The 66,814-nt window shown below is 54.1% G+C and overlaps 5 protein-coding genes across 5 annotated transcripts in view; 2 read left to right on the forward strand and 3 right to left on the reverse strand.

Moving 5' to 3' along the window:
• Window positions 1–13,416, reverse strand: part of LOC119104509 (bifunctional 3'-phosphoadenosine 5'-phosphosulfate synthase) — a gene marked incomplete at its 3' end in the record, with an annotated part of 69,190 nt that extends 55,774 nt beyond the window's left edge. Inside the window, 2 exon segments of the mRNA XM_037228224.1 lie at window positions 12,310–12,415; window positions 13,349–13,416. Of these exon segments, the coding sequence (XP_037084119.1) occupies window positions 12,310–12,384 (75 nt within the window).
• Window positions 13,417–17,137: 3,721 nt separating this feature from the next.
• Window positions 17,138–27,079, reverse strand: nmd (no mitochondrial derivative). The gene is made up of 8 exons (XM_037228226.1): window positions 26,980–27,079; window positions 24,910–25,074; window positions 22,056–22,180; window positions 21,338–21,511; window positions 20,773–20,897; window positions 19,116–19,312; window positions 18,026–18,131; window positions 17,138–17,220 (listed from the first exon to the last, which is right to left on the reverse strand). Exons 2-8 carry the CDS (start codon window positions 25,063–25,065, stop codon window positions 17,138–17,140), a joined length of 966 nt encoding a protein of 321 aa, XP_037084121.1. The 5' UTR covers window positions 25,066–25,074; window positions 26,980–27,079.
• Window positions 27,080–27,696: 617 nt separating this feature from the next.
• On the forward strand, window positions 27,697–42,091 carry LOC119104510 (adenosine kinase). Its single transcript, XM_037228225.1, has 8 exons — window positions 27,697–27,735; window positions 28,621–28,700; window positions 29,102–29,365; window positions 35,808–35,953; window positions 36,836–37,006; window positions 38,068–38,218; window positions 38,912–38,992; window positions 39,935–42,091. Exons 1-8 carry the CDS (start codon window positions 27,716–27,718, stop codon window positions 40,060–40,062), a joined length of 1,041 nt encoding a protein of 346 aa, XP_037084120.1. The 5' UTR covers window positions 27,697–27,715; the 3' UTR covers window positions 40,063–42,091.
• Window positions 42,092–43,567: 1,476 nt separating this feature from the next.
• Window positions 43,568–48,146, reverse strand: LOC119104513 (histone H2A.V). The gene is made up of 5 exons (XM_037228227.1): window positions 48,077–48,146; window positions 47,894–47,971; window positions 45,508–45,621; window positions 44,659–44,788; window positions 43,568–43,966 (listed from the first exon to the last, which is right to left on the reverse strand). The coding sequence occupies exons 1-5, from the start codon at window positions 48,077–48,079 to the stop codon at window positions 43,896–43,898; spliced, it is 396 nt and encodes a 131-aa protein (XP_037084122.1). The 5' UTR covers window positions 48,080–48,146; the 3' UTR covers window positions 43,568–43,895.
• A 490-nt stretch (window positions 48,147–48,636) lies between these two features.
• LOC119104755 (pre-mRNA-splicing factor RBM22-like) lies at window positions 48,637–60,705 on the forward strand. Its single transcript, XM_037228474.1, is given in 13 exon segments — window positions 48,637–48,669; window positions 49,503–49,636; window positions 51,062–51,115; window positions 51,534–51,632; window positions 52,499–52,576; window positions 53,141–53,227; window positions 54,419–54,636; window positions 55,636–55,708; window positions 55,711–55,744; window positions 56,235–56,361; window positions 57,137–57,288; window positions 57,648–57,683; window positions 60,701–60,705. Coding segments are annotated over 12 exon segments (1,017 nt in total). The 5' UTR covers window positions 48,637–48,669; window positions 49,503–49,582.
• The last annotated feature ends 6,109 nt before the right edge of the window (window positions 60,706–66,814 follow it).

Consider the following 66,814-nt stretch of genomic DNA (forward strand, 5'->3'; position numbering starts at 1 on the left):
CTGGCCTCGTGCGTGACATGCGGGCTGCCGATTTGCCGGAGATTTTGCGTGACGCGCGCTGAACTTAAATCAACATCACAGGAGTAACAAGAATAGAGTTCAGTTCACAAAAAGTCAGCGGGAAGGCTCGCCAGCCAGCGGTACATTTTTCTGGCCTTCCGGAGTATGAATACACGCCGGTCAGTGTATTCATACTCCGGAATTCATACCCACGCAGTTTTTAAGAGTTGTAAAAACAAAGACGAAAGAACGTTACGAAGAAGTGTTGCGTGACGTTGGTGGAACCAAGGACGTCTGTGAAGCTGCCAAATGCAGGTGAGATGTCGCGAACGTCAAACGCAATGTCGCAATGGTCAAACAACTGCCTAGCCTTCCTTCCTCGCCACACGAGCAACAGTAGCGAAAACTGGCTGCTACTTAATATACCCGCGACAGACCAAGTAACGATAACGGTCAGTCTGACGTCACAAACCGACCGCCAATCAGAAACCTAGCTGTTGTGGCGTCACAGACTGAAAACTAGTCATCCGCGCAGTCCGTTTACCTTCGCTCCGCGTCAACAATGCGAGCTGACCATAACATTTTGGGGTGGCGGTAGCATAGTCCAAGACAGGGGCGCGCCCAGGGCTGAGAAGAACACTGCCGGGCTGTCAATAAATGATTATTAAAACAATTTTACCATAAAATTATGCAGTGAGACTAAAAGCACGATGAACCGTAAGTTTTAAATGTCAATCTAGTGGAAGCCGAGACCACACGGGTGAGCAATGGTCAACGCCAGTGATGCAGCCACCAAACGACTTTGCGTGCGCCCCTGGTCCAAACAGGCCAAACACGTCTATCTCAGCAAAGCGCGACGGCATACTGTGACCAAAACCAGAGGAAGGTTCGACGGCGGGCACCAATCGCAAATCTCCAAGCGACGTTCTGGGGCGCCCCACGAGCCAGCTGGAGATACCGGCTCTCAAGCGCTCAATCCTCCACACAAAATACCCATGAACTAATCCGGGAGTCACGACCGCGGAGAGGGGCATTGTCGGGAGTCGCGACCGCGGGGAAGGCCATTGTCGGCAGTCGCGACCGCGGGGAGGGGCATTGTCGGGAGTCACGACCGCGGGGAGGGGCATTGTCGGGAGTCGCGACCGCGGGGAAGGCCATTGTCGGCAGTCGCGACCGCGGGGAGGAACATTGTCCGGACCACGCTTAAGTGCTCCTACATCCCTGTGTAGGGCGGAAAAGCGCTAAAACCATGAGCGAGTGGCAAAGGAAGCCGGTGGAAGGGAGCGGAAAGGCCCGAGGGTCAAGATCCGACTGGTGAGCAAAGGGCACGGTCGAGGTCAAGGCCGAGGTCCAGGTCGAGGTCCTCAGACCGCTCCGCGCCCGGCTCGGCGAGGTCGACACTGGGTCAGACGCAGCAGACTACGCACGGAACTAGCGAACCATTGTCAATCGTCCATTACCCAGCCACCGTTGGATTCGGAGGAGGCGGATTACTGAAGCTGTTGGATTCGGAGGAGCTGGATCATTGAGGCTGTTGAATTCGGAGGAGCTGTATCACTTAGGCTGTTGGACTCGGTAGAGCTGTCCAGAGAAGCCAGTGCAAAACGCCAACGCCTACCACTCCCGAAACAACAACTCGCCTGTCTGGGTCAGCAGCCGCTCCCCACCTCGCCCCGCTGACATCACGCACAGCGCGCGACCATCCCGGACATCGGGGAGGAGCTGATCACTCCACACCGGCCTGGCGGCTGGCGTCCGAGCCGCGCTCCCACGCGCCAATCACGCTGCTCAGCCGGCACCCGGCGCCGCCCGCCGGCGGGCCGGGCCGCGGTGACAGGCAGCCGGCCGCGCCGCCGCCGCCGCCACCCCGCTACACGCCGCCGGGCGGCGGTGGACGAGGGCGGTGGAGTGTGGACCACGGCGGAGGACGCCAATGGTGGACGATGCGCAGTGGCATGGCTGGGATAACCTGGGTTACCCAGGAGGGGCCCAAAGCCCGTCACGGGGTCCTTTTAACCAAGGGTCCGCTATTCGCCTCTGCAATGGCCCTATTTTCGAAATTCAGGGGACCTCTTTAGGTTCGGGGTCCTATGCTGTGGCCAGCGGCCCGTTTATATGTTTCAGACTCTTCGAGCGTTTTAGAACTGCCAGAAAGAACTCGAACCTTCAACCCCAGCAGCCCAAGCTGCCTCCAATGGTGAGGGGGAGGGGAGGGAAAGGGGGCGTGGCCCCAGAACTCGCCCTTGGCTATAGCCCTGGCTGCGTGCGACGGCGCGGTGGACAAGACCGCCAGACGCTGCCAGCCAACACCCGCCGCCGTACCGATAACGCTCAACGATACCGGCACGTAGCTCTTGCTCACTCAACCGCGCTTCCCTAAACAAACAGCATCAGAGGCGTAACAAGGTTCGTCGACTGAGGGGGTACCCATACCCGCCACGACGCACATTTAGCCAGCCTAAAAAATCCCCCAGAGCCAGTCATGTCATGCACTCACCCAAGTGTCGCATCCACCACGATACCCGCACACAATCAGCCTTCCCCTGGGCGCGCCACTGCACCACAGACTGCCTCGCTCACGCGCATGCCCCCCCCCCCCCCCTCCCCTCCCGTTGCCACCTTCCGCACGCAGCGGAGGCGCTGCCACGGCGTGCCCCAGGGCGTACCTTGGGGGCGTGAAACACCGTGGGTGCTCTAGGGGCGTACCTTGGGGGTAAGGAACACCACGGCGTGCTCTAGAGGCGTACCTTGGGGGTGTGGAACACCATGGCGCCGGCGTGTCGTCGGCGGCCGGCAGCGCGGTCCAGCGCCGTCCAACCGGCACAGATTCCGCGCGGCGTGTGTGGCGCTGGACGCCGACTGGAGCGGCGGGCTGGGCTCGCACCGGGGTCACACGGCGGCGGGGCGCAGGGACGCACTCAGGCGGTGCAAACCGGGGGTGTCGGTGGGGGGGGGGGGGGGGGCGAGTATGTGGGGTTGTGGAGGGCTCAAGTGTCAAACGCAGGGGAGCAGGACTGAGGTAAAGTAGACCCACAGCAGGGGCGTGCTCAGGCGGTGCAGACGGGGTGTGTGTTGGTGGGGGTGGGGTGAGGGAACTGGATACATGGAGTTGGGGAGGGCTCCGGTGTTGTACGCAGGGAAGGGGCACTGAGGTTAAGTAAACCCTCAGCAGGGGCGTACTCAGGTGATGTAGACGGGGGGAGTTGGTGCAGTGTGACTGCGCACTGCGGGGGCGGACTGGAAGTGTTGAAGACAGGGGGCGGGGGGGGGGGGCACTGGGTCCAGACTTCAGACTGCCACAGGAACGGGCAATTCCACCACAAATAGACAGATACAACTACACAACTCGACCAGTGCGACCCGTACTGAGCCTGTAACGTCGATACGCTGCCCGCTGTCTCTGCAGGCGCTGTGTGCCTGCAGTCGCATTAAGTCTACATCGCCAATAGCAATGAACCATTGTCGAGTAATTCAAATGTACAAAATCCAAAGGCTTACAAAACGAATGCATAGTCATGTAAAGGAAACTCCACAGACGCATTTTGCAGCAAAGTAGAGGAAGAAATCAAGTGAAAAGTAGAAGTTAACAAACTTTTGGTCAAGTGGGTGCTCAGTTAAGTCAAAGGAAATGTTCAACATTTGAAAATATTGAGGCAATCGTCAGATATGTCAAAACATGTCCCCTTGCAACTATTGCTACGCTCTGAGTGGAAAAGACGCTTATGGACAAGACTTAACCATGAGGTAAATATGCTCCTCAATAACTCATCGTTTGACTGCGTCAGGACCGTTTAATGACGTCAGAGTGGCTGCCGAACGGGCCGTGCGAAATTGCCGACGTAGCGGATGGGTCAACTCACTCGTAAGTTTTCAACTTGTCCAGAAGTGTCGTACTAATCGGTCCGTAGTTTGATAGCACTGCATAATGCCCAACAGCGCCGTCAACACACAAGAAGGACATCAATTTTAATTATTTTGTAGTACAAATTACGCTTTCAACGCTCACAACAGCACTACGCTTCTTCCCTGCAATCCCGACCGCCGTCGCCATGGCAATCACCGCGCGCACCTCTACTGGTGCGAATAAAAAAAATATTCGTGTGCGACCCAGCGGGTGGGAAGGGCCTGTTTCCGAGAAGCATATTGGTCGAGGTTTGAACCAGCGTTCACTATGGACCACGTTATACTTCCGTTCCCAAAGCCAAAGTACACTCTGAAAAGAGCCACAGTGGTAAGCTCCATAGGGCAGAAATCAAAGCCATGGAACAACGTTTCGTTGAATTCGCGGGATAACGGCTTCATGTTCGCACATCTTCTTGCCTAAATAAATATTTCAGTTTTCGCAGCATTTATGACACAAACTTTTTGACAAATTAGCGTGCTCCAAACATTACGGAACGCGCCCGTGCAACAAGCAACGCAAATGAAATGTAGTGCTCTCATGGTGGTGAGCGGGGAGTCCAATGAGATCTCGCCCGCAGGAGCGAGTACTTCAAATAGAAATTTTGAGATATTCAGAAGGGTTTCGAGCAAACTGGCATTACCGATCAATCGCACGCGTTTGATCTAACAATAAGTGAAAGGTACGAAAAAGGTGACATGCTCCCACAACAAACTAGAAAGTGAAAATTACGAGGGGAGAAAATGCGCAACATGAAATGCAATTTTCGGGAATAAAAATTAAAGGGAGTGTTCCACATTTGTAAGACGTTTTGAACTGAAACACCCATCTTGCAGATGATTCGGTGCGGTTCACAGCCCCGCCTATCTTAAGACCTAAGGCCATCTAGTTTCTGAGCTTGCCGCCCTCAACTATGTGTAGACTACTTCGTGAAAAGTTTTTTCAGGGTCACCCAGGGATTCATGACGCCATAATAACGCTATTAATTTCAACAACAAAAATCGTTTAGATGTCGGAAAACGTAAACAATAACGTCATCAAATCCTTCTACTCCATTGTTCATGCGGTGATCAAGGCCAAGTAAAATCTAATTGTCGAGTGGTGCATAACTAGCGTCCGTGAGCATCATTTTCAGAAGCAACGGGTGTCAACTGGCTCTCACTCAGTATGGTGGAAGGTGCGATGACAATGTTATACAAGGAACAATCAAACAATGATGCACTGAAGAGCATATTTACTAAATAGAAAAATTGTGCTGACTGGAGCAGTTCTTTCCATTTAAAAGTATACCAATAGTTAGTGAGCGTATTTCATCATACATCATGCTTACTTCAGTATCCTCATATGTAAGCATTTCCTTTCAATAATTACTGCTCAGTAATTATCCATTATCGTTCGATAATGTCTTACAACAATACATACCCAGCAACGGCACGCCAAGAATCAGAACAGAAGCGGCCAACGTGGCGAAGGCCGCCCCTCACCCCAGCGGCCGCCACCACCGGCCGCAACCCCACCAGACCCGGCGGCGCTCCCCGGCCTGGCGGACGGCAGCCTCTTTACATTTTCTGGCCATCAAAGGCAGGCCGTGCGGCGGCCCGACTTGTTGAGTGCCCCCCCCCCCCCCCCTTCCCCGTCATCCGACCAAGAGGATCGATGGGGGCTCTGCAGACGGACAAAAACAGCTCCGACGTGGCACCGGGGAGCACGGACTGGTCCAGGCCAGAGAAGCCCGGTCAAGGTGAGGGGAACGAGGTCAGACTCGGGAGACACGGTCGGAGTAGGGGAGCAGTGCCTGGGTCGGGGGAGTGAGATCAGTGCCAGGGAGTAAGACTCTGACTTTGCCCGATAGGAGAGACAAGGTCATGGCTGCAGAAGCAAGACTCTGGCCGGAGAAGCCAGGTCAAGGTCGGATGGACAGTCTCAGGTTGGGAAATAAGGTCAGAATCGGGGAGCCAGGTTAAGGGAGGTCATGGTCGAGATGTAAGGTCCAGGCTGGGGACCAAGGTCAGGTTTGGAGCGCAAGGTCAATGATGGGACAAGATAATGTTTGGTAAGCAAGGTAAGGGCAGGAGAGGAAGGTAAGGGTCGGGTAGCGTAGTCGGGGGCGGGGGAACCAACCCGGCCTTGAAATAAGGTTTTGGTCGGAAGCAGGATAAGGGCCGGGAAGCAAGGCTAGGTGTGTGGAAGCAACGTCAGAGATGGAAACGGGGAACCATCAAAACCCCCAAGATCGTAGCACCCAGTGCTCATATCATCCAAAATCTCATCATCAAGCATTCATAACGTTCAAAATGCGTCCAGTACCGTGTCCGTTGACGGAATTCATAGCGTCCACGTTCATAAGGTCCCGCGATCACGACGTCCAGTTGACTAGATATCATGGCAATGCCACATTTGTTCGAACCTCGTCACCAGATAACGCAATGTTATATTTCCCTCCTTTACCCACAGATCCCTTAATCAATCTGGCATTAAACCCACGATCACGAGATAGGTACAGTGGAACATGGCTAGCACGAATCATGTGGAGTGCCTGGCGGCCGGCGGTCCTACTTTCCGTCCAAGTATACGCGCCGCACCATTGTTCCACCGCGCCTACACGCCACTGGCACCACTTCATTAAAAATGCAGAGCTCCGCCTATGACGCACCGTGCAAGACAATTGCCTGAAAAAAACACATGGCTGTCCTTGCGACTGCGGAACCGGAACCGAAACCGGAATAACTCGACGGCGGAACCACTGCTGCCAGACAATCCTTGACACCAGGTGCTGCTCAGGATGTAATAATTGAACTCTGCAAACCAATGGTGTTGAGTGCTGCGGTGAACGCCTCAGTGTGCCAGCTGCGGCGAAGGCTGCGGCATTGGAAACGACGCACTCTCGCAGGCTTTTACGAAGTAAAACGGGCAACGTGAGGTATAGGAATGACAGCCTAGGCGGTTATCGTCACCAGGTACGTTCGCGTGTGTTAGGGCGCCCGCAACACACCGTCGGAACGCAACATCTGTCAACTCCCCAGAACACCCACAGTAACACTCCACTGCTACTGTTACAGCCGCAAAAGCAAATGTCTGTCGTTAAATGGTTATTCGACTCGCGACGGTGGTACATTCGAACAGTGAGTCATCGGACACGTGCCCATCATCTATATTACCGAAACAAAGACCAACATGGCAGTAATAAAATTGCCTCAGCTGCGCCGACCTGGGCTCTTAGAAGGTCTCAGTCTATTCCACCACGCAGTGACTCCTGACAAATGCCCCGTTGTCATGGGACCCACAAGTGGATTCTCAGAAATCAATTCTTTCTCATCAGTCATCAATTTCATCATATTTGTCAAGCATCTTCCATGCAATAAAACAAACAAGGGAGCCAAACATTGCTGAGGATTTTAGCCAAAGCCCGCGATAAAAAATCAACAGGTTTCCGGACCAGAGCCTTCCACGACCAGGCTGCAGCTTTCTACCGGGCAACCAGAGATCTTCAAGGCCGCCAAAGACCAAAGTGCGTGCAACACCGCATCAGCCAGGTCCGCTGGATGATTGCAACCTCCAAATACCGAACTAAACGCTTCATCTCGGTGCATCTTGCTCATGCTCATCCAGAGCAAATTCAAGTGTCAGGCATACAAGCAGAAACGCCTCGGTAAAACCATCGATAACGGGGGAGCCCATGGTTTGGCCAACACCACGACATCCCATAACGAGCATGATGAGCCCTGACCCAGGACCCGGTCCGGAGCCGGTCCTGGCAGCGGCACCGGTCGCTGACCCGTGACGTCACCAGCTGCTGGGGTCACCGGCCGGGCCAGACCCGAGCACGCACGGCGACACGGATACCGGGCGGACGCCTGGCGTATACGGGATGGCAGGTTTCTGGTCAGGCCTCATCTCGACAACGGCTTGGGCACATCAACCATGACTGTGACCTGCGACATTGCTGTTTTATTACTAGTACTTCCACAGCAGTGGCTTTACATACCACGTCGCCGTTGTCACTTGGGCTCCACGATGCACTCGCTGCTGAGGCCAAATGGCGTCGCCTGCCTCTCTCCCCTGGCAGCAAAGGCGGGCACCGCGGGAATCGGACCCCGTACCTCTGGTTTCCCAGACGCACAGTGGTTAACACAGACGCGTTAACCACTGCACTACCGGCATCCCCTTACATGTTACGCTGCCATGATACATCTCATGTAATGCTAGATGATGCATTTCATATCATGTTATCGTGATATTTTACAGGATATCATATTCACTAGCTATATTACAGCATAGCTACATTTCATATTATATTGCCTTGGCTGATGTGTTATTATTTGTTACTATTACTGGCTATTGCAGTAATATACTGTAAATACTATAAAATTACACTGGTTACTGCATTTACAGGTAATGACTATTGCAATAATAAATTGTAATTACTATGACATGACACTGGTGGCGCCCCCGCTCCGGCTCGGATCCCGAGACTTCCGGTCGGCCAGCCAATGGCATACGCCTCCCCCGCCACGGCGTCCCCAGAACAGGCCGGCGCGCGCTGCTACCGAGGCGTTGTGAAACCTCGCTGCCGGCCGCTTGCCGTACCATGTGGTGGTATCGAGGGAACGGGGACCGGCCGGCATTCGAACCCCGCTCCCGGCCCGGGACAGTGAAGGTCAGCGTGCAAGCCGTACGGGAGAGCTCTTCACAGACTGAATTTTGAGGATTATTTATAATGAATTACGCAACAACGATAAGAAAAATGATAATTGCAGTAATAGGAATAACAATAACAATAATGGTAGCAATAACAATAAGAATAGTAATAACAATGGCAATAGTAATAACGATAACAGCAATAACAATAACAATAGTAATAGTAAGAATAGTAATGATAGTAACAACAATAACAATAATAATAATACCGATTATTATCATCTTTGATATATTTATTATCGACAAGTTTTATATCCACGCGATTAACACATCCATCCTGCTTGCAAATATTATATTCGATCCGATCTGACTCATCACGGCACACACTGCTCGAGGATGATCCGCACCTGCGTCCCATGCTTTCATTCAGTCAAATATTATAAGTTAAATGTGCCGCATGCGGCACATTTACGACTTCTTTACTTGATAACAGACCATCCAGTCCACTTAAGATGACTAGCATTAAAGTCACCAATGCAACCCGATCCATATTCGTATTGCTAGAGATTTCACGATTCAGTGTCGTCCAATCCATCATGCCATTCAAAATTTGTTGGTTTCGCCAATACCCCGTGACGAGCGAAATGATACATCAGAGTCGCCGAAGCGACGCTGCGTACAGGAACAGAGTTAAGAGAGCGCTACGTTCCATTCAGGAGGTAACTGTCGAGAGAGCAGCCAGGCGGCCGCCTACTGGTTTACGTCATGAACGCTCGCCCCTTCACGAAAACCAACCCATTCACCACAAGTGTTATGCAACCTATTGCAGTGATGTAGAACAGCCTACCGCATAACCCTGGCCGTGGAGGGCACGAGCACCCAAGGAAAGTTGTATAACTCCCGACGACATGGCCGAAGGTGAAATCGATCTGGCCATGCAAAGCGAGGGTGGTCATCCGTGTGAGGGAAATGCACCGAGGCCAGGTTCATACACGTTGAGGCGCTGAGAGCACGTGGGGATCGCAAGGCAATGTGACGAACGCGACCTGACGCCCCCTCGGGGTAAAGCTCGTACTGTCAGAGACGGCCCCGGTGTCGGGGTGGTTTGAAGCAGCAACGTCACACCAGGAGTTGGCAGCTCGGTCCAATACCCGAAGGCTGCAGCGCCTTTCATTTACATCCATCGTTGTATGTATAATTTCTTTAAAAGCGAAGGGCAAAACCCCAAGTTCTTCTCCCAGTACCAAGAACTCAGCCAAAACTGTTCAAAAACACATTGCACACCTATGCAATGACAAAACACGCGGCAAAAACCACCCACGCCCTCGATGTGCAGCCCTGCTCCGGCCTCAAATAGTGCAAGCCAGCCTTCGTAAGCAGCCCCCGCCAAGGTCGCAGACGGCCCCGAGACGGCAACGATCACCGTGACTGGGACCGCGCGGTCGCCGAGAAGGGCGTCTGGTCAGTGAGCGTGACGCTGTGTTTACGCGATGCAGGCGGGCCGCTCCGTTCATGACGGCGCTAGGTGCTAGTGGAGGGCGTCTGGCGCTGGCGTGTGGACCCGGTGAACTTACCGGCCACGAACTCTGCACGGTGAGACGCTTAACAGCCGGAGACATTGAGATCGATGCACGGCTGTTGAAAGTTTGAAATTGGCTGGCGTGAAACGCAAACGCAGGCCATTTCATCTCCCGCGATTATGCTGCCCGCCCGAGACGCTACGGCTAGCCCGTGGCCAATGCTCACTACAAAATATTGTTCGACACGGCGCTTGCCAAAAAGAGGAAGAAGAAAGCATGCACGAAGAAGTACGTGAGATGGTGAGGGCTAACCAAGGTGGGAAATGGACGAAGTACTTGACCAGGTACTTAACTATCACTCAATGAACTGAAAACGCCAAAATGAGGCACAAGTCATTGGAAAGGTGCTAGAATGCACAGGGCTACTTCAAGATTTCCAAAAATGAACGCAGAAAATCGGTCACAAATAGGCCACCCGCAGCGTACGTGAGTTTGGCCACCATCATGTGGTTTACCTCCGATACACGGAGCGTTTCGGGAGTTTAGGAGACAGCGCGAGCAAGGAAAGAAGGGCGGAGCTCCATCGCTGAGTATGGTCACAAGCAGATCGCTATTGCGTTTCCCAGTTTGCTGAAACACCCTAGGAATGCGTGTGTCCCGTTGAGTTCAAACTGACATGCCAAATTCAGAATTATCTTCGTTTCTGACGGTGATTCGCAACAAAAACACATGACCGCGTAATTGTAACTGACTTGTATACAACTACTGGTAGCTTTTCCATATCCGGCAATGTGCTTAGTAACAGGATCTACACTTTCTCCAAATACCCAGTGTATCTCATACGATGGAGGACGGCAGGGCGGGTGATTGCGCCAACGTGGATCCCAATCGACGCCTGTCGGCGGACCAAAGGGTCGGAACTGTCGGAACAGACGGTGGACTGCGCGACAGTGGACAGACAATGAAAATACAACGGATTTGATGCTGTTCTTGTCACTGGGGCTTTTGACACACCCAGCTGCTGAGGCTGCATGGCGTCGCCTGCCTCTCGCCCTGGCAGGAAGGACGGGCACCGCGGGGAATCGAACCCCGTACCAGACGCGGTAGCCACTATGCTATTGCACCCCAACAGACGGTGGACCGGGTGACGTCACATGGCTAGACAGAAGATGTGACAAGTCACGCTGATGCGCTGCGAGCAGTCGGGCTGAGCGCGATAACGTGTTCTACACGCAACTCAGCACGAAATGATGCAACTCAGCCAACGTTCATGTTTCTAGGCGTGGCCGGCTTGTGCTCAGCGCCCCGACACCTATCGGCCGGCGGCGAAGCTTTAGTGTAGGTGGCGCGGGAGAGCAGCACAATCCGACAGAAGCGACGCCGTGAGGAGTCTCGCACAACTGAGTCGGCATCGACCGCTTCAAGGCACATCGTGGCTTTTTGTGGATCGCAAACCATCGCCCGGCCAAACATTTGATATCGATCGCGGGGACGTGCAGACGCCGAGAAACGAGTAACGACGCCGTGGGAGGCGATGCGGGGAATCAATATCGAATCGGAATCGACAACCGTCAGCCGTCGTTTCCCAGCAGCGCTCCTGGGAGCTAATACCAGCTTTTACACCAGAAAATAGCCAAGGCATGCCTAGAAATGCGCCTGCCCGATGTCATGCACATGAACCACAGAGAGCAAACTGCTTTTAGGCCTACGCTGTACCAGAAATGATAGTTTCCTTTGATGGAGGCAACTGCCACCTCCAACTGGAATTATTTTAGCATTTCCAGGATGTCAGCACACTGAGAGGAGGAAACACAAAGGCATGCAGGCACATAGCTATGGTTTTTGTTTGAGGGAGAATATCAACTTTTCTCTAAAATTCACAAAGTTTAGACCAAACTCTTGCAAAACCACCCAGTATCTAGTGTAAAGTTTTTGGCTTCTGGGAAGTGGTTCTGTCTCCTTCACCCTCCATTTCAATTTGTCCATGACAGTACAGATTATGACATTGTGAGCTGTTTTGAAAGAGCTGGTAAATATCTCCCAGAACATGCCATATTTTAGAGGCCAAACAAATACATCTTGATACCAACCACTGTTGTGGAGAGTACAGTAAACATCTCTGATGAAGTCCCACATGTGTTAAGAAATTATATACTTATTACAGATTAGATAAACATGATGTTTATCCATGCAGTGAATACATGTTTGTGATGCCTTTTTACAGGATCTCCAGCACAGTAATGGCCTTACCTGAACAACTTTGGTCTTTTTCCTGCCTGGTTCTAGATCTCCTGCAGCAGCACCATCTGCCTCTTCTTGAGGCATGCTGACTTCTAGACCAGTCTCTGGATGGAGGCTGAAATCAGTGTCAAGGATTTCAATAAATTTCACCAAGCTGAGTATAAAAACAAACCAAAAAAACTGTCATGGAAGTGACACGCCTACATGCAAACCAGATATTGAAGCGACTTGTGCACCATTGGGACCTCACAACTGTGCACCATTGGTGCACCATTGGGACCTCACAACACACTCGTCTGCTGGGGCTGCATGATTCCACCTACCTCTCACCCTGGCAGGAAGGGTGGGTACCACTGTGATTCAGGCAGTGCACCTGTGGTTTCCATGCATGAGACATGCAGCTTAACAATCACACTGGCAGTGCCAAATGGGAGTGATTCATGGGTAATGATAGTTATCAGTTTAGATAGATAGTATAGATAGCTAATAGATAGCTAAAGTAAATATTTGTCAAACAATGTTTTCATAGGCAAAACATGCAGTGAGGCGGGTAAGGAACCATCTGCCTTGTGATCATCACAGTGAACCTTGCCTAGTCATGTGACCCCAGACTACTTGAGCCTCCAATGAGTGAGACAATCCATACCCACAAGAAACTTTAATTCTAAATCCATGCCTTCCTCCAGGCAGAGTAAAACTTCAAGAACCCCGGGTGTCCCTAACTCGACTGAGCAATTTAACAGACTAAGCTGAATGATTGCACACATTACAAGATGATTGGAGATGCAAGCATGCTGAGAAGCAGGGCTTTAAGAGCTAGGACTATCAACAAATTAACCAACTTATGTGAAGGATAAAATTCTCTTCACTGTCAGCTCACTACCACCCACCTTTGTCCGACCCGCCCTTCAGTTCAATGAACTGTCACCATGACCCTACAAACACTATCTCACTAATCCTCATCCTCCCTTCTGACCAATATCATACCATCTCGCTTTACATCTCCCGTTCCGTACTCCCACCCTTGCTTCGCCGCGATCCCACATACCTCGGATCAGCTGTTTCCGCCTCGCTCGCTCACCGGCTTCCTATTTCCCAAGCAGAACTCATCCAAACGATTTTCGGACGGTACATACAGCCACATAGCGCTCTCGGCAAAGGCCACTAGTCGTCTCATTTGCGCATTTTCTGTAAAGCAATTATTGATACCAAATTATGACGTGCAGCATCGTCCAGAAAACTATCTGACTCCGTAAATCATGGCACGCCGTGAAATGCTCCGTCGGTAGCACGAAGCTAACCGGAGGAAGAATAACTGCTGACTGATCGTCGCCTGGCATGTAAATTGATACAGCTATTTCGGTGGGGGGGGGGGGGGGGCGCAGGGGAAGACGTTTGCCTTATGCCTATCAGCCTATATCATATTCCTAAGTCATCCTTGGCCCTACTATCCTATGCTACCTCCCAAAGCTGTTTTCGTTTCGGATTTTGGACACATTTACTTTGTCTTTGAAAATGTAAACATGCTTAACAAACATCGGTTTTGTTTGCATTGCGAGCCCTGTTTGTGACTATGGGGTAAAGGGACGGAACTTCCAGTCACGTCGGTGATGAGCTCAGAGATGAAAGTGAAGGAAACCGAGTCGTCCCACATGAACACGATCCTACATCAAGGGCCGACATCATTTAAAAACAAAACATGCAGTTTTGTGACAACCCTTCTGTAAAGCAACAACCACGCCATCATGTCTGTCCTAAATCGTCCAACGACCGTGAGAGGCGTCCTGCGAGATGACGCTGGCAACTCTGTGGTCGGAAGCAGCATTCACGAAATGATATATTCTCACAGCGCGAGCGCGATCACTGCCTTTGACCACCCAAGGCGCGGCTGGAAGGCGTTAAGGCCGCGGAACCTTTCATCGCACAGCTCGGGTAAGATTTTCAGCAACGAACCAGGCGCGTCGCACGCGCCATGTCCATCTGACATACCTGGAAATTGAATTCCTTTTCCGGGTAGCTACATGAGATACGATACTGTGCGCTAGCACTCGTTTTCGGTTTTTCCACGCCAGACAGAAACACATGAAAGTGATAGTGGCAATGATCCGGGTTTTAGGGCGCACAGGCCGCGTTGGTCATACTGCCCCCCCCCCCCCCCCAAAAAGAACATGATAGATCAGGATGGATGACTGTATTCATTGCGCTGTCGACTCCACGTGATTTCACAAAGCTCTCTTCGCCTGTATCACAGCTGTATCCCCAGGCACATCCCAACTGGCCGATGCGGAAGCTGTGCTGGGTCGCTTCGACCCCCCCCCCCCCCTGGCATCGCCAGCACTCACCAATCAGCGGCGACGCTGCCGAGCTCACGCCGCCGTGTCTTATTGATCGTGACCGTGAGCGGTGATCGCCCAAACACCGTAGGCGAGGGAACGACCTCATCCCGGGGCCGGCATCCTGGTCAAGGTCACACGCACGAGAGCATAGCCATGTGTCGGGCGAATTTGCAGCAGAGTTTAGGCCTTGGAGACACTGTACGAAGATAGCGGATGGTGTACCATCGTGAAGGCTTCTACAGCACGCGTAATCGATGGAATCTGAAGATGTGCCGCATGTACAGCCCCTCTTTCCTCACCCTCACTCTGCTCTTGTCTTCCCCCCCCCCCCACCAAATCTGCCCGAGGCAAGCGACACACATCAGTACTGCCCCCCTCCCCCCCCCCCGCTAGCGGGGGCCCTATCAGTCACCGAACAAGCCCCGAAGAGGCCCCAGTGCGAGTCGGGCCTCTCTCGCGGAGGACCCACAGACGCATGTGGTCTGCCCTGACGATGTTCACTCCCACGCACCCTGCGGCCCTGGAGTGGTCAACATTGGACTAAAGGACTCGAAACAGCCCCAATCCAGACCGCCAAAAACCGAACCAAACGTGCCGGCTGAACACGACTCACGCCGTCGCTGACGTTCAGCACACGTTCCGGCATAGGACCTCGCAACGCTCCACCCTCGGTTCATTTTCACCCCTCTCTGGCCCGTCCTCAGCGTGGCGCCCATTCGCCCCTCCGCGCAATCGGCAATCTCGGGGTGCTGTCATTGACGTGCCTGTCTACGCCCGTAGAAAAGCGACACTTTGTTCGGGCCAGTGCACCTAGCCATTTCCCAATTTGACTCGATTAATCATGGCCAGTTGGGTCACTTTTGACTACAACTTAGCATGCCGCCCCTACCACACGTTCAATACTATCAATATGTACATCACTCCGATGCCTTAATCATTTCGCTTCGCGCCAAAGCTACAAGGTAAAACGTCGAAACCAAGAATTTCAGGCAATGATTACGGATGGCATGCGGTTGGTGCTCCCACAATAGGCAATGAACTAAATGAAATAAACGCACTGATGAGACAGACAACTGATACAGTGAGCTTGACCTAGTACAGCATATACTTACATACATACACACACATATATACATATATATATATATATATATATATATATATATATATATATATATATATATATATATATGTATGTATGTATGTATATGCACTGAAACTATAACCCTCAATCATGCAATCACCCAGCATTGACACAAGGCTCCAAAAGCGAGTCAGCCCACTAGGACACGATAACTGTGTACGTTCTACACAACTAATAACACACCGCCTGGCACGACAGCGGATGGAGACGCCGGCCACAGCACCTGTCCAGAGCACACGCCTCCCCGCCCCCCCCCCCCCCCTTCCACCCAGTCCAGTCATCGGCAGGGTCGGCGTCCATCCTCCCACGGCGACACCACTGGTGCCGGGGCGGCGTCACCACTGATGCCGCCGGCCCAAGCCAGCGGGCCAACACCATTCCGACCTCTGGCGGCTCCGCGGCCAAACCGTGAACAACACGCCAGCCACGGTACCACCCGCCACAGACCCTCCGCACCACCGCCGGGACCACCGCCGGGACCACCGCTGGGACCACCGACCGGAGCCGGCCACCAGATGGGCCGCGGACAGGCGCGGCAGCGTCAGGCAGGGGTCGGGCCGACACCACGCCGGCGTCGCGCCGGCGCTGGCCACTAGTCGAGCATGTCGTCGACGGAGCGCAGGCCGCCCGTGTGTGACTTGGACTCCTTCATCTTGCGGATGGCGCGGTCGAAGTCGGCCTGCCCGATCGGGCGCAGCTGGGCGGGCCGGCGCCACGGCGGCGGAGACCTCCTCGAGGTCCATGCGCGCCGCGCGCGGCGGCGCCGTCCCCGGCGGGCCGACCGAGTCGGAGGCGTCCGAGAACACGTCCGCCCGCGACGCGCCGTTCATCAGGCTGGAACGACCGCGGCGAGTCATTTTTTTGCTGCTCCGAAGCGTGTCGCGGCCAGCGTGGCTGCCGCACAGCACTCTCCGCCAGCGCCACGTGGCTGGAACGTGGCGTCACGGTGCAGCGCAGAGTAAGAACACAGAGAAGACAGTGCTGCTCCGGGCGTCAGACCGTCACCGCTGACGCGGTTCGACACATTTGTGCGCCCCTGCTCCCAGCGAAGGGGATGAAGGGTGGTGAGCCGTTCGACTGTCCGACCACACCAGAGCGTGGGGGTGGAGTGTGGGAGGGGAGGGGGAAGGAGGAGAGCTTGCCAAGGTGATAGACCGCGACGACGTGAAATGAAAGACAAAGTGGAGAAGGTGCGAACGCCCAGCGGAAGAAAAGCGACAAACACTCCATGGCGACTCCTGGAGGGAGGGGACGGGTCGCCGGGTAAGGCCGCAGTGCCCGTCCCCTCACCTGTTCGGTGAGGGAGGGGCGCTGGACGAGGACAAGTCGCCGGGTAAGGCCGCGGTGCCCGCCCCCCTCACCTGTTCGAAGAACGCCCACTCATGAAGTCCCTGACGGGGTAGATGGCCGCCGTCCTGCACAGCTCCCTGATGTCAGAGCCTGCGGGAACACCCGCGGGTGATCTACTCATCCTGCACACGCCCCTGCCAGACCGTGCGGGCGCACCGGAGACCACGCTGTCATCCTGCACAGTTCCCTGACGTCCGGGCATCCTGCATGTGATCCGCCACCTTCACACATCCGTGTCACACTGTGACACTGTGTCCGTGTCACACCCGTGACCGGTGCTATCACCAGAGCGGCTGGCAAGAACCAGAGCACCACAGCCAGAAATGGAGCAAGTGAACAACGCCACGCTAATACTGACATAGCCGACAGAACACAGAGTGGTGGCTGTTCGATTACATTAGATGCTGAAGGGCTCCTACAGCACCTCCATGTTGCTCTTCAGCCGTAACGTTACCGCCAAAATCACTGCCACTTAATGCCTGTCTATGACACCAAGGCGGCCGACAATGAAGCCAAAACTCTGCAGCAATTAAGAGCGAACAGAGCCAGCCGCTGGCGAAACAGAAAATACGATATAAATCCAGAGGTGATGCTGTGTATTTTTACGCAATTAATCCACAAATAACAGTCAACTGGCAAGTTCCACCTTTGCTATAGTCCATTCATAGTTAGTCACATACAAGGCATGTTGACTTGACCCATTTAAATGCCAACGAAACACACAATATACAAAACTGATCTGTATTTTTCAGGTCTAAGTCTCACGTCAACATGCTTTTTGTGTGTCTAGGTGAGCCCGACCCTTCCGCCGTCCACATGAATGTCCCCATATCCAGGGCGCGTCTAGAGCCAATCTCCCCCAGCGCCAGCCCACAGCCGCAGCAAGCCCACTCACCGGTGAAGCCGTCGGTGAGGTTGGACAGGCGGTTGTAGTCGATGTCCTCCGACACCTTCTCACCCCGCATCACCAGCTTCAGGATGGACTTGCGCTGCTCCAGAGTCTGCGGAAGAGATCGGTGACTGCCTGGCTGCACCGCCAGGCGGACTGCGTGACGAGCGAGGATGCCGTAAGTGAAAAACGCGCTTCCACACAGGCCAGACGTGACGCACAAGCGGCCGGGCAAATGCGTACAGGATACTCATGTTTTGCCAATAAGGCAATTCAACAGAAACAGCAGGGTTCAGACCCTATGAAGGGGGCTGTGAAGACTGAGGATGGTGAGGGAACATGGACTATGGAGCCTATGAAGAACGCTTGTCCGCACTGGTCGGCATTGATTTGCCCGTAGAGGAATTTCCCTTAAGCGTCATATGCTTTAAATAATGCATAAAACTCAAACCTATGCGCCACACAGGCAGACACACATGCACACAGACAGTAGTGTGCACAAAAAACACAGATGGGCTGAGAGGATAGAGAAAGATACGACAGGTCGGACAGGACAGACACGACAGGCCAGACAGGACAAACACCGACAGGTCGGACAGGACAGACACGACAGGTCGGACAGGACAGACACGTCAGGCCAGACAGGACAGACACAACATGTCGGACAGGACAGACACGACAGGTCGGACAGACACGACAGGCCAGACAGGACAGACATGACAAGTCAGACATGACAGGATGGGACAGGACAAACACAAGCACACAGACAGACAGACAGACAGACAGATAGACAAACAAACAACCATCCATCCCACCGGCCGACGACCATTGTCAATCTGGACAGAACAACACTGGACAAGACACACACACACACACGCGCACGCGCACGCGCACGCGCACGCACACGCACACGCACACGCACACGCACACGCACACGCACACGCACACGCACACGTAGACAGAAAAACAACCATTCCACCAGTGGCCACAACGACCTCCGTTGATCCCACCAACCCCATCACACACACACACCCTGCTGCTGGACACACAACCCTGTGACGACGTCACACCAGTGACGTCATGCGGCGCGACTGACCGGCAGGCCGACGTGGAACGCGGCCGGCATGCGGCGCAGAATGGCGCGATCCACGTCCTGCGGCCGGTTGGTGGCGCCCATCACGAGCACGCATCGCGCCGGGTCCGAGATCAGGCCGTCCCACAGCGACATGAACATGGCCTTCATCATCGCCGTCGCCTCGTGGTCGTGCGTGGCGCGCGAGCGCAGGAACGAGTCTGCGGCGGGGGGGGGGGTGGGGGCGGAGGGAGTGGCGTTAGTATTGCGACATCTCGGGGTTGGTTGTGACACGCCAGCGCTGGCAGTGCCATACATGTCGTGTGTGTGTGTGTGTGTGTGTGTGTGTGTGTGTGTGTGTGTGTGTGTGTGTGTGTGTGTGTGTGTGTGTGTGTGTGTGTGTGTGTGTGTGTGTGTGTTGTGTTGTGTGTGTGTGTGCGCGCGCGCGCGCGCGTGCGTGCGTGCGTGCGTGCGTGCGTGCGTGCGTGCGTGCGCGCGTGCGTGCGTGCGTGTACGCGTGTGTGCGTGCGTGTGTGCGTGTGTGCGTGCGTGTGTGCGTGTGTGCGTGCGTGTTTGCGTGTGTGCGTGCGTGTTTGCGTGTGCGCGCGGCATTGTGTGCGTGCGCGCGTGCATGCATGTGTGCGTACATGTGTGTGTATAAGTTTGGTTTGTTTAGAAGCTAAACCCTGAAATTTTTGGCACAGGTCCAAGTATTATCAGGAGCAAAGTAACAGCGGTGTGTGGATCATCTGGTAAACGCTATTGGCATGATTACCTACAGCACCATCTAGTACCCTTCTGGCATGTTTAGATAGATAGATAGAAAGATAGATAGATAGAGGGAGAGAGAGAGAGAGAGAGATCCCTCTCCCTCTCCTCTCCTCTCCCTCTCCCTCTCCCTCTCCCTCTCCCTCTCCCTCTCCCTCTCCTCTCTCCCTCTCCCTCTCCCTCTCCCTCTCCCTCTCCCTCTCCCTCCCTCTCCCTCTCCCTCTCCCCTCCTCTCCCTCTCCCTCTCCCTCTCCCTCTCTTCCCTCTCCCTCTCCTCTTCCCTCTCCCTCTCCTCTCCTCTCCCTCTCCTCTCCCCTCTCCCTCCTCTCCCTCTCCCTCTCCTCTCCTCCCCTCCCTCTCTCTCTCTCTCTCTCTCTCTCCTCTCTCCTCCTCTCTCTCTCTCCTCTCCTTCGTCCCTCTCTCTCTCTCTCTCTCTCTCTCTCTCTCTCCTCTCTTCTCTCTCTCTCTCTCCTCTCTCCTCTCTCTCCTCTCTCTCTCTCTCTCTCTCTCTCTCTCTCGTCTCTCTCTCTCCTCTCTCTCTCTCTCCTCTCTCTCTCTCTCTCCTCTCTCTCTCTCTCTCTCTCTCTCGGGTCTTGGCCGGAGAGTGACCGGGTCTTTGGCTGCGCTGGAAGTGGTAGGATGTTTGTTTCTGTGTAATACAGTATTGCGTATATATATATATATATATATATATATATATATATATATATGAACATTGCGTACATGCTAATATATATATCGTATATATATATATATATATATATATATATATATATATATTGCGTATATATATATATATATATATATATATATATATATATATATATATATATATATATATACGCAATACTGTATTATACAGAAACAAACATCCTACCACTTCCAGCGCAGCCAAAGACCCGGCCACTCTCACCAATCTCATCTATGAAGATGATGCAGGGCTCCAGCTTGACGGCCAGCGAGAAGACGGCGGCGCAGAGCTTCTGGGACTCGCCGTACCACTTGTCCGTGAGGCTGGAGATCTCCAAGTTGATGAACCTGTTGAACACCGAGGCTGATCAGCCATTGGTGTGACGTCACACTGAGCTAAGGGTCAAACTCAGCTGAAAACGTGAGGAAAATGACACCCAATGCACGTTAGCTGGTGTGCCGCTTACTGCGTTCTCAGGGTATTTCCTCTGACAGACTGTTCCACCACACTGGTTACAACTACACCATAGCGGAGGAGGGGACACTAAAACAACATGGGGTACAGACTGGTAAACCTTATATTTAGTCCATCTGGTAAACGCTACTGGCATGACAACCTACAGCACCATCTAGTACCCTTCCGGTATGTTAACCTATACCACATCTGGTAAACTGGCCTCGCTGCATGCTCTCACATCTCCCATGCCTTGACACCAACCGCGTAGGTCATCTTCAGCCGACCCAAAGCCGGCGGAGAGGGAAGGTGGAGGGGGAGGGCGGGCACCCACCTGCAGCACGCCTCCCTCGCCGTCGCCTTGGCCAGCATGGTCTTGCCGCAGCCGGGCGGGCCGTGCAGCAGCACGCCCTTGGGTGGCTGGATCAGGGCGCTGCCCGAGAACAGCTCCCGGTTCTGGATCGGCAGGATCACCGTCTCCTGCAGCTCCTGGATCACGTGGTCCAGCCTGTGGCGACGATGGCGCCGGGTCAGAGGCGCCTGGAGCGCGCAGACTGGGGCGAGGGACGCCGGCACAGCGCTGATAAGCGCGTATGGCGTCACACATCGGGATGGGGGCGTGGATCGTACGGTCTGGTCTGGTGTGAATGGCCTGGTGTAAACGGTCTGGTGTGGATGGTCTGCTGTGAATGGCCTGGTGTAAGTGGTCTGGTGTGAATGGTCTGGTGTGAATGGTCTGGTATGAATAGGCTGGTGTGAAGCGTCAGATCAAGCGCGTAGGTGACATGGCCAGGTGTGGAGATCTTTTTCTCATCAAAAAGGGAACGCGACACACGCTATCACCTGCTCTTTTGGTCGCGCGCCAGCCAGTTGTAGCATCCCTCCTCCACCGCCTGATTAACTGCACGTCAGGTGGGCCACATCACCGCTCCATGCTGGCGGCACGTGCGCCTTGTCGTGCGTTGGGCGCCTGTCTCCCTTCCCCTACTCATTAGCCAACGACACATCAGCAGCCCGCGCAGCTGTGCACGTCGGACGCGCGTGCTACTCACCCCGCAATGCTATCCCACGACACCTGGATGGAGATGGGCTCCACCAGCTGACAGGCAATGGACATCTCGTAGTCGGTCAGCTGCACGCTCTTGTCCACCCCCAGACGCTTCAGCAGGCGCTCCGCCTGCCGCCGGCACGCACAGGTCACACGGGGTCACAGAGGTCACACGTGGGTCCCGGAGGTCACACGCGGGTCACATACGTCAAATGGGGTCACATTAAGGCCACATATGGATCACAGACGTCACATGTGAGTCACATACACCACACGGGGTCACACAGAGGTCACATGGGGGCACATAGAGGTCAAGTACAGGTCAGTGGGCAGCAGCTGATGTAACACCTGCCTCGTCAACAGGGCCTTGTACACGTGCGCCGACAAACCAATCCGTCGCAGGGCCCGCAATGCGTTGCTGTTGCGATCATTAGGGGCGGAGACACCGTGGAGGGGGGAGGGGGCGTGGCGAACGTTTCTCCCTTAGCTTTCAAAACGTCAGGGCATGTTCCCCGCAACCCTCGAGAGACCCAAAATTGTCGGACACGTGTTCTGGTAAAGCAAGTACAGGTGCAAAAATTCACATAGAGCGCTTAACGTACTCGACAACGCCATGAACACCAGAAGTTCTCGAACTTGGAAGGGGCGATTTCCATTTTATTATTATTATTTCCTTCCAGTCACCAGCCAATCGGGCTAATTAAAAATTTCAGAAATTCGGAGGCTCAGCCCGCCTCCCCTGGTCCCCACGCCTCTTACGCCAGTGTATCTGCTTAACGCGTTGTTGCCGACATGACGTTTAAAACGCAGCAAAAATATAGAGCTGAACAGACCATGCGCGAGCCCCTCGGTAGGAAGCGCATCGCGTTGCAAACGCCAGCGTATGCACTTCGGTTGCTAAACACCTCTCTCTCAAGCTTTTGTGCTGTTGTTCCACACGGGTGAAGCCCGCGAGGCGGGGACCATGCCCCATGTTTACGTGACACGTTTACGTTTACGTGTGGGACGTCGCCTTACTATCACTCTGACAGGAAGGGTGGGCGTTAACGCGCCAACCACTACACTATCGGCACCCTAGTTTCACGTAGGCCAAATTTGTTTGCTTTAACTTTGCCATGACTTCTCCGCTAACGTACGTATCGTTAAACGGAGGACGTGTGGCACTAACGCGGCGGAAAGCCTCATGCAGTGCTCTCAGTATCTGCTCTCACAGCAAGGAGGGAATATTTTACATGGGGCGTTCCACATTTCTATGGGGTTTTAAGCTGAAATAGCCATCTCGAAGACCTTTTAGTGCAGTTCACAACCATATCCGTCTCAAGACCTAAATCCCCCAGTTTCTGAACTACGCGTCCGCAAAAATGGGGAGAGTATTTCGGGGAGAGTATATAAAGGTCATCTTGGCATTCATGACGTCAAAGTATCGTCATTCAAATCCTGCTATTTCATAATCCATGCGGCGATCAAGGCCGAACAAATATCATGGCCGGGTCGTTCATATCTGACCTTCGTGAGCACGATTACCAGACATAACGGTCGTCAATTGGCTCTTGATCAATGTTGTGCAAGGCACGACAACGTCATCAGCGACGTATCGAGAAGCATATTCACTTGATCGCGAAACTGTGTTGTCTAGAGCAGTCACTTTACTTAAAAGTATACCCAGGCTATCAGTGGGCCTGATCCATCATATGTGATGCTTGCTTCAATATCTTCAAACGCGCAACTTTCCTTTCAACATGACTCCATTCGCAAGACCGTCCATCACAAGATACACGCGTCGCTCACCGCACTTGATGATTTTTTTAGTAGCCATGTGGTGAGTCAAATTTCGACCATGAGTCTTTAGTGCATCCCCACCTCCGTTCACGTCGGACGGCGACCCTAGTGAGGGGGGGGGGGGGGGGGGGGGAAGGGAGGGCGGAGGCACCTGTCACCTGCACGCCGTCCCTCCGCTGTTGCCAAGGCCGTCTGTGATAAACTCCGGCCCACGACAACGGATGCGACTTATGAACCCAAAAATAGCTGTCGTCTCCTCACACTGGCGCGCTGTTGACCTTAAGCATGGAGACTGTAGCTCTGCCAGTCGTGTTGCTTGATTTTGCTTTGGTGTCTTTGACATATCGTAAACAGGTTTTGCAGAATGGCGGCTTACGTTGCATTACGAGCTGCAAAAATCATTACCGAGCGGAGATGGCCCTGTGTTGCCCCACTCCGATCAGCTTCTTCGCTGCTGCCACCTGTGCCACCTGGTCCGTGAACGAGGTTCATTCCCAGGTGGTCTGATGACTGGTGACAAACTGCATAATTTGATATTATGACCTATGAGAGCTGCATCCTTTACAAACTGAAAGACCTAGGTGTTCTACTCAAACTACATGGATATTACAGTCCGTATATGGGCGGAACACTTCGCCCCTAGGGCTGGGGCTGTTTTGTATGGGGCGTAACCTACATGTTCATTTCGCTCGACGCGCTGTGACCTTTCAGTGATGGCGCCAATGAAAGTTAGGGGACATTCGAAAGTCAGTAAGCGACGCTCGCAGAGTGACATGTCGGCAGCATGACAAACAATGACGGCTAAGGTTCTCGCTGAGGCCTACAGGGCTGAACTGATCATCCATGGTTAGTCCCGCCGCCGTACCCCACAAACAAAAATACATACCGCCGCCGACGGCCACCATGACTGGAGGACGATTATTTATCGTGCGGCATTACCGTTGCCACACCCTGGCGGGAGCCAGCACCTACGACGCTTCTCGTCCCCAACGTTGCAAAATTTCCCCCGGTGGGAGTCGAACCCCGGACCTCTCGATCCGAAACCCGTCACCCCGCACGCCGCCGTCCGCCAGCCTCACCCTTTTCTTATCCTCCTGGCGGCGCCTCTTGGTCGGGTCCATCATGTCCACGGCCCACTTGACGCCGAGGTAGGTGATGGCCGACGCGACGGCGGTGCGCACGATCAGGCTGACTATCTCGGCCCGGTCGAAGGCGCGCGGGATGGAGTCAGACATGGTGGCAGCCTGGGGACGAGGGGCACGCGTGGTGGTCATGTGGTAACCCACTGTCTTAGCCTGGTCGGACACACACAGGATACACTCACACATGGCGACAATACGTGAATGTGACACTTAAGGTGGTCTGCCTATTCACCTTCAGCCCAGTTGAATGCGCATGGGTCAAGTCAGGCATGGTGATAACGTGCAGACAGCATGGTAGGTCCGGTCATTTGCTATTCCATTGAGATACATGTGGCAAAACTCTGTTAGCACATTAGGTGGCCGGCTGATTGGCTGTTCCATCCCAGCAGACCTAATGATAATCTGTGAACACTGCCCTTTTGCTTGTTCCAACACCTGTAGGTTGAAATCGGACATGGCCCCCACCTGCCCACGGTACACCCAATGCAACTAAGTCAACTACAATTATAATTTTGTGCCTAACATGATGCTTCATGGCACAAGGATATTTCATGTGCATGCAGTGCATGGGATGCAACCATGTGCATGTGAGACACATGCAGTCGCATGGGACACAGTGGCTATGTGTTAGATGTATCTTGCAAAAGGAGAAAAGAAGTGACAGAAGGTGTTGTCAATGACAAAAGGTACAGTCAGTCATCATAGAGCATATGAACAGGTGTGTATTACAGAAAGTGTGCAGCATGAGCTCGTGGGACCAGTTTGCTTCTATTGATTGAGGGCTTAACCTTTAAATATATTGCTTAAATAAACTGCCAAAAATAAAGCTGAGTCTTCTTCTTGACAAGCTTTTGTGGGTGTTTACCATGTTTAAGCTTGTAAAACTAGTAGAATTCAGCCAGTAACACAGCCTACATTCAGTTCCCTGAGACATCATCTGTATGCTGGACACCAATAACTTCTGGAGGAGGTGGTGGCCAGGGCATGATGTCACTGATTAGCATGCCACATTGGCTGGTTTATCACCACTTGCACTCTTCATGCACAGTCTATTTTCCATGGACATCTGGTCGATGTTAAGTGTGATGAAGCTATCCTGCCTGCACTAGGCACTGAGAATAGGTAAAATGCAGTTTCTAGCACATCTCAGTGTGTGAAAGCATTTTTGTCCTCCACAAAAAATGTGTGGTGGGGTTATGGCCTATAATTTTAGGCTAAAGTTAGAAATTCAAATATAAAAATTATGATACAAGCCTAGACAGTCTTTTGTCATGAACAGGTAGCCAAGTTATATGGAGAGGTTCACATTCATGTGGAGTTTTTAACTGAAATAGCTATCTTAAAGGCCTTAGATGCCATTCACAATCCTGTCTCTCTTAAGACCTATAGACATGGTATAACAGCCATCAATTGGCTATGAACCAACATTGTGCAACATATGATGACACAATCAAACCATGACACATTGACAAGCATATTTACTCAACAAAAAATAATGATATCTAGAGCAATCTTTTGCACTTAAAGGTACACCAATAATTAAAAGGGAGCTCGCTTTATCATATATCATGCTGGCTTCAATGTCTTCATGTGTCAAACATTCCTTTTACAGCTGGCTGGCCTCTTGACCCAGACTTGACTCTGAGGTAATGGCCTCACCTTAAAATTTAGCACAGTTAAGTTCACATAAGACCGTATTTCCCCAAACCATAGTGTTTATCTCAGGGGATTACAGCGAAACCTTTCCACCCAAAATTGTGATGCTCAAACAACCAACCGGGTCACGATCAGGCGAAAGGCAGTTAGTACTGCTGTTGGGCCCAACATGTATGACACGTTTCTCGGAAGCAAACCGACCGAATTATGGAAAGATGACGATTGAGAAGCTATACTGTTCCATACTATCTTGTTCTGTCATAGAATGACCGGCGTGGAGCATGACATTGCAAAGCTAACACCAACCCAAGTGCACTCCCAGCTAGATGATAGTAAACGGTTGATACTCACCCCAAAATAAAGCAATATGTGCCACTTCCAAACGCCCAGACGCCCAACACTGAATACTCTATCACACAAATATTCGCGATGAACCCGCCACCACGACGGACCACCCTTCAATGGTACTTCCCGGCATAGTGTCCAGCATTTGCCGAGATGCTCACAAGAAATGCAAAATGTCCAAAATAAATGATATTGCACCAAATTAGTTACACAGCACTAACAAAAATCTGCTAATCAATTAATTACAGAGCAAGATCCGTCACAAGTTTAACTGTTTCATGCCGTCATTTCAACATATTCGTTTGACACCAGCCTTCATTTTAGATCTAGATCAAAGGCTATGCTGGTTTATTACTTCACGTATTCTGAGACAAACAAGCTCAATTTGGGAAAACATACACTAAATTCTCACGGCTTGGTACTGTCGTTATGGCGTTACATTTGTCTCTACATCATAAAGCGCCATCATTATGCACCAATACAAACGTCATATTAAGTTTATTAAAATTGGCGCAAGGTAGATAATAAAATTTGGCTACAAATAAATTCATAGCCAAGAAATTAGTCTTTTTTGTTATTTCCAACAGAAACATGTCAAAGCAGTACCCTCTGTGCGGCACATTTATTTACGAATCTATGTGGTGTTACGGTGCAGAACCCTGGCGCTAAGACATCATTCAATGACTACGGCCAACATCCACAACCCGCTCTCAGTCGGTTGTATTCTGAAAGGGGGGAGGTCATGTCTCCTGTCGGTATTACGTGAGTAACGTGCGAGTCACGTGGCCGTTTTAGCAAGCGTAAGGGGCGGAGATTCCGGAGTCAAGCCCAAAATGCAGAACGTCTCGATGTGCCGTTGGCTTACTGGGGGCATTGTCGGCTTCAGATGGCTTCTACGTGAACCGCGGGCGCTGTGGGAACTTGTTCAGCTCTGAACGTGGCACTTGTTTCTCCTCAGTCCTTGCTGCAAACAATGGTTTGTGTGTGGTAGTCCGGACAATGATTCATCCTTTTGACAGTAGCTTGAATTTACATCAATGGTAACCAGGGGCAGATTCAGAACACCCTCCTGATAGGGAGAGGTTGCGGAAGGGGGCAACGCCGGCTTGGGCGGCAAAATGCAGAAAGGGTTTGGATTTTTAAAATCCCATAAAATCGGGCTTCCTGTGCTCTGAAAGAGCGTTCTGCGGTTAACTTACCTCCCTAAGATTTGCACAGATTGTCCTGGAGGTCCAGGAATATCCCTGATTTATCCTTCATGGTTACTCCCCCTCTGGACCTGCCTTAATGAACAATAGGCCCCCATTTTGTGGCAGCTTCTGCTGTTGGAAAGCAAACCTTAGTGTGTTTTTTTTACTTATAGTTGCAAATGTTCATATGATACATTTCATTGTGACACATGTTGCTACTAAACATGCATAATGATGTTGGGTATATGCATCAGCATGCTCAACCTTAGAAGTTTGGCTAATTTTTGCAACTTTCAGATGAATATATCTTTTCTTCTCAAGCATGCCCCTTTCTTGTCCTGTGATGAAATGTCCAGCAGAGCTCCTGATCCAGCAGCTTTTATATGCAACTGTAATGCCATTAGTGAGAGCCTGGATGGTGAGTTTGTACATACATAACCATTTCCTTTCTCTTCAGTGATGGAATCCTGTTTGGGATGGGCAATCCCCTCCTGGACATCTCTGCCCATGGTGACCAGGAGTTCCTGGATAAATATGGTAAGAAATGTAGATAAGCCAGCCTACATATATTTCTGTGGTGTCCTCTTTTATGCTTCCACTAAGTTAGGGACATTATTAATTGTGGTAGATATTCACCTTTTTTAACTGAACATACTGGCAAAGGCAGCATGCATATTTTGTGGATTTAATGGCCCATAGTTCAGTGCCTAAATCTAGACATTCACTGTGCCACACTGCATATGCTGTTGTGCATGAAACTACTGCGCACAGACATGACTGCACCTGTGCAGTAGTTAAAAGAAGCCATAACAGACAAAGCAGATGAAACATAAATCTAGTCTTCACCTCATCACATAGGGTTATCACGCAATTCCCCATCAAAATGCATCCACTGACTCCCATCAAGCAACAGCACCAACAGCATCACCTTCCATCAGGTCTGAAGGCCAACAACGCGATCCTGGCCGAGGACCAGCACATGCCGCTGTACGACGAGATGGTGTCCCGCTTCAAGGTCAGCTACGTGGCCGGCGGCGCCACGCAGAACGCCCTGCGCACGGCGCAGTGGCTGCTGAGCCGACCGAACGCGTCCACCTTCTTCGGTTGTGTGGGCCGGGACGCCACCAGTGAGAAGCTGAGTGATGCGGCCAGGGCCGACGGCGTCAACGTGGTGTACCAGTACAACGACAGCACACCCACCGGTGAGTGGTCCCGGGGCGGGGGAGTCCTGCGCGCGGAGAGAGAGTGATTCGGTGCGGCGCTTGGACTCCAGGGGCGGTGGCTGAACTCCGGGCTGCGAGTTAAAGGCAGCATTCCACATTTGTATGGTGTTTTTAAGTAAAATAGCCATGTGGAAGATCATTCGGTGCAATTCACAGCCCCGCCCTTCTGAAGAACTAAAACGCTCTAGTTTCTGAGCTACGCGTTCGCTAAGATGTGCAGACTCTCCCATGCAGACTATTTCAAGGTCATTCAGGAATGCGTGACGCCATAGCAACGTCATTCAAATCCTGCTACCCCATTGGCCATGCATCGTTCAAATGCATGCCACACCATTGGCCACGCAACAACCTTCAGTGCCCCTGGCCCCCCGGCTGCCGATGCTTCTTACGTAGAAGTGATCTGCGTCCGCAAACGACAGAACGCAACCAGATGCAGATGGCTGCTGCACGCGGCGTGGATTCCAATAGTCAACATGCTAACTACAACATACGCTACGGGCTTATATTACGAGGATCGATACGGATAGTGTTCACCTTCTTCACTTCCCGGTTCACTTGTTATGGTTCACCTGCTGGTACCAGCGAGCTTCCGTCGGCGTACGTGGGTTCTGGGGCGGGTCTGACGTGGCTGGCACTGGCGCTGGGACAGATTTTCATTGTGCGGTATGTAGGCAACGTTTGCTGGTGCAGGCAAAGGCGGTTGGTATGGCCAGCCAGGCGCGGCAGGAGAAGAGCTCTCGCCGTAGCATCGGAATACGGTGCCTCCGGTTCGAACCTCGCACACTGCTTACATTGCAAGGTCCCGTTGCGACTATCAGTGCGAGAGGCTTAGCCGAGAGGTTTAGCGTGTGTCCTTGAATAGTCTCGAGATTGGTTAGGTGCTGACAACGGGGATGATCCTTTGGGGCTAATAAGAGGACGCGTGTTCGATCCCTGCTGGGCGCTGTTTTTTTTTTTTGCCAAGCCGCCTCCTCCAGCTGGCGGGGCAGCGTAACGTTCGACAGATGTAGACGGATTCACCGGTCGTAGCGTCGATCGCAGGCGGCACCGCAGTCCCGTCCCTGCCCCACCACGCGCGAGTCGTGCTGGTACCATGGGGTTATGACCGTGGCCGCTCGCGCCTCCCCCCCCCCCCCCTCTCTTGTGACCGGGCCGGCCGGCGTGGCTCGGATCGGATTGGCCGGCGGTCCCCCTTTGATGAGCGGCTCGGAAGCTGCCGCCGCCGCTCTGGAAGAGGAGAGTCGGCTCTCCGGCTCGCCGCTGGCGGGAAATGCTCTGACGTCACAGCCGGCGGGGTACGGGTGACGTCACCAGGCGCTAGAGTGACGTCACCGGGCAGGATGACGTCACCTGGATCCATCGTCCGGAGTGGGGGATGTGTTTTCAGCTGTTCCACATGGTAAATGGTGCATTTTACTGGTCATGGACACCACATCCTAGTGGTGTAGGAATGGACCGGGTGGCGGGGCGGCGTAACCGTTGTGCCTTGTGGTGGTATGGATCGAAAATGTCGGCATTATCATCTTTGAAGGTCCCCAATCCTGGGTATAATCTTCGCTGGTCGAGGCCCTCCAAAGAGTGACGTCACGTGCTCTGTGTGCCCGCTGAAGCCATGCCAGGGCACCGCGGAGCCGTTTTAAGGTCGATTCAGACCGATCGGCGTCGATTCATTCAATCGGCACCATCCTCCCCTGTCCTCAACGAGGCCATACACCGCCTATGCATTAGGCAGGCTGGGTTCACCGGGGGGAATAAGACTTATGTCTTTGTAGTAATGGTTCTTTGGTTTCAGTTTCTTGTGCAGCAAGCTGGGGTATTTCCTGATTGGTATGATTACCATTCTTCTCAGATTTTTGTTCCAAACAGTTAACGGTGCAGTATTTCCGCAGACTTTAGATTTAATGGGTTTGACGAGAAACCACCGCGGTTTATTGATGATAGTATTAGGACGTTCCTGTAGGCCAGGGCTTAACGACGTGGCTAATTGGGGCAAAAGGTCCAACAGAGTCGCGCTACCGAACGCCCCCTCCCAATTTGTCCTCGTCGCCGTGTCGTGACCTAGTCCTGTCGGCGGGTCACGACGCCCCCCCCCCCCCGCCCCCCCCCCACTCACCCCCCCCCCCACCCCTCCACCTGCCGTGAACTGTCGATGAGTCGGCGGAATCTCTCGTTATACCCCGGCTGCTCAGTTCTCCGCCTCTCGGGAAGGGCCCGTGTGATGGGCCGCCTTATCACGCGGCCTCGGCGCTCGAGTGGGGCAGATCGTAACGGAGCGGGGCGGGGGCGTCTCGCTCGTGACGGTGCGCGCGCTCATGTGCCGCTGTTCTCGGCGGCGCCGAGCGAGCCCCCCCCCCCCCCCCCCCTCCCGGGGCTGTGGCCGCTGGCGGGCGGCGAGCGGCAGCATCGGCAGCTGGCTGCGGCCCTGGGCAGGTATATCAGTATTCAGCCTCGAATTCCCCCCCCCCCCACCCCTCCCCCAATCCTTACATTGGACAAGCCGCTTCGTCCAGTCATCAACGTCAAGTCACATGACACAACGTACACGCGGAGAACACGGCGTCGCGCACGGGGCGTGACAACATGAGATTAGAGTCCATCTGTCACCAATATTGGGCCCAACTGAAATGCACTCCGCTTGTTCCGCGCTCGAGCGAGTCGATGTGGCGACTCTGACAGCTGACATGAAGTTCAGTCGACGTGTGTTTATTCGTCGGGGCGGGAGCGGGGGGGGGGGGGGCTGAAGAAAGCGTTTGGTCTGGACACAGTCCAGTGGGCGAGTTCGTCAGGCCCCGACTGTCGACGGGCGTCAGCACGTCGGGGGTGTCCCAGTCCTGCCGGGGATCCCGCAGCGGGCTGTCGGTGACGGGAGTGCTCCAAGACAATAGGGCGGCGCGGGGGGTGGGGGGTGGGGGGGCACTTCTGTGTAGTGAGGAGGCGGACCCAGACACTGCTCCACTAAACACAGCTTCAAGCATTGGAAATTGCCGTCTTCCGCTCCCGTCCGCCCGCCAGCCCTGACCACTTCAAGAGCACGGTTTCCTGGTTCAAGCCCATCTAAGATTGCGCGGGGCTATTCCAACCAGGAAAGCAAACAAACCCTTGCTGTTTGTTCAAGCAAAGTTAATCCAACAACAGTGAGCAGACATCAGCGCAGGCGTACTCCCACACTTAGATACTGAACTAATTCTTAAAAAGCACAAGGCATGGAAAAGACAGTCTTAAAACGCAGGTGCATGGTTCACTGCCCGCCGGCCAGAAGAGCGCGAGCTGACTCCACGCTGACCGATCGCACGATACCGAGGACTTGAAAGGGCTGCCAGTCTGCTCGCCACAGACTTCACAGAGGCGTCTGCTCATTCACCTGGCCTTTGAAGTCGTCCTCAGTGCTGAACCTGGCACATTAAGCGTCACGTCACGTTGTGACGTTGCCCGCTTGATGGCTCGGGCGATGACTGCACCAAACGGGCGTCGCCCGCTCCTGCGAGGCGTGACGCGTGTTGGACTCCGGTGACGTCGTCACGTGCCGGTCCTCTGGCGCTCGACGATGCTTTCAACGCTTGAAGGAAGAGAGGTTCTCACTCCCGAGGGCTTGGACGTTCTTCTTTGTGTTTCTTTTCGTTATTTTCCTTCGCGGGAATTGGACGGGCAAACGATGCCACGTTTATCAGCAACCCCCTGCCCTGCTGCCTCTCGACCCTCCCCCGTCCCTCCTCTGTTCCCGCGTCTTAGTCCAGCCCAGGGCTCCACCAGCAGACAACGCCTCCGCGATCCGCCGGTCGTGGCGTCGGCCGTGACCAGCTGCAGCCTCGCCGGCCACTGAGGCCCGTCGGTGACAGAGCCCGGCCGCCTGGCTGGTGCCTGGCGCCCGCCGCGTAAACAGCGCGCCGCCCGGCCGGCCAGGACCGCGCGCCGCCGGTCGGGCTCGGTCAGGGCTCCGGATGACGCTGGCGTCGGTGCCCGTGTGGCGATTCCGTCAGTCGATGGGGAAGGTCATGCCGTCCGTCTCGGGCGGCGTGTCGGCGCCGGTGGCTGCGTTGTCGCGCCGGGATGCGAATGACGTTTTGCGGTGTGGGAGTGAGATCCAATACCGTGCCGCGGTCATATGGTGCATACCAGATGCAATATAAACAGCTTGTATGCCCATGCAACGAACCGCATCAAGCCGCTTTTTTGGAGACCATCTGAGACGATCACATGGGGTCATGGGGTCACGACGTCATGCGGTCATCAGCAGTACAAACGAATCACATTCCATCGGCGGCTCGTGCCAAGCTGTCGGCCCAGCCTCCTTCCGGATGAGACAGATGATGTGTGTCCGCCGCGGCGAGCTGTATTCTGCCGCTGACTGCCGTGCCGCTGCGAGCCGTGGCCGTACCCGACCGGCGCAGGCTCGTCTCGTCTCATGTCTAGACTGTGACTAGCTCCTTTGATAGCTGGCAGACCGGTGTCACGTGTGGCGCGATTGTTGTGTCTGGCGGCCGGCTGGCTATTTCCAGCGCGTCCAGAGGGCCGTAACATTTGGCTGTGATGTCGGACGTGCGACGTTTTGATGTCACATCTCAATGACATCCGAAGATCTGACGCTACTCTTACGTTCGAAAAGCCAATGTCACGCCTCACATGATCCAGTAACGTAATACATAATGTAGATCATAGAACACAATGCAATCACGGCAGAAGAACCCACGTCACTTCTGACACTCGGCTCCAGCGCCGGCGGCGTTTTCCCATCTGCCGGGAGGCCGCGGCGTTTGGCCGACCCCGGTGGCGCCTGCTCGACTCCTGTCGCCGCTTCGGCCGGCCGACAGGTGTGACCCGAGCGAGCGTGGTGCGCGGGCCCTCCGCCAGCGGTGACTGTCGACGCCTGCCACCACCATTGGGCCGGTTGGTGCCTCTGGGCCGCTTAATCCTGGTCAGTCTAGCACGCGTCCGCCGCGCGTGCGTTGTCATGCAACGCATCCTCCGCGCTCGGCTGGCGTGACGACGTCGAGCCCGCCGGCGAGCGCGTGGTCCAGTCCGCTCCGCCCGTGCTGCAGCGCACGCTCAGTCGTCCTCCGTCGCGCACGCGCTCCGCCCCGCTCCGCCCGTGCAGCAGCGCACGCCCAGTTGTCCTCCGTCGCGGGCTGGCAGTCGATTCAATTGACGGGCGGACGTGTAACGCAGCACCTCCGGACGGCTGGGTGCCGTCGGTGGTGAGATGAGCTTCGGCGGCGCGCTGCCGGCGTGCGGGCGGCGTGCTGTGTTGTGATTTGATATGGACGGCCCGCACAAAAATTGCAGGTGAAGCTTACCAGTCTGCAGATGAAAACCAGGCGGGCAGAGCGCTCCATCGGGATTAATGTTTTATTTTAGCGTGAAGTGATTAACACGCAGGCACGCACGCACGCACGCACGCACGCACGCACGCACGCACGCACGCAACCCATTTATGTATATATAACTATATATATATATATATATATATATATAGTTATAGTTATATATATATATATATATGGGTGTGTGTGAGTGTGGGTGTGCAGGGGTGTGGGTGCGTCCGTGTGTGGGTGGTCCGTCTGCGCCCGGCTCTCGCTGGCGGCGGTGACAGCTGCCGCCAGCCTCTGCGGTGACGGCCGAGCGCGCTCCTCGCGCCGGCGGCTGTGTCTCCGATACAGACGTCTCTGATAACCTCGCTGACGGGAGAGAGCCGCCGCGCGGCGGGAGTCGATACACGGCCCGTGCTGACACCGGCTGCAGCCGAGCGGTGCTGGCGTCGTCCCCTGTTCGGCTGCGGCTCATGTGGCCGCTGTTTACAGATCGATGCGCGACGGTAGTTACCCTGTTTCTGTTCGGTGTGTGCTGACGCCAGTGTTGATTGCGAGCCGGTCTGGTGATGTCCCCCCCCCCCCCTCCCGCCCCCTTCTCCGCTCCCCGTTGGCTCTTCCGGGTTGGGTCTGTTTGTGATAGGGCGTCGTTCGGGGTAGTCCCTCTGTTTCTGTTCGGTGTGTGCTAACACCGGCGTTGACTGCGGACCCGTCTGGCGATGCCTCCCCCCGCCCCCGGCTCCCGCTCCCTGTTAGCTCCTCCTTTTTTGCTCTGCTTGTGATAGGGCGCCGTCCGGTGGTAGTACTCCTGCTTCTGTTCGGTGCGTGCAAGTGGTGTCAATTGTTATAAATTGTTGGCGCCGGGGAGGGAGTGGAACCGACGGCACGACAACATTAGCTCTCCCAAATGTTCGTCCCGCGAAGGATTTGGCCCACTTCATGTTGACAAACGGCAATTTCATGTCTACGTTTGGCATGATATATGGACCAGTCCTGTATCTAAGCACAACCAAAGCCATCAAATAGCGCGCAACATGAGCGTGTCTGGGCGCGAGCCGCGCAGACCGCAGCTGCCCGGTACCTGTTCACCGCGTGCTCACGCTGCTGCCGGGCGGCAGGGCGGTGCGCGGTGGTGGTGACGCAGGGCGGCCAGTGCCGCTCGCTCTGCGCGCATTTGGCGGCCGCTAACTGCTTCACGGCCGCCCACCTGGAGGACACCGCCCACTGGGCGCTCGTGGAGAAGGCGCACTACTTCTACGTCTCGGTGAGGCCGGTGGCCGAGCGGCCGCGCGCGGTGGTGTGACGGGAGTGATGGTCGAGATGGAGTGATGTGTATGTGTTGTGTGATGTAAAAGTGTGTGTGCGTTGCACGTGGCAGCTTGCTGTGTGATATGGCAGCCCGCCGTCGAGCTGGTTGTGGCGTTGTGCGCACATTGCACGCGGCGTGGCGTGCATTATCTGTGCATACACGTGTGTATGCATGCATGCATTATGTATGTACGTGATGTGATGTATGCGGACGTGATGTGATATGGCGAGTGATATGTGTGATGGTGTGATGTATGATGATATAATGTGTGATTAATTCGTTTGATCTTCATGGGTGGCTTCGGATTCAGAGAGCTCGCTGTGCAGAGGGTATCGTGCGTGCTCTGAAATCGCCACCGACTTTGTGCCGATTATGTCACAGGTCAATCTCTCCCGAAAGGGCTACCGGGGTTTGACGGGTTGACGGGCTGTACTGCGACACGGCCGCCCGGTCGGGGTGGTCTGTCATTGGCCAGTTACCTGGGTGGCCGTCTGAAATCAGGCGGGCCGAGCTATGCTCCCGCGCTCTGGCTTGTTCTCCGACCCTCCGGCCCAGTGTCTTTTCACCAGACCACGAAAGCCGGCTTGTCACAAGGGTGTGGCTAACGTTTCTTCAAAAAAGGCTTAACTTCTGCCGGCTTGCATGGGCATTGTCCACGTAGCGAGCTTGCAAAAAAAAAAACACTCAACGATTGCTGCACAGGATTATTTTTTAATCTCTAGATGTTCTAGTAGTGGATCTAAATTTCACAATTCTCCCGAGTCAATGCGGTTAGAGGTCTCGCGAGTCAGATATGCCACGATTCATCTAATTGTAACGACCTCGTTCTTCCCGCAGGGCTTCTTCCTCACCGTGTCCATCGAGTCCATCCTGAAGGTTGCACAGTTCGCCGCCAAGCACAACCGCGTCTTCATGATGAACCTCAGCGCACCGTTCCTCTCGCAGTTCTTCAAGGACCAGCAGATGAAGGCCTTCCCCTACGTTGACATCTTGTTCGGAAACGAGACGGTAAGGCACCAGGCTAAGTGAAACAGCTGGCCGGTGCTGGGACTTAGCCCCGGCTGGCCTTGCGCTCTCTGGGAGAGCGGCACTGTTGTCAACGGTACTAGAAGCGAAACTATGCTTAAATGGCCTTACGTGTGAGTATTAAGTGCTGTGGTTATCGGTACTGTACACTGACCGGCGTGGGAGACAGTGCAGCCTAAAGGAAGAGACGACACATTCTCCGTCCAAGTCAGCAGACGTGTAGGGAGCTTTGCATCTTCCAGAGGGCTTTGCGTCCCACAGAAATGTATGGCTCGGCCGATCAGTTTTGGACCAAAATGACGTGCGAGTCCCAAACCACAAAAAACAGATTCCTTCATTTTCGGAGGCTTGGTATTTCCCCAACACTGAGTTGTGAGGCATTGTGTATGTCGGTAGATAGGTCTCAATGGTCATGGGGGTGGCATCGTACGTCTTGCCGTTTACCTAGAAGGATTTTTCACAGTCTTAGTTAAAGGGATGGACTTTGTATTTTCGTTGCTGCACATCCTCCTAGCTAGCAGGTACAGAAGTTTGAATGAATTAAGGTGAGAGAAATACTTTTTATTTACAGGCGCGGCATATTTGCATTCTGTTGAAAAAGCGCGGCTGTGAAATCCGCTGAAATCACAGGTATCAGGGGGGAGGGTCAGAATCTAAAACACAAAACTCCTTGCTGCCGTAGCGAGACGACAAAGTATCAACATTCTTTACCAGCATTTTCACCAACGTAGTGTTTTGTGCTGTTTTATTTCCACCAAATTGTCCATGCCGCCGTGACCTCGGCTGTGACCGTAACTGTGACTGGCTGACTGTGACTGTGATTCACTGTAATTGCAACTGTAACCATGACCGTGACCGTGGCCGTGACCGCACTCACTATAACTGTAGCCGTGACTGTGACTCACTGTAACTGTGGCCGTGACCGTCACCGTCACCGTGACTTACTGTAACTAACTAGGACCGTGCCGGTGGCTGTGGCCGTGGCCATGGCCGTGACCTCCCGGTGGCGGCGCCTGACCCCGCCCTGCGGTCTGTCGCCGCAGGAAGCGGCCACGTTCTCCGCCGAGCAGAACCTGGGCACCACTGACATCAAGGAGATCGCCCTGAAGGCGGCCGCCCTGCCCAAGGAGAACACCAAGCGCAGCCGCATGGTGGTGTTCACGCAGGGCGAGCTGGAGGTGGTGGTCGCCCTGGGTAGGTCGATAGAAGTTCAAGTGCTGAGGTCGTGCGGTAGATGGCGCCACGTGGTGAATATTTGTGATTTGCTTGATTCGGCAGTTTTGCGGTGTGAACGTCAACGTATGGCGCCCGGCATCTGGCTGCCTTGGCGGGCGCGGTTGATCAACCTTCGGGTTGATTGCTGACCTTTTAGTGGATTCAACAGTCATGGGCCCTGTTAATAAGTTCCAAACCGATATTTCTCAGCCCACTGAAATAAGCTTACATTGTCGTTGTCAGTGACGAGATTTCCCACTGGTCAACATGAGATCTGTTATCTTGGGCGCTGTTGCCACTTATCACATCTTGACCTTTCGAATCTAGCCTACTCTTACTATAAGCCCATGAATCGTCTTGGGTATGTGCCAGTGCCAGGTAAACGCGACTCACGAATGTTCTCTACAGCGTCGCTCTGCTTCGTTGTGTGCCCCTCCCCCCCCCCCCCTGCCGACTTTTGCAAACTGGCAGGGAGCAACACCCGCGTTGTCTGCGTGTAATAACTGATCAGCGAGAGCCCTCGCCCTTGAATCGAGGGGTCTAGCGTTGGCCTCGCGCCTCAGGCAGCCAACTCCCACCCTGACCTCCACGAGGGCTTGCGGACGGCGGCGACCCTGGCAGCTGCGGGCGTCGGTCAACAACAATCCGTCACGATTGTCACCTGTGTTGCAGACGGCAAGGTGCAGACGTTCCCCGTCGGAAAGGTCGACGATGTTCTGGACACCAACGGCGCTGGTGACGCCTTTGTTGGAGGTACGTGCCGTTACGTTGCCGACCGGCAGGTCCATTAGATCTCCATGAACTGCGGCGCCTTCGGTCCTTCATTGTCAGCTGCACTGGCGAGCGGTACATGGCGAGCGGCCTGAGTCCTCGTGCGACGTTTGCAGTGTTCGTCTCCCCTTACTTCTTTCCTTCCGTTTTCGTTTTTACTTTCATTCCTTGCTTTCTTTCTCCCGGCCTTCTTTGTCTCGTCTTTTTCTCCTTTTTTCCTTCTCCTTTCTTTGCTCCCTCCTTCCTCCCTCTCTCGCCCCCCCCCCTCTCCCTCCCTCCCTCCCTCCCTCGACACATTCGTTCCTACTTGCCGGGGAAACCCGATCGCTGTGCCGCAGCTGCGTACCTCATCGTCTGCTGCACGTGCTAGTTGAGACTCGGCGCGATCAGACAGGGCGGAGCCGGCGCCTCACATTGCAACAGACTCCCCCGGCCTGTCTGCTCGGCGATCAGACAGAGCGGAGCCGGCGCCTCACATTGGAACAGACTCCCCTGGCCTGTCTGCTCGGCGATCAGATGTCGGCCGGACCCCGAGCCGTTTTTGCTGATCTGAGAGGCGTCTGCCTCAAAGTTTCATAGTCACTGACCTAGATACCTGGGAAGGCACATGTCCCGGCATCTAGATGCCTGCTGGGTTTTTAGTTAGTTCCGCGATTTTTTGGCTTTATGTTTTTTATACCGTACTTTTGAATTAATGTCGAGTGGCCATACCATACTGTGCCGGCATGCAGCTGATGGCTGTCGCTTGAAAGCTGCTGCTTGGCTGCTCGCATTGGAAATCGTCGAACAAACTTCTAACCTGACACCAGCGCAAATAACTTCTGCAGTCGACGCGCCTTTAAGCCCAACCCCTCCCGCATGTCGTGCCGTGCTCGTGACCTCCCACGGCCTCGTGGGTCGTGACCTCCCCTCCCCTCTCGGCAGGGTTTCTGGCGCAGTACATCCAGGGCCGGCCGCTGGAGGTGTGCGTGCGCTGCGGCGTGTACGCCGCCCAGGCGGTCATCCAGTGCGAGGGCTGCACCTTCCCGGAGCGGCCCGAGTTTGTCGAGTAGCCGCGCGCGGCGGTGGCGGAAGGTCGGCGGCTCGGCGGCTCGGCGGCTCGGCTCGACCCGACTTTGGCTGGCGGCCCCGCGGCTCGACGTCGGCCGAGCTTCTGGCGGCTCCGGATCGACTCCGGGGGGCAAGGGGGGGGGGGGGGAGCTGACCAGAAGATAGTTTGGGGGAGACGTTGAGCCGTCTCCTGGTCTCCTGGTGCGGTGCGGCACGTCAGGAGGCGTGTCCTGGTGCGATCGGGGCTCGTCCTGAGTCACGCGTGATGTCAGGCTGATGTCCTGCTGCCGCCTGTTGTGAGGTGCACTATGACTGCGCGTCACGGACAGCAGTCAGGAGACACCTCCTGACGTGGGGTGCCGCATCAGGAGCCATCACCACGCAATACAGCGCCTTCATCAGTGGGCGTCAGCCCTGCGTCGCAGCTGTTCTCCCCAGGATGGCTGCTTGACGTCAAAATTCGACATTTCACCTTCACTTGGACATTCGAGGGACGTTAATGGGTTACGAATGGGTTTTGTTATGCTGTTAGGAAGTAAGTTTTAACGTTTTGGCTCCGCGTGGACAGTGACGCCACTGCACTCAGCTGACTTCGGGGCGTGGCCTGCGCGCTGCCGTGACCGCATTTGATGCGCGTGGGGCCGACTGGGCGGGGGTTCCTGGCGGATGCGTGGCGATGCTGCAACGGCCAGCACTGCGCCGGCTGGAAGCGGAGGGTGAGGGCGGGCGCGTCCTGTGCCCATAGCTGGAGGCATTTGCATGACAGGCGCGGGGAATACTTCTGGGTGGGGGCTGGGTGGTGGCACGCGTACCGTCTCTGAGATATTCGCACCGTACAATAATCTCTGTTCCGTGCAGTGCCACGTGCATAATACGATGTGAGTGCTAGCGACTGCAGGGCTCAAAGGTGTTCGGGGCTGTTCAGCCACGTGTGACGTCTTGCGCTGCGTTCTGGCGGACTGCACTGGTCTTCGGCAGCAGTCGTAGACTTCTCAGACTTTTTAGACTTCTGTCTTACTCACTTCTCAGACTCGTTCAGACCTCTCAGACTTGTTCAGACTTCTCATACATCTAAGACTTGTTCAGACTTCTCATACATCTAAGACTTGTTTGGACTTCTGATGCATCTCCGACTTGTTCAGACTTCTTGTACTTCTCAGACTTATTCAGTTTTGCCCAGACTCGGCAGCAGTCTCGGGGCGCGTTGTCTGTGTGACTGGACGTATCGGGGCCACTTCATGCGCGGTTCCGTCCCTACGCCTCAAAGAACCCGGCATCAGCTTGTCACGTGATCTTGACCAATGTCCACACGCACTGTTTGGCCCCAGCGGCGCATAATTAACTGCAGACGGACTGTTGTATTGTTACCATATCCCTTACCTCGTCTGGCATTTTCAAGGGACCCCAGGTATTTTGGCGTATTCGCGAGGTGTGCGCCGCGCTGGTGCTGATCGCCCGCGCGCGCTTCGGTTGCTGTTGGCCCGGCTGTTGCAGACATTTTCCAGAGGCAGGCGCTTCGTTTGATGCGTTGACACAAGCGCAGATCGAGAAAGTGCCTTACCTCAGCGTCGTCTGGTGGTTTTCGTGGTGTTTTCGGCAGATTTGTGCGGAGAAAACTGTGAGATTGCACCGCATTTTGGAGCGTGCGTATCACGATGGGGTTTTTCTGCTTGCGCATGTCACTAGCTGGTGCACTTGTACGCTGGGTGAACTGGGGCGAAACTTGGGCATTTTTTCTCCAATACATTCCCGTTATATCCTTTTTCTACCTCCCCAGACTCCCGAAACATCCTGCTACAAGAAGCCCTGCCATATTGGCTTAGTGCGGCAAGTGAAAATTCATACCATGTAACCCGCATTTTTATTTTGTTTGTTTGAATATAGCAGGAACGCAGACAACCGGCGCGCGTGGTGATGCTGTGGGCGAAGAGCATGCGACAGCCTTCCTGATCAACTGATCCCTGAAGCACCCAGTGAGTTGGCCCAAACCGAGGAGGGCCAGGCTTTCACCAATATACTCAGCGCGGGATATCTCGGTATCTGAACTTACTGGAATGCACTGCCTTGGATTTAGCGTCGTGGCATGAATTCGCACTCAACATCGGGAAGTTGAAGTTCCCGAAACGGCCTTCCCTGAGGAGCATTGGCGACGCCCGGTAGCCAATTTGCGGCATCAAAAGTGCTGCCGTTTTTGCGCGACAGTCAGGGCCAGGGGCTTTTCGAACGATACTTCCATCTCGCACGCTGCCTCAAACACCTGTTCTGTGCACGAGGCACGGCGGGCCCAGTGTGTGATCAAGTTCCTCTCTGACGGTTGATCGGCAGCGCACAGATGCTGCGGCTGGTTCGGATTGTACAAAACCAGCGGCCTCACAAACCAGAAATGACTATCGCACGCCCTTGGGCGTGCAACCAGGTGCCTTCCGCGATCTCGAGTTTGCTTCAATTTTTCGCGATGCACAGACCTTGCTTACAGGCGTCTTTCCGCTTTTTGCGATGGAGAATGCCCTGAACTTGACTCACGCGGCCAACATACAGTAGAGCTTCTCGCGAGCAGTAGAGGAAATGCTCACGCTCCATGCTCGACGTGAGTGGTTACTGCATATGAATCATACAGCCAACGTTTGCTTCACGACGCTGTTGAACCGGTACCTCCTGCTACATCGAATGTCCTTAGCTCAGCATAAAATTGTGAGCTTGCAATGCCGCCACACCATGTCAAGGCATTTCTTCCTTACACCAAGATCGAGTTACATATACACAGCAGTCAGTTTCGGACATGAAAACCATCCCGTCAGGGTCCGCCGAAGCAGCTGACGCGCTCGAAAAACATGCCAATGTCGAAGCTGGCACCAAAGCCACACGCTAAACCATCCGACTACCCCGGGAGCGCCCTGAGCTCACCGCCCGGGACATCTCGGCAGCGTGCAGGCACGGGCGACGCCGGCGACGTGGCTGACAGGCGAAGCGAGCCTCCCGAAAAAAAATATTGAAATCCAACGCGTTCAGCGCACTGCAGGAAGAGAATGAATGCCCCTGTCTTATTGTTGCATCTCAAGGCCCCCTCCGCGGCGGGTGCAGAAAACTGCCCTGCTTGCTGCGCACGCACTGGCGAGCCCGTTACTCTGATTCAGCATGCCATCACGCCGAAAAAAAGAACGCAGCTCCCAATTCGTGGCGTTCGTGACCGTTCCACTGCGACCTGTAACACGCCAGCTCCCCAACTCCCGAGCAAGGCCGGGTCAGCCGGTCTGTTCAAGCTCAGAGTTCGCCAGACCGAGCACGAACAGATGCACAACCCTGTGTGGCAGCACTCAGTGGAACTCAAAAGCTAATTCCAGACAACCACTCAGTTCCTCCACATCGAGCCACCGGCAAAAACTCTCATCCCCCTCCCCCACAAGGGCAGAATCATCACTGCCCGCCGCCTGCTCTCGAAACTCTACATCCAGGAACTCTCCCTAGATGACAGCACTTACCACCGGCAGCCGTCGACAAAAGCCAACAGAATGGTCGAAACGATTTGTATTGGATGAGGTGATGTGTGGGCCGAGCCCAGCAGTGTTCCCATGCACCCCGCGCGCAAGCGTGCACACAAATCCAATCATCCGAGCGCTAAAATCTCCCGACGGACTGGGCAGTACACAAATTCCGAATCGCCGCTATAAAATCACCACTCTGCGCGCGCGCGCACCACAAACCGAGCGTCTAAAACCCCGGCGCGCCGCCGGCTGACGCTCGCGCCTCTCGCCAGCGCCGCCCGCTTCTGCGCATGCGCGGGGCGCCGCCCGGGCCGATGAGTTTGTACATGAGATGATGGTGGGTGGAGTGACATCTACTTGTTGCCCGATTGTGTGGGTCCGCCCTTCTTGCCGATCAGCGACTTGTGGATGTGCGGGATGACACCTGGCGGGAGAGAGGGGCGTCAGAGCGAGCCGGGTTCGGAGACGAAAATCACAGGTGGACGTCAGGGGTCACGGGCGGTCAGCAAGGGTCATGGGCGGCCGGCAAGGGTCGCAGGCTGTCAACAAGGGCCGCAAGTGGACAGCAGGGGTCAGAGGTGGTCAGCAGGGGTCGGGAATGGACAGTAGGGGTTAAGAATGGACAGCAGGGGTCATGACGGACAGCACGGGGTCACCTGCACTCAGTGAGGGTCAGAGAAGGGTGACCTCAGACTGCCGTTTCAGGACGACGTCGACTCAACAAGAAAACGTTTACTTGTTAGGGCACCAACTGAGCCAAGGAAGCCTTAGAGCGCGTCATCTGATGACTGCCACAGATAAATAAGCAAACTACCTAGACTAGTTGTATGTGCAGTACATGCACAATGATGCACACACATCCAAGGTCAGGTTATTGCCAGCGAACGCTGGTCTTCACGAGGCAGCATAACCCAGCTGCACTGATCAGCCAAAGCTCAGTCTGCTCCTGAACCCACTTCTCTGTCAGACCCGAACACACCCCCAACTCAGCTGAATCACAGTCCCAGCAACCCCACCCCACTCAACCATTTCATCTTGACACCCCATTGGAGCTCAGTCCAGCCCCCGACCCCAAAACAGGTCAGGTCAGGTCAGGTCAGAGGTCACGCCACTGACCTCCGCCGGCGATGGTGGCCTTGATCAGGCTGTCCAGCTCCTCGTCGCCACGGATGGCCAGCTGCAGATGGCGGGGCGTGATGCGCTTCACGCGCAGGTCCTTGGACGCGTTGCCGGCCAACTCCAGCACCTGCGGCAGGCCGATAGCGGTCAGCTGATGGCGGGGGCGCCAGCCGCAGCCGCGCCGCTCAGGAGAGGTGGCAGAGGCGCTGCCGCGGCCGCGATTGCGCACGGCCGTTCTCCGAGGAGCGCCATAGCTTTCACATAAAGCATTCCAGCTAAGATAAAACGTGAGGATCATGATCCAATCAACCCGATGATTGGTTGGTGACCAATTGAGAGATCGATTATTCAATGAGTGATCAATGACCAACCAAATGAATGAGCAATGATTAATCACATGAATTATGCAATGTGAATCGCGACCAGAAAATGTCCTTCCGCCATGCCCGATGATAAAAAGAGTGCCAGCAGTGAGGTGGTGGCGACAATGTGGCATTTGGAAAGCATAATGAATGAGCTGCGACATCGTGATGACAAACTATCACCTGCTTATCAGTCTCCAACAAGGGCCCCCAAAAACACAGAAACCACCCTGGCTAATGTGCACCACGTTGGGAGCAAATGACATTTTCGTGAACTATTCCGATATCAGGCACCGTGACAACGCTGATTTCGGTTTAAGGGCGCGCTTACTACCCAGTAGCATGGCACCCATATAAGGCGACATGAACAACGAAGTGCCACGGGCGCCATCGTGAGTGCTCCAACACCAGGCCCAGCAGTGATGTACTGCGGCCCGACAGCAAGGCCCCTGGAGCGGCGCGCCGTACCCCAAGAGTACCGTACCTCGGCGGTCAGGTACTCGAGGATGGCGGCGCTGTAGACGGCGGCCGTGGCGCCCACGCGCCCGTGAGACGTAGTCCGGTTCTTCAGGTGCCGGTGAATACGGCCGACCGGGAACTGCCCACGTGATGACGCCCGTTAGTCCAGTGCGAGCAATGCCCATTCCTGTCATTATTTTTGGACACAATTTAATAGAAAATTGTCACATCATCTGCGTATTTCACGCTGAATTTGTCATGCTCGTTGCGTGCATGCTCACTCCGCTTCAATTTCCATACCAGTGGGGGTATGACCAGTACGCCCCAGGTCACATGGCATTTAAGAGACAACTAGCACCATACACTCACAGCATGTAAAGCCATCTGCAGTTCTGTTCGGTAAACTCATCAGAACAAATCAACTGATGGACTACATTAGCCAAACTTGTGCGGAGGGTAGAGGAGCCTTGCATATGCAGTGCTCTGGCCATACCCATAGCCGACCATGTACACAATGACAGTGCTGACATTACTGCACAACCATCTTAACAATTCCTCCAATGGTTTTGGCAGCATGGCAACAAGTAGCTTTGTCACTGACAGTTGGCATGCTATCAATGCATAAAATGCACTGCCCCCTGCCACAATGGATTCATGTCCTGAAGTATACATGATAAACAATAATTGCAACTGATGGTCTGGGCTGCATGATCTACATGATCATGATCTACATGCAATGCTGGTAGTGTGATAATGTAATGTAACACAATAATGCAATAATGTAACAATAATGCAATGGCCACAATGCTTTGGTGGGCAATACCTTTGGCTACATGAGGTGTGACAACTGGTAGCATGAGGTCAATGACCTAAACATCTTTGTTGCTGGAGTCACTGGAGCTGCAATGTGACATATTGTATGGTGTATGTCCCAATGATGTTCATCAAACATTGAAATACCACAATAAATGGGGTGTTCCACACTTGTATAGTCTGAACTACAACAGCCATCTTGAAGATGTCAGTGATGTTCACAATCCTGATGTTAAGACCTAGGCCCCTCTAACTTCTGAGCTATGTGCCTGCAAAAATAGGGAAACATATATCATGGAGAGTATTTCAGTCACCTTGGCCTTTGTCATGTCATTCAAATTATCCTATTCCAAACACCACGCAGCAATCAAGGTCACAAAATATAACTGTTGATGTATTCATACCTGGCATTTTTAGCTCAGTTTCCCGACAGAATGGAAATTAATTGGCTCTCAGTATTGTGCACGGTCCAATGATCTTGTCGAACCATGACATATTATGGAACAATGTACTAAGTAAACTGTGCTGTTTACAAAAATCTTTTCCACTTACAAAGCATGCCAATATGCTTAAGTTAGTTTGCTTCATCACGTCTGGTGCTTGCTTCCATATCTTAAAATGTGAAACATGCTTCCTATGTCATTAATACCATATTGCAGCCTGCATTAATTCTTGGACAGCAAACAACAATCCAGCAGTTCTGCACAAACTGTACAGCTGAGGCACAAACCAATTGTATTAGTGCTTCCATCTATGAATTGCAAAATCTGTCAGCACTAAGAAAACCCTGGTGTTGCATGGTCCCAAGCAAAGCGTGGAATAGTGCTATCTTCAAACACATGATGTATGAAGATGGAAGCAACTCAACCACACTCACTGGCATTCATCCAATTAGGTGTTGCTGAGATCTGCCATGGTTTACTGACTGGCTACTTAGTGTTATTGCATGTTAAAAACCACTAAAATAGGCTTGGATTGCATCACTTGGTGCTTTATATCATCTGACTCAGACATTTACCTGATGCCCACAACAAAATGTAAGGTGTTTGAAACACCATGTATCCATGTGAGTTAAATTAACATGTCTGGTGTAATATCAAATTCATGCTATCCATTACATTTTTTTAAAGAAATGCAATGCATATACCCCAATACTGCAATTTTGACAGGGGCACCCATTACCTGGCCCACAAAACCACTCACTGCACTGCATGCCTATGTGCTATCATTAGCACAGAGACACACAATACATACTAGTTAGCAAAAACTTAGTCTGTGGCCCTAAGTGTTGTTTTCCATTTACCATGCATAAGACACTACTGAACACTAAGCTAACAAAGATGCAAGGCATAAACATTTACCACAGCCTTGCACCCCAGGTCACAATTTGTGTCAACAGGAAAACAGCTTATGAAAAATGTATTTGAAATTACATGTATGTGGCCAATTGTGTAAACGAGTATTTCAACATTTAAGTATGGTCAAAATGCGCCAAAAACGTCTACCACTTAGCAAATCACAAAATGCAAACTGCAAATGCGGATTCAACCCAGACATCATGTGCAAGTAAGTGAATTTGATTCAACACGTCCGGTTACCTGAAGCCCCGCCCTTGCAGACCGGGAAACAGCACGGGCCTTCGCCTTTCCAGAGTCCTTGCCGGCTTTACCTCCTGCCTGGAAAACAATGACACAAGATGACACCAAGCTCCACGCACAAATAACTCGAATTATACTAATAAAAGAGGAAAACTTTGATCACGCACCGTCAAATGGACTCACCATCTTTGCGATGCTAAGCTCCGCAACAGCAACCCTACGGGCACCCGAACTGAGATACCGCAAAGCCGCTAGTAACGGAAAGCTACTGATTTCAAATGATGACGTAGGCACACGGTCGGCCAATCATCGCAGAGGAGGGTCAAATTTTGGCGGGATTGCACAAGCGGTAATAAAATGACAAAGCAAATTCAACGTACGTACAAGTTTTTTGCATGAGCTACGCGCAGAACGATTAATCCAATTTCGAGAGCATGAAATCTTTCAAGTTCAGTGGAATTTGGGGCCTATTACGGCACAGAATGGACGATCCTTGCAAAATAAAACAGACGACGACCTGCGTGCGCCTATGCGACAAGTAATAAAAGCACTTGTACGATGTTTTCATTGCTTGTTGTTTTATCTGGGGAGAAAATATTTTTCGAATGAAAAAATAGGTCACTGCTGAAATTGAGATTAGGAAATGATGTTGTATCTCACAGCCTTCATTGAAATACAAAACGTTCTAGGACTGATGATGTTGCGCCGTTATTGTCACCAATAAGCGTAATGTGGCGCATAGGAGCATGCAAATGCGGGTGTGCATAAGACAGAGGGTGTGTGTGATTGGGTGGCTGATTGTACCAGGATATATTGGGTGCATACTCTGTGTTCGGCAAAGACCGTGTTTTTTATCTTGGTTAGTTGGTAGGCAGCGTCTGCCAAGGCGGTACAAAGGAACTCGGAAGGGTGTGAGGTGAATTACGGAGTGTGCTTACACCATGCTCTATTTAGGGCTGCTTTAGTGGTGCTGTCTAAAGGGTTGCTTATTTTAGGAATATCAACAACCCATTTGAATCATGACTGCTGCATAGTACAATAGCTTACTTTTTGATTATATGGGTTTTGCATGACCTTTTGGAGTCAATTTGCACCAAATCTCCAAACCATCACTGCACCTCAGTGTGTAATAAATGTGATCAATGGCACCACATCATTTTCATTCAATCAGAAGGCAACTTTGCATTTGAGGCCTTTGGCCCATGCTCAGTTTAATCATTGACTGCCCTGCATAGTCATCCTGCATTGATCAGTCAGCAAGATCTCATATGCTGTGATGAATCACAAAGGACACTCTGTTGCTGGCATTGTTTTGTAATTGTATTTTCAAGGGTAAGATGATACAGTTTGACTTTCTGCCATGTTCTCATGGGGGTTGATATGATACATTGTGAATAAGCGGTCTTTGTGGGCAATTTTATTACATGTATGTGTATGGATGTGTAATTTTCAATTCACATCCAGCTGTGTTTTCGTGCTACTTAATACGCCATGCACACACACACACACACACACTGTGTTTGTATTTTCATGATGTGGTAATGTGTGTGATGAGTATTATGATGGCATGCATGGTAGGTATAGTAATTATATTCCTAACTAATTACAGGGCTTCAACAGTTCTGGCAGTACAAACTCCTTTTACCAGGGCTAATTGCATTTCACTGTTTTCTTACCTGCTGAGCTAAGATGGCAACAGCCAAGGGCTCCAACACCTACAATCGCCAGAATTGGGAAGATTCGGTGAGTTGCTGCAATGCCTGATAATGCTTGTTATGTTGCATGTTTTGTGTGTTTTGTACTTGAAATATGTTTTGTGTGTTTTGTACTATCTTAATATTCATTGTCAAGTTTATGCATGCAAAATTTGAATGATGCATATGTGCTAACTTGTGAGGTGGTTATTAACCCCAATGCAGTTTGCATGCCTTGAGCCACCTACTGACCTCATGGGTAGGTTGATACATCTGTCTGTTTGTCTGGTCTCTGAAAGGGCATATTAATTGAAAGACTGTAAAATTAAGTTGAAATTAATTTATCCTGACTTCATTTTACTTAGGTTGAATTTGGTGGTACCTGTAGGTAAGTTAACAACCTCGAAGCACTCCTGCAGGTTGGTTGAGGGTGGATTTTGCTAATAACTGTAACATCTTTGATATGGTAGCTACATCAGCCTATTAATACCACAAAATTCAAAATTTACTTGGCTATGAAGGCACAGCAGTATATTTCCTAGAATGGTGCTCAGGCCATGAAATGATGGCAGCCATTCTGTGCCAAAGATTTCATCATTGTAACAAATTATATCAAAAGCTCCTAGCTTGCGGAATAATCCATATAGTCCAGAATGGTCCTCTTGACTCCACTGGTATTGCCCAGATTGAAGAATAATAGGATTCTAAGTTTTAATAAGGCTTGCTCTCTGGTCAATGCTTGCCTGATTTCTGCAGTCCCCACCAGTGCCCAGATATCTTGTGTGCCATGAACAAGCATAGGCTGAACATTGCATTGAGGGTGTGGCATCTTATATGCCTAAAGTAAAACCTGTTCAGCCTAGAACAACTTTGTCAATGCCAGAGGAATGCATGTGACATCTCCACCAATTGCCAGAGACTGTAGCACAATGCTAGATGAAGGATGCTATGTAACCAAATGTTGTTTGGCCAATGCTGGCTTAACAGGCCAAAGTACAAAACAGGTTTTAATTTTCATGAACTGACCAGACTCTACCTTCTTGTATCTCTGTGAGCATTGTTAAACAAACTGCTCAGTGAAAGCTGCTTATATTTTTTCTACAGGTCAGAAATGTGTCATTTTGAGGAGGAACATTCCGTGATTGCTCCCATTTCTCTCTACCCTGGCTGCAGTATGTCACACCCATAGGACCAATGTGTAACTGTTTGGACCCATGTCAGGGTATTTGGCATAATGGTCATGCATGCAAAATGGAACTGAATCTAGGTGACACCTAATACAAAATATATGACACTGATTATCAGGTATATTTGCTTGTTTTCCTCTTGTTCAGCTTAAGAGTTCACAACCTGCTGCATGGTGTGCACATAGTGCTTTTCACGTGCAATGAATCAGCTGTCCTGGTAAGCAGTCAGTGCATATTGTCAATGCCAAGTCTAACTGTTTGCTAACATGCTTCCCTCTCTCCATCAGGAATTTCCCATACTGTGCCAGACATGTCTGGGGGACAACCCATACATCCGAATGGTGAGTGTGACCATACTAGCCCAAGATGGCTGGTTTGGCTGGTTTGGCTGGATGGCTGGTTTGTAGACAAATACCATGTTGGGGGTTTCATGGAGTGTGTTGCGTGCTGAGATTGGGGATGGGTTGCAAAAAGAGGATTCCTGAAGGCTTGTGGTCTTTGTGATTTGATGTTTTGAGTGGATTTTGTCAACATTTTCTGTAATTTGAGCTTGTGATGAGGTTTGTCACCCCATTTGGCCTCCTGGCCTACTCTACCTTGCTCTGACCTGGGTCACTCACCACCAACATCTCGTACATTGCACACAGCCAACACTGCACACTTGGTCCAGGTGCCAGTTTCTGGCCCTGTTGCCTCTGTCGGGTCCCGAACCCACGGCCCATTGGCTTGCTGTCTGAGCCGTGACCTTCCGGCCGGCAGACGAAGGAGAAGTACGGCAAGGAGTGCAAGATCTGCACACGCCCGTTCACCGTGTTCCGCTGGTGTCCGGGGGCTCGGATGCGCTTCAAGAAGACAGAGGTGAGATGGCGGACACGACCGGGGCCTGCCGCTGGAAGGCAGTGGGCCGTGCGTTCCTTCACCTAGCAACGGGCAAACGGGCAACGGCGACAGACGACGACGGGAAAGAGCGGAGCAGCCAGAGAGAGAGAGAGAAGTTGGAGGAAGGGGCTGCAGCACTCGGGTCGCTTCTTCCTCGCGACGACAAAGGGTTAATGAAGTGATGTCCTGTCTGAATGGTCGTTGGCAACCCCGCCCCTTCACCCGACTAAATGCAGTTCGTTCTGTGGGTCGTGGCTGACTGGGTATGCGTTTCTGTTGGGGAAAACGTCAGTATTGGCCACCGTGCAGGGCGATCCAACCTATTCCCTGGAATAAAATTTAGCCTATGTGATTACATAGTCAGCAGAGAGGATGCTCGAGTTTGCAACGTGTTGGGCCCGGGTCTCATTCCTTCGTTTCCTGCGGTGTCCGCCGTCGCTGCCAGAGTGAGGGGGAGGCGACGCTGTATCGCCTCAGTAGCCTGGTGCCTAGTGAGTCCCCAGTGGCATGAGCTGCATTTGAGATACGTCAGGCGTGGGTCAAGCGCGTCTTCTTCGTGTCGCGTTACAGGCGTGGGTCATATGGATCATTTCAATCATGTGTCATGTTTTCCACGTGTCACACTGGCCCTCTTGGTGTGCCAGACATCTGTTGTCCCACGTGTGTTTGGTATTTCTCTCATGTCAAGTGTTGTCACACTGTGTCGTGTGTCACGACCGGCTTGACACGTGTCAGTCACGTGCGTCACTGCTCACACTGGACACGTCTCCAGTATGTCCGCAGTCTCGCGTTTTTCAGCTGTTTCAGTCGCGCGCTGGGCGCCTCAGACATTTGTGGCGTTTCAGGTGTGCCAGACGTGCGCCAAGCTGAAGAACATCTGCCAGACCTGCCTGCTGGACCTCGAGTACGGCCTGCCGATCCAGGTGAGAGACAGCGGGGTCGGGGGGAGGGGAGCGGGCACTGTCACACGCGGGGCTGTGTATGCTTCGTTAGGCCAGCGCGTCAGCCATGTTTATACATTTGAGCTCTCCTCCGGGCAGGTCACAGAAGTGGGGCTGAAAAGAAATGTGTCAACTCCAATATTGCTGACATATGACGTATTTATATGTCATATATATATATATATATATATATATATATATATATATATTCATATTTATTTATTTCTTTATTTATTTCCTCATTTATTTATATTTGTGTGTGTGCATGCATGCATGTGTAACTTTTCTTCAAATGCAATACCAAAAGCACACCTGGTTCTATCAACATGCGTGAGATGGGTCAGGGAAGTGCAGCATGTGACTGTGGACTCTACAGCCACTCCAACACTCGCCATATTCGGCACAACACTTCGGCATGCCGGTTTCGCAGTCCCGGACCCGGACGACCCGGACCTGGTGACGTCATATTGTCGACCCGGACCTGGTGACGTCATATTGTCGACCCGGACCCGGTGACGTCATATTGACCTTGGGTGTCCTCTGCAGGTGCGGGACGCGGCGCTGAAGCTCAAGGAGGACATTCCCAAGTCGGACGTCAACAAGGAGTACTACATCCAGAACAAGGAGCAGGAGGTGAGGATGCCGTCTTGGCAGCACCCTGCCCCGCGCGGGGTGTCCGCGCCCTGTGGTCGGCGCGAGCGCAGGCCGGCGAGCGCGAGCCAGCGACGGCGAGGCGGAAGAGAGAGAGTAGTGGGTGGTGACTGAGAGGTTGTTTGTTCGAGGCCCGTTGCCGGCTGGCTGTTTTCATTGCTCGCCGCCAGCAGTTGCGAGGCTGCGATGCTACTGGCAACAGCTGCATCCTGCCTAGCATAATCGTAAGATGCTGTGGCGAAGTAGAGGCATTCAGGACATAAAGGTTGAGTGGTCAGCGCCTTGGGCTCCCATGTGGGGGCCCAGGTTCGAATCACGGTTGCGCCATGGCTCCTAGGTGCTAATATGGCGAGTCCAGTTGCTGGTGCTTCTCGAAAGTGCGCGACGACGTACGTCTCGTTCCCTTTAAAAAGGATTTGGGCCGAAATTTTACAATCAGGTTGGCATTGGGCACCATATATGATCCCACTGATCTAACCATGTTATCATGATCATTATCATGTCATCATGTCATGCCATCATAATCATGTCATAGCCCCACCCATTTATTATAATTCTTAACCGTCCATCACCATTGGACCCCACCATGACAAATTAGCCCAACTGTGATTTCCTGATCCCATCATGACATCTCGACTCCGCCGGAACATATCAAACCCATCATGATTTCTTATGCCAAGCGTGGATTTCTGATCCCATGATCACCATGACCTCGTGACCCCTTGACTGTTTGACCCCTTCCTGGCTTATTGCATGACAAAATGATGACACTGTGCCTTCTGGACCCGTCTGACCCACTGTCCCAGCCATGATCCCTCAACCCCCTCTTTGACTCGTGGTTCTGCTGTGATATTTTAACCCTTATGTGGCTCCTTGACCTTGCAGTAACCTGACTCCACAGTGACCACTAAATCTCTGGCCTCACAACCCCACTGTGACCTGACTCCCATGGCCCCTTAACCTCTTTGACCCTTTGGCCACTTTTCGACCTGACCCATTCATGACCTGACCACTGCGTGATCTGAACCCTGCGTGACTTGACTCCTTTGTGACCTGATTCCGTCGTGACCTGACCACACCGGGACCGGGCCCCGGCGTGACCTGACCCTGACGTGACCTCACTTCGGCATGACCTGACTCCGGCGCGTCCTGACCCGGCCGTGACCTCCGCAGCTGCAGGGCGCCAACCCGGCCGGTGCGCTCAAGTCGGCGGCGCCCAGCGACCTGCTGCTGAAGCTGGCGCGCACCACGCCCTACTACAAACGGAACCGGCCGCACATCTGCAGCTTCTGGGTGAAGGGCGAGTGCCGGCGCGGTGAGGAGTGCCCGTACCGGCACGAGAAGCCCACCGATCCCGACGACCCGCTGGCCGACCAGAACATCAAGGACAGGTGGGCGGTCACGACACCGGCGATAAGGGACGGGCGGGGTGAGGGGGGGAGGGGTGGCGAGAGGTGCGTGGAGGATGAGGAGGGAGGTTTGTAAGGGTGGCGCAGTTGGGGAGTGGGGTGGTTGGTTAGGGAGGTTTGCTAGAGCGGCACAGGTGGGGAGTTAAGAGTTGCCAGCCGCGGGGTACGAGAGAAACACGCACAGATTGCACGGCATGTCGGAGAGGTATCCTTAAGAAGGCCTTAGGGGGTCGCATCGCCTGTCCTGTTATCAGTGCGAGGGCTAATTGTTTTGCTCATGTATGGCGAATCGACGCAAAAGAACGCCCTCAGATTTCCGTTTAGCTTGCAGGCTCATGCAGGGCGCCACATGCGTTTGATGTGCGTAGCGACATGTGCTTGCGTTTGTTTGTAATACGATGTATTTGAAGTCCGTTGTCTCGCGTAGCCTTCGCGTGTCTCGCGCTATAAATCCCGCTACGTGGCGTGGTTGGCGCCGCACTCCTGTATCGCTGTGCACCACATATTCGTGTGATATAGCACGCGGCATCCGAGTTTGGTGCTTGCCGTCACGTCCGCGTGCAACATGCACGTGAATGGCACCGCCCTACACCACCCCGATCATCATCCAACTGTCACCCAGTCACGTGCTTGCCATCCCCGTCTGTGCGTGACATCACTTCCCCAGTGCGGTGTGCAAACGCGCGCGCGCGCGCGCACACACACACACACACACACACACACACACACACACACACACACACACACACACACACACGCACGCACGCACGCACGCACGCACGCACGCACGCACGCACGCACGCACGCACGCACGCACGCACGCACGCACGCACGCACGCACGCACGCACGCACGCACGCACGCACGCACGCACGCCACGCACGCCACGCACGCACGCACACTCTGCCACGTCGCGCGGCGCGCCGCCTCGGCGTACCCAGTGACGTCACGCGGGCACCAGTGACGTCACCCTCGTCGCCAGGTACTACGGCGTCAATGACCCGGTGGCGGAGAAGCTGCTGCGTCGGGCGGCGGCCATGCCGCACCTCGAGCCGCTACGGAGGACCGCAGCATCACCACGCTCTACGTCGGTGTGTATTGGCGGGGCGGCGGCCGTTGCCGCGAGGCGGTGGTCGGTTGGGAAGGGCGAAAGGTCTCGGGCTCGAGTCCCACCGCTGACTGTTTTTTTCATTGGCCGCGGTGTGCGCTAAATGGGGAGACTCGTGTGACATTGGATGACGTGTGGTACATGTGACATAGTCATACGTTGTAACGGGCATGCACATCTGGGCAGTGGTGTAATTCGGAAGCTGATTTTCTGAAATGTGCCCTTTATTCAACTGTATAATGTGTGGAGCACTCTTTTTAGGATGATTTCTATGTTCAGGGTTAAGTTCAAGCAAGCTCCGGATTTTCCGAAAAAAGAAACATTGCTTTTGCCTGTTCGACATCGGCGTAACTTACCTGAGCTCTTACCACTGGCTGCCCTGCAGCATGTAACTGTGCTCTGTGTAACTGAGCACTGACTGTGCTCCCTGTACGCGTACGGCGGGTGACAAGCGCCGCTGCGTGTTTCGACAGGGAACCTGGGCGACTGTGAGCTCATCACCGAGCGCGAGCTGAAGGACCACTTCTACCAGTACGGCGAAATACGCTGCATTACCGTGGTGCACAAGAACCAGTGCGCCTTCGTGCAGTACATCTCCAGGTGGGTGGCGTTGAGGCGAGGGGTTGGGGGGCTGCGTGCCCCCCCCCCCCCCCTCCCCCCTCCCCCTCCCCCCTCCCGTGGTGACGGGGTGCGCTCTCTGGCCGTGGTTTGGAAGGGTTGACCATTTGCGGTTTGTGATGTGGGTGCCTGCGATGTTTCTGTGCTGGACAGAAAGTTGGGTGGCATATGCGTGTTGTTTGAATGACAAGGGGAATTTGAAATACTCTCCCTGATATAGTTTTCCCCCGGGTGTTTTCCGCGGGTGTATAGCTCAGAAACTAGACGGGTTGACGTGTTAGGAAAGGCAGGATTGGTAACAGCACTGGAAAGTGTTCAGAATTGCTTAGTTCAAGACCCCATATAAATCCGGAGCATTCTGTTTAAACTTGTCGGCCTTCTTTATGGTATGGCCTTTTCTCCTGACAGCGTTGTTTGTCGTGCTTCTGATCCGGTGCACAGTCCTGTTAGCCTCGTCTGCCATCCCTCTAAATCAACGTACCCCCCTGCCAACCCCTTTCAACCGTCCAGCAGGCTGGCTGACCCTTCCTGTAGCCGATCTGAGCTGTTCTTACCGGCCACCTCTCAGCCAGGCTCGTGAGCTCGCTGCACCTGCCGCCGGCTGCCCGCTCCTGTCACACGTCCTCCTGCAGCACACGGCGGCGCGCCCCCGTACCTCGCGCCGCACACAGCACCCCTCCCACACGTGTCTCCCTGCCCCCCCCCCCCCCCCCGTCCCCGTCCCCGTCGGCTGACCGTGCGGCCGCCTGGCGGGCAGGGCGTCGGCGGAGGCGGCAGCCGAGGGCACCTTCAACAAGCTGATCATCCGCGGCCGCCGGCTCAACATCAAGTGGGGCCGCAGCCAGGGGCGCCAGGGCGTCGAGGAGACGCTAACGGGCGCGCCGGAGATGCCGCTCGAGCCCGTGCCAGGTCGGTGACACCTGCCGCGGCGCGGGGCGGTGTCCCCTGCACGCCAGCGCCGAGGGGTGTGCTTTGTGAAGTTCTTTGCGCGCGCGGGTTTCGTGATTTGTGCTAGTCGGGTTGGTGGTAGTGTGGTGGTTAAGCGGTGCGTCTTGGAAATCAGAACGAGTTGGTCATCTGCACCCCAGAGTTGCCATATCCGATGTGGCGTGGCCTGTGACCTGGCGCGCAGGACATGTCAGACAGACTTTGTATCTCGCGCCCCCTGTGCTCTAACGGCCCGCTGCTGACCCATTGCCCTGCACCTGAGCGCCGTCGCACACCCGTCATCGCGTGTCCGCGCGCTCACCGGCGCCTCTGGCCGCCAGGTCTGCCGGGCCCGCTGCCGCCGCCGCCGATGGGACTGCCGCCGGGACCGCCGCCGTTCCTGATGCCGCGGCCGCCGCCCGGCCTGGGCCCGCCGCCGCCCGGCTTCCTGGCCGTGCACTACCCGTCGCAAGATCCCAGCAGGATGGGCGCCCTGGCCGGTCCCAGCCAGCCCCGGCGGTAGGGCGGGCCTAGGAGCGGCGTCGGCGCTGGTAGGGCGGACCTAGTGGTGCGACCGGCGGTGGTAGGGCAGGTCTAGCGTCGATGGTGGCGACGAAAGGACGAACCTGACCTCGTCGGTGGTAGGTCGGACGTAGGATCTGCTGGCGGTGGTAGGTCGGACCTAGCGTCGCTGCTGTCGATTGTAGGTCGTGCCGCAATCGCCGAGTGCCGCCACCGCCGGTGACGTTGACGAAGGAACGCTGCTGTTACCTGCGGCGAAGACTTGCGTTGTCGTTGACGCGGTGGCGGCGATGGTGGCCCGGGGTCACTTGGCGCCGGTTGTGGGAAGTCAGACCTAACATCGACCGCAGGCAGCTCTTCGCCGGCCAGCCTCGGCTCTAGGGCGGACCCAGCGTCCACCGCCGCTAGGTGGCGCCTGCGCTCGCAGCCCGTGGTCAGACCCAGCCAGCCAGCCACGGCGGTGCGCCGGCCCCGGCGTCGCCGCTCCGGCTGTCGCGCGGAGCCACGAGGACGAACTGACTCGACTGCGGGTGCCACCGGGGAGGCGCCGGGCTAGCGGACAAGCGGCGGCGGTGCTGGCGGGCGGCGACGGAGGGTGCTGGAGTGTGCACGCGGCTGGGCGGAGGGTGGGCGGCGGTCACGGCGCGTGCGCAGTATCGGAGCGGGAGTAGTGAGGAGCGTACCGCTGTGGGGGGGACGCTGAGGCTCTGGCGCCACGGGGGAAGAGGCGACGCGCCGTGCGAACATCTCTACATACACACTGTGTTTTTTATACTTAAACTACAGACGCGCTGGGCCGATGTGCACGTGGAGAGCGCGCGACTCGACATCTATCCGGCGAAGGTGGGCCGCCTCGAGCGTCGGTGCCGTGACCTCAGGGGTCAGGAAGGACGCTGTCCAAGGCCGGGTTGGGCCAAGGTCACGCATCGCCACCGGCTGCGGCGCCTCGGGCGTGTTGCTGTCCCACGCCGCCACGTGCCCGTGCGGCGGCGTGTTTGTGGTGCGTGCGCTCTTCCCGTGCGGCGTGCGGGGTCCGTGTCAGCGTTATTGCGGTGTTCGCGACGTCGTGGATGTGTGTAACGTGCGCGAGCTCCAGCTGGCGCGTAATCTGTGTGCTGTCGCCTACGTTGTGTGCGTGTGTGTGCGTGTGAGGGGCGGCGTGTAATCGTGCCGGCTCGCATACTAGCGGGCTGGGTTCTCGCAGGTCTTGATATGTACAGCGGATCGCTCCCGCCGCTGGATAGAGTGACAAAAGCAACATGTCGACGTCCGGTACTGTCAGGCTTTGCTGTGTTCGATGCGACGCGCCGTGCTTGCAATGCCCGGGTCACCACGTTCGTCGCCGCGTACAAAATACATCCTTCGACTGAGTATTCTGCTTGCCGGTTGTGGCTGTGAGAACCCGCGTGGCACTCACCGTGAAAGGGGTTGCAAGGCACGGGCCGCGGCAGAAATGGGCAATAGGTTTGTAGCGATGTGTGAACAGCGATGTTTCCGTACCCCTGGCTATAAGACGCCTTGGACGGCGCCTTTTCTGATTATTTTGGTTCGCCGCTGTCACATTTTGGAGGAGCCAGATTACTTGAGAATTGGTCGGCCCAGAATAAGTCAGTGGGTGGAATTGATGGCATGCAAATCTTTGCATCCATCGCGTAAAAACGCTGGCATTTTAATGGGAGACTGCAACAGCGAACCTGGTTTCGTGCCCGCATTAAACGCACGCTGGAAACCTTGAGACCTTAACACTTTGAAGCGTTGAGACCCTGAGACCTTGGAACTTCAGACCGTACGCTTCAGACCACTCTTCTGACGGCATTGTCCGACGCCTCCCCCGTCAAACGCCGGTGTTTCACGTCGCTGCGAGTCAGGTTGGCCGGCATCTGATCATCAAGTAGGTTGCCCGGTTCAACCACTCTGTGTTATACTGTTTTTCATGATGGGCGTATTTGGCGTTACCTGCGATGATTGAATGGGAGACAGATTTTGCGTACGCAATGTCGAGAAAGGCGCGCCCGGCTAAGCCGTAAGCAAGTGCCTGATGTACTACGGAGCAAATATTGCGCTTTTTGATCGCGCGATTGTGCTCGTTTGCTGCAAACACAGGCACCTACGCCCGGTGGCTGCAAGAGTTGGATTTTGGGTGGCTTGGCCGCGCCCCTGTCTCGCAGCAGCGTCCGTAAAAAGATCACATTCAGGCACTAATCAGCGCTGGCTTGTTCACAGCGGTAATGCTTGGGACCGATCCTCATACTGAGGTCTGTGGACACAGCCCAGTCGCAGACGGGTAGGGTTGGCCACCTGCGCAGATGTAGAAAAACCGTCCTTGCCGTCCCTCATCACACCTCGCCAGCTCAGCTCACTGTATTGGAGCACTGCCCGGGGTACATACATGGCGTAAACACGAGATCACGGGGATGACGTCACACATAAACAAGTGCACATCTGGTGACGTCATCACAAAGCAGCTCCGGGCGACGTGGCGGCACTTTGATCGTCTCGCGCGGCCTCTGCTTCCAACGGCCGCAAGGATTTGGCTACCGCAGGGCCTCATCGACCTGCCGCCTCCTAGGTCTGGTTCACCAGCGGCCGCAAGGGTTTGGCTACCGCAGGGCCTCATCAACCTGCCGCCCCCCAGGTCTGCTTCACCAGTCACTTGCTGGCTCATATTGTCCCTAGGATGACCTAGAGGACAGGGAACTACGCCCAGGGGTACGAGGAGGTAGACCCAGGGATGCAGGGGGCGCGGGAGCACAGACGGCGTGACGGACAGGCGCCGGCCCCATGCAGCACTTGGGCCTTCGATAACAGAGCTGCTTTGGCGAGAGAACGGACAGCGCTCCGGATTCCGACCCCGTGCGTTCGTTCCACACAGACTAGCGATGTCAATACTCACGCATTCATCGGACAGCGGATAATTAGTGATGACGAGAAACAGAGCACTCTGCAAATCGCACGCCGCCGCGAGGGGATGCATTGCGGAAACAACTGGCCCAGGTGCCTTCGCGCAGTACGTGCGGCGGAAAGCGCATAGCGCGAGGCACTCTGGGCAGGCCGACGCTACATCAGCCTGGCACATGTTTGGCATCTCTCCCCCGAAATCCGGGAGGAACCACTCGTCGGCGCACTGTCCACACACACTCGATTAAAAGTTGCGCGTGGTCGCAGCCGACGGCCAACGAAGCATCATTTGTGCCCGCCTTCCTACGACACAGCGCATTTTCGGTTCAGCTGACTGCTCGCCTGATTCTTCTGCTTGGATCACGTCATGGTCGTCGCGGCACGCCGGCACAGGGTGTGATCTGGTAGGCGTTATCATCACCTGGACCGTGCGATCGCCAACGTGCACTTCACAAGCGTGCCATACTGCCGACGCACTCATTGTCTGGGCTTTGGCGGAGGCATCGTCTAATGACTCGCGAGTATCGCACGACATAGCGTTCCCATGGGATTCCTCGCAGTTGAGGGTTTGTCCATGATGGCAACCAATAGCCAGCCGTACCACTGTTCACACGTCGCTTCCGCTAGCGCCACCGCACGCAGCACAGCCAAAACCCCAGTGTCACTTTCTGCCGGTAGATGTCGGCAGCGTCGCCTACCGGCTCACAGCGCGTCGTTGCCGGTGGTCGGGCGGCGTGTCTTGTGGTCCGCGTTGCCAGTTCCTGTGGTTCAGCACGGGCGCGTCCGAGGGCACGATGGGAATGCGCGGCGGCACCGGCTTCTCAGCCTCCGGCGGCACGATCACCGCCGGCCGCCGCCGGCTGGGCGCCCTCGGCCGAGCGACAGCAGGCGACGGGCGGTAGCCGTCGGGTGGGGTCGGCCCGCTCCTTCTCTCTGCCCCTTCCCCTCTCTCGCTCCTGTTGCCTCTCTCTTCCCTTCTCCCGCTCACGCTGCCGTTCTCTTTCCATTTCCCTCTCCCTCTCCCTCTCCATCTCCATCTCCTGGTTCCTCTCCCTCTCCTTCCCTCGTTCTCGCTCTCTTTCCCTCACCCACTCATGCTCCCTGCCGAACTCCCCTGGTGGCGGCCGCGCAAAGCTGGGCGTCGGCGGTCGCTCAACAGATGGCAGCGCCGACGTCGGCCGCCGGCCGGCGTGGAACAGATGCGTGACTGGCAGGCACTTGCAGTCACAGTGCGACGGGAAGAGGAACTTGTCCATGTAGATGGTGTCGCAGCCGTTGCTGTCCCTGTCATAGACGGGCATGGTGCGCACAGTGTACTTTTGCGTACAGCGGCAGCCGGCGGCGCAGCGACCCTGAGACTGCTCCTCCCTGAAAACGAGCCAACGTTAGCGGGCAGGCAATCGGTGTCCAGGACTCCGAGCCAAAAAGTCTGCGGCCGATTCTCGCCACCCCAATAACCTAGGATGATAATTATTGTTCAATCAGAACAACTTATCAAAAATAAGCCATTCCGTAAGTGTCAAAATAGTTGGGCATTTTATCACAATAAGTTCTTATTTCCTTTAACGGAATGCTTCACATTTGAAGATATTGAAATAAACATCAGATACGATGAAACAAGCTAACTTGTTATCATTGTTATACCTTTAAGTGGAAAAGACTGCTCTAGACCACACAATATCTCTGTTTAGTAAGTATGCTCCTAAATGTGCCACTGTTTGATTGCGTAATCTCACCTTGCACAACGTTGATTGAGAGCCAATTGACCGCCGTTATGTATGGAAATTATATTGACGAACACCAGATATGAATGACTCGACCAGCATACTTTTATTTGTATTGACCACCGTATGGCTTATGAAATGGCAGGATTTGAATTACCTCATTATGACGTCATTAATGTCAAGGTGACCTTCAAATACCCTCCCAAATTACTCTCCTACATCTCTGCTGCCTTTAAGTTTAAGAACCAGATGGTCTTAGGTCTTAAAAAGGGTATGGCCATGAGCTGTACCTGGAGGTCAATATGCTTATTTCAGTTCAAAACTCCATACAAATATATATATATATATATATATATATATATATATATATATATATATATATATATACTAACAACAACTTGTTATAAGTAGTGAAAACAAACACAGGGGTCGCGTCCCCATGATAACAACATAACGTCTCTAACTTTTGCCGTTAATATCATTGTCTTGGATACCAGCCGAACTACAATCGAAGTGCGCTGATCCAAAGCCTTTGTGAAACCCGGGATACGTAAGCAGCTGTCCTGCATCCGTCCCCCAGTTTTCTGCAAGCTTCAATCTGCCATGCATCCCCCATTTGTAGGAATCGTGCTTGCACTTTAGCTAAACGGCCGAATGCCCCAGCTCCACACCGCGTGAAGCTCGCCCAACCTAGCCGAACACCCCCGGCTCGCCAGGGGATACTCACACACAATGCTCCATGTGGATGAAGGTCTCGTAGTTGGGCATGTTGATGAGAGTCTTCCACTCGTATCGGAGTGTTTCCTGGCGAAGAATGGGGAGCGTACTTCCTCCGGTAGCTGCAGGCCGACCTGCCAGGCACAAGGTCACAAGGGGTCAGTCAAGAGGTCAACAGATGCAACGACTCGGTGAACACCCTGATCCCAATCCGTCTCCGCTAAACATGCGATCTCTGTTCTCAATTCCATTACCGCAAAACACTTGCCATTACATTTGTATTTGCAAAACGTTTTTTGCAAACGAAAATCGTGACAAACAGACAGAAACCGTTAGGTCATTCCGAAGGCTCGTCAGATATGACGCATGGCAGACCGTAACGGTTAATCGTAAAGCGACAATTCATCAATGAGTACCACTGCAGGAATGACAGGTGTCAAAAATTGCTCCTTGCTTGTCAACGTATAAAAAATTAAACTCAAAAGATGCTTTTCCGGAAGAATAGCTGGTACTTTCCGCGGTTTTTGTCCGTTCATTTAGTCGTTATATATAAGTTCATTGACCTGATGTAGCTAACAATCAAGACCCTATGCTAACTAATACCGCACAAGGGTAATTGTCATGCACGTCCACACCTATTCATCGGGAGGTGCATCACCCGGGAACGAGCACCACATAGTCATTTCGGTGCATTGTGGCAGTCCCGCATAGCCAAAACATTTCATTCCTGGGCGCTGCACCCTGCCAGTAGCTCACAACCCTCCTCCCCGACCGAATCGTTCACTTACTCTGTGTACGGATCTGGCGTCGGTGTCGGCGTCGTGTCGGCGTCGGCATGGACGGCCGCGGCGGAAACGAGGTGTCTGCCGCACAGTCTCCCAGCGGTGACCTTGGTAACGTTCGCTTCACCGTGCTGCCGGTAGGTGTCAGTGACGTACACCAGCTCGGTGAAGCCGTCCAGCTCCGGCTCCCAGGTGGTTGGCCGCGGCGGCGGTGTTCGGCGGGTGGTCACGCGCTGTCGCGCTGGAAACCGTCGACGTCCTGCGGTTATAACTCGACTATGCTCGGCGGGCGTGCCACCAGTCTCTCGGCGGGGGGCAGGACCGGCGCCGGCGATCTCTTAATGGCCGCGTGGAAGCGAGGCTGTCGGAGTCGGCCGGTCGGCGCGTCGGTGAACGTCCGGAGTCGTCGGATCGTGCGTCGACTGTCTCGTTGGTTGGTGGTAGCTCACTTCGGAGGGTAGGTTCTGTGTGTTCGTTTCCGTGTCAGAAGGGCTCTGGTGGTCAGTGTCGACGGCTTTAAGGTCCGTGGGCCCGACGATAAGGCCCGTTACGTGAGGTCGTCGGCCCTTCCGAGCCCTGCGGGTCGGCGTTGGGGTCCGCTTCCGTAATTGAATCTACCTTCTCAAAGCCTTTCTAAACTCCAGTATGTCTTTGAGGGCCTCTTTTGTCACGATTTCACTGGAATGGTCGGTGAAGAACGAAACCAGGATGGCCATATCCTCCTCCTCACTGGCATTTATCTCCGGGCTCTTTGAGACACCCTCGCTCAACCCAACGCCACTGCCCTCTACAGATTCGTCGATCAACGTCAGGTCCGTCATGTCGCCGATAGATGCCGTGTCGGTCGCCAGCACCTCTTCGTCCACGAGATAATCGAGGCCGTCTCCGGATGCCTCCCAATTACCTGGCGGCGGCCCGATGTCCTTCTTCTCCCGCACATTCTCCGTGGCGACGGCGACGGCGGAGCGCCCGCGCCGTCTCCGCAGACTGTTCGACACGCCGCCGCTCGAGTCTCCTGGCGGGAAGCCCGGCGCCGCCGCTCCGTCGGCCAGGTCAGAGGTCACTCGCGGCGTGCTCGGGGCAGTGCCGCTGTCCGCGCGAAGGGTGCTCTCTTCTGCGGCGCCGTTCCCACGCGGGGAGCTCGGTGCGGAGGCGCTGCCCCTGGGCGGGGTCTTTGCGCCTGAGGCGGGCCTTGACCGACTGGCGAGCGCCCGCTTCTTTGCCTGACTGCTGGATCTGCGCAGGTAGTTGTCGATCGCCTCCCTGCCAACGGAAAACAACGGGAGCTCAGATATGGAAGCTTGTGCACTATTCATTAACATTGTGACGTGACAGCTGTGGTCCGTAGCAAAGGTTTCGGCGGTGGTCCCAGCTGATGTGCTGGACAACTACATACACACAAATAAACAGCTCAATAAAGCTGAAACCAAGCAATGCAAAACACTTCAGTAAATTAATCGCATGTCAACATGTCTAGAAGACAGCCGATTGTCTTCCGCGTGCTATTAACCACCATGCGGTGCTCAGTAACTACGGCGAGAACAAATAGGAAGATGTGTACCACCTTCAGCACCTGATAACCATGAGCATCTTTGACATACTTAAATAATGGACACGAATGGTTCTATAACTAGGCGGCATTCAGATTAAATACCGTAATACGACCCATAAAGTATATGCAACTATTTACAAACGACATCAAACCGATTATGCTGGTTCGGAAACTGCCTTCGCGCTTCAGTGTGTTAGGGAAAAGTGGGGCTTCCCAAGTCAGTTTAAACAACGCGAAGCAGCGAATTAATGTGTATTGCCTGCAGACATGCATCGGAACCACAAAATGGATCCGGCCAAGATTCTAACCCTGTTATTAAAGCAGCCCATGAGACCCTGCATCTAGTTTAGGGATCTTGCCGCATGTCTGGGGCCACAGCATTATCGAAATGGGCGCAACACTGTTTGACGTCAAGCTAATGCTCTCCCCTACATATGCTGGCACACTGAGATGTTTGGACGCTTGACTAATTGGTTCACTGAACCAACCAGCCAAGCTCCAGTTCATTGAACCGTTGGCTTGTGACTAGCTAAGCAATTGCATCCGTTTCAGAACTGCCTATCAGCCTGGCGCATATATCGATCCTCTCCGAGGAAAACCTCCGCTCCCTCACGTGTTTTGTCCTGTTACTGATGAATGCCCCCTTCATAAGCATTTTCAGCGTGGCTTGAGCACCCCCGAGCACCGTCCCCGGTAAAACACCCGGGCAACAGAACAAGGGCAAACTCCGACTCCAAGTAGCTGCATCATCGGGGCTTTGCGGCGCGCCCGGCAGCCGAGGCTGTGCGACATCGCCTGCCTCTCACTCTGCCAAGAACGGCGGCCACGGCGGGAAATGTGACCGAGCATCTCTAGCTCCCCCGCCGTTCGGTTCAGTCACTACGCTGCCACAGCCTGGACCGAGACTCACCACGGGTAATCCGCGCCAGGTTCGTCGCAGAGCGCGGCGGAACTGGCGCTGCTCGCCTGCCGGCAGCTGCTGGGGAGCTGGGGCTTCCAGCGGGGGCTGCCGAGGCTCTTCCCGCCTCGGTTCGTCGGACCGCAGGTCAGGCTCTGGCTTAGGCTCAGGCCTGGCTCTGGGTCTCGCTCTGGCTCTGGCTTTGGCCCTGGCCCTGGCTCTGGCCCTCCGTCGTCTGCAGCACCTGCGGAAATGAAGGCGGACGTGTCAGTGAATAAGAAATACTAATGCAGACGTGCTTGAGTGTACTTGAGATGTGTGTGCAGACGTGCATGAGCGTCCCTGAGACGTGTGTGCAGAGGTGCTTGAGCGTCCTTGAGATGTGTGTGCAGACGTGCTTGAGCGTACTGGAGGT

The sequence above is a fragment of the Pollicipes pollicipes genome, unplaced genomic scaffold (genome assembly GCF_011947565.3).
Source record: "Pollicipes pollicipes isolate AB1234 unplaced genomic scaffold, Ppol_2.1 Scaffold_6052;HRSCAF=7182_pilon_pilon_pilon, whole genome shotgun sequence".
Taxonomy (NCBI): domain Eukaryota; kingdom Metazoa; phylum Arthropoda; class Thecostraca; order Pollicipedomorpha; family Pollicipedidae; genus Pollicipes; species Pollicipes pollicipes.

Bases quoted from the DNA above. Each gene is read 5' to 3' on its own strand.
- nmd (XM_037228226.1), bottom strand. From the start codon at position 25,065: ATGTCTGACTCCATCCCGCGCGCCTTCGACCGGGCCGAGATAGTCAGC. The intron at 19,313-20,772 runs GTGAGAGTGGCC...CCCCCGCCGCAG, and splicing joins CATCTTCATAGATGAGATTG to ACTCGTTCCTGCGCTCGCGC. The intron at 18,132-19,115 runs GTCAGTCGCGCC...TCTCTTCCGCAG, and splicing joins CGTTCCACGTCGGCCTGCCG to ACTCTGGAGCAGCGCAAGTC.
- LOC119104510 (XM_037228225.1), top strand. From the start codon at position 27,716: ATGTCTCCTGTCGGTATTAC. The intron at 29,366-35,807 runs GTGAGTGGTCCC...GCCGGGCGGCAG, and splicing joins CAACGACAGCACACCCACCG to GGCGGTGCGCGGTGGTGGTG. The intron at 35,954-36,835 runs GTGAGGCCGGTG...TTCTTCCCGCAG, and splicing joins CGCACTACTTCTACGTCTCG to GGCTTCTTCCTCACCGTGTC.
- LOC119104513 (XM_037228227.1), bottom strand. The intron at 45,622-47,893 runs GTAACCGGACGT...TCACGTGGGCAG, and splicing joins CTGCAAGGGCGGGGCTTCAG to TTCCCGGTCGGCCGTATTCA. The intron at 44,789-45,507 runs GTACGGTACTCT...GGCCTGCCGCAG, and splicing joins TCGAGTACCTGACCGCCGAG to GTGCTGGAGTTGGCCGGCAA.